At 34.6% G+C, this 60948-nt stretch overlaps 4 protein-coding genes across 5 annotated transcripts in view; 2 read left to right on the top strand and 2 right to left on the bottom strand.

Moving 5' to 3' along the window:
* Window positions 1–763: 763 nt before the first annotated feature.
* LOC109019561 lies at window positions 764–3789 on the top strand. Of its 2 annotated transcripts, XM_019001871.2 has the most exons (5): window positions 764–883; window positions 1007–1145; window positions 2227–2535; window positions 3229–3359; window positions 3563–3789. In XM_019001871.2, exons 1-4 carry the CDS (start codon window positions 816–818, stop codon window positions 3343–3345), a joined length of 633 nt encoding a protein of 210 aa, XP_018857416.1. In that variant the 5' UTR covers window positions 764–815; the 3' UTR covers window positions 3346–3359; window positions 3563–3789. The 2 variants fall into 2 exon arrangements, with proteins under 2 accessions (XP_018857416.1, XP_018857414.1); XM_019001869.2 differs by having other exon boundaries at window positions 3229–3785.
* A 3298-nt stretch (window positions 3790–7087) lies between these two features.
* Window positions 7088–13852, bottom strand: LOC108985002 (serine/threonine-protein phosphatase PP2A catalytic subunit-like). Its single transcript, XM_035684549.1, has 6 exons — window positions 13211–13852; window positions 9824–9938; window positions 8890–8998; window positions 8737–8814; window positions 7923–8114; window positions 7088–7567 (listed from the first exon to the last, which is right to left on the bottom strand). Exons 1-6 carry the CDS (start codon window positions 13461–13463, stop codon window positions 7394–7396), a joined length of 921 nt encoding a protein of 306 aa, XP_035540442.1. The 5' UTR covers window positions 13464–13852; the 3' UTR covers window positions 7088–7393.
* Window positions 13853–34284: 20432 nt separating this feature from the next.
* Window positions 34285–37443, bottom strand: LOC108985001. The gene is made up of 2 exons (XM_018957124.2): window positions 36838–37443; window positions 34285–34713 (listed from the first exon to the last, which is right to left on the bottom strand). The coding sequence occupies exons 1-2, from the start codon at window positions 37134–37136 to the stop codon at window positions 34674–34676; spliced, it is 339 nt and encodes a 112-aa protein (XP_018812669.1). The 5' UTR covers window positions 37137–37443; the 3' UTR covers window positions 34285–34673.
* Window positions 37444–53295: 15852 nt separating this feature from the next.
* LOC108985000 (5-formyltetrahydrofolate cyclo-ligase, mitochondrial-like) overlaps window positions 53296–60948 on the top strand; it is a 7750-nt gene continuing 97 nt past the window's right edge. Inside the window, exons 1-7 of the mRNA XM_018957123.2 lie at window positions 53296–53611; window positions 53857–53997; window positions 54278–54427; window positions 59001–59042; window positions 59134–59179; window positions 60490–60560; window positions 60688–60948. The exon at window positions 60688–60948 is cut by the window's right edge and continues 97 nt beyond it. Coding sequence (XP_018812668.2) covers window positions 53332–53611; window positions 53857–53997; window positions 54278–54427; window positions 59001–59042; window positions 59134–59179; window positions 60490–60560; window positions 60688–60818 — 861 coding nt within the window. The 5' untranslated portion in view covers window positions 53296–53331 and the 3' untranslated portion in view covers window positions 60819–60948. The remainder of the gene's footprint in view (window positions 53612–53856; window positions 53998–54277; window positions 54428–59000; window positions 59043–59133; window positions 59180–60489; window positions 60561–60687) is intronic.

The raw sequence follows: 60948 nt of genomic DNA, 5'->3' as shown, positions 1-60948 counted from the left end.
TCAATTTAACTCACTTCAACATCCAAATACAATTTTTTTTTCGTCCATGTCAGATAAGAATTTGGGAAGTCAAACTGAGGTTATTTGCACAAAGGGTGCCTGAGAAGAACATAGGTCAAACATGTAATATTGAACAATTGAGTACAACAAATAAAACTTTTGAGAAAATTTTGGGAAAGAAAAAGAAAAAGAAAAAGTGAAATAATATATACAAGTTTCGAATTACAAGTTTCGCACAATTTTTTTATAAAAAAATAGACTCTATAATAAAAATATGTAAAAAACTCACTTTTTTTAATGAGATTCATATTTTACAAAAAAAATTATAAAAGACTTGTAAATTTAGAACTTGTACTTAATATCAATTAGTGTTTTATCTCATTCTTATAATTTTATTAAATTTTTATATAAAATATAATAAATAATTTAATTTTTTAAATTTTAAAATAATAATAATATTAAAAAATAAATTTTAATAATATTTTATTTAATTTTTAATTTTTATTTTAAGTCATCTCATTTTAATTTAATGTCCGAATCATATTTTAGAATTAAAAATTTAGAAAATTAGTTAGGTTAGAATAGTGAATTAAAATGAGATGAATTGAAATAAAAGTTAAGAATTAAATAAAATATTATTTAATATTATTATTATTTTAAAATTTAAAAAAATTAAATTATTTATTATATTTTATATAAAATTTATAAAAATTATAATAATAAAATGATATAGATCGAGAGGGAACCAAACTGAGCAGTAAACTGTAAAGCCCAGCAGAAGCAGAAAGAAAGCAAGAAGCAGCAAGAAAAATAGAATGTTTCCAAATTCACCACTACTCGTCTTCTTCCTTTCTATCGCTGTTCAAACCCTAGGGTTTCCAACGTAATCTTTTTTATATAATTTTGCACACACCCACTCTCCTATACACTATATATGTAATAAATCCGATCTAGTGCAATTTTGAAAATATTTCTTAATGGAATTTGTAATCTGATTTTCCGGCAGGATTGGTGGAAGTGGCGGAACTCAGAAAGGGATTGACCGCAGAGTTCTGCTGAGTTTCAGAGAAACCCCTCGTGGAAGTAACGCTGCCTATAATTGCGATCCTTCCGGTCTCTGCGTTCCCTGTCTCTACTCTGAAAAGGTTTTATTTTTATTTTAGTTTTATTTTTTTTTCTCAGTTTATTTGGAAATACAATTATAGCAATTAATTGGTTTATGCGTGCGTATGATTGTGACTTGATCTACTTTAAATGCTTTCGAGTTACAGATACTGTTTTTGATTACGTGCTGTTAAAATTCTCGGTGAATTACGGCGTTATGTGACCTGATGGTCTTACATTTTCCCGAATTTTAAGTAATACCCAGTTTCGGGGGCGCATCTGAATTTACTCGGGGGATTTATTTTATGGAAGTATTTGAGACACTTCTCGATGTTGCTGACCTTTTCGAGTTGTGTTAATGCTTTCTATTGGTGTATTGAATGTGAAATCATTTGGCAAACTGTACCCTTGGTAATTTCCTCATAACAATCAATCCTAGACCCATACCACCAACTTTAGTAGGAATCAGGTCATGTAAGGTTAACAATATGCATATGTTACATTTCACCCCAGCGCCCCCAGCGTGTCCCTTCCCCCTCCCCAAAAAAAATAAAATAAAACCAAAAGGAGTCCTTGTGAATCCTCTATACCCTTCCTTAATTCAATTGCCATCAGGAACCCCCTAGGAGTTGGCTCAAGTGGTAAAGGCTTTGAGCTTAGGGGTATGCTCTCCCTAGGTCTAAGGTTCAAATCCCTTTGAGTGCAAACAATCTCTAGGGGCCATCGGACTAGGGGATTTTCCCCTTTAATTACCCAATGTGCACTTGCTGGAAATTCCTTGCCGAGGGCCTGTGCACCCCCGGGATTAGTCGGGACGTTGTTCTGGACACCCGGTGCCAATAAAAAAAAAAATTTCCATCAGGATGTGGAGAATGAACATACTATAGGCAGGCATGTGTACTAAAGTGCCCTGGATTCCTTCTATGGAGCACAATATTTTTTTTCGTCGACTTTATCTTATTCTGACCCATCTGTTATAATTTTTTTTCATAAGATGTAACTAAAGGCTGCATTCAAGAGGAAATTTTCAGGCCATATCCCATTTGTGTGTTTTGCATGTCACTCCATTGACCTTTATGAAATGCGTTAGCATTCACCTTTCTTTTATTTTGTTCTTTGTAGAATGATGAAAAATATCGATGCAGCGAGACTGGTTATCGTATTCCTTTTAAGTGCTTAGAAATTAAAGATAATTCGAAGGACACAAATGTTAAAAGTTCTCATAACAGCCGATCTACTCTGGAAACCTCTGACAACGATCCAAAATTAGATGGAGTATTGCCTGATGCCGGAGAACTTACTAGTTCAATGAGATTTAGGAGATTACTGGATGACCCATCAGCAGTAAAGAGTGGACCGCAAGCTTATATTACTTATAGAAGCTGTACAGTACCTGTTAGCGAAGAGAAGTTATCAGTTCTTGGGTTCGAGGTATGTGTCGTTGTCTTCTGGTTCCCCTCTTTGATCATAGTATGTGATTAGTTCATACACTTGATTACTTTGGCAAAAATAAAGAACAAAATTGATACATGTTAAAGGGTGTCCTATTTGCATGTAATCAATCAGATCTTTTGTGCTGTGGGTCTATTTGGTTCTGGCTAGTTTCAATCCTTTAATTTCAGCCGGAATGTGCACTTATAATCCTTATAGAGACGTAGGAACATCCCTACTATATTCCACCACAAATTAACATTTGCTGTCACATTCATGAATGGTTCAGAAAATTATCAACTAAAAGATTTATTTTTTCATTTTCAGCATTGATTTTTTTTTCCTGGCTTTTGTTGTCTTTGATTTCTATTATGTTTCTTCACTTTGAACTTTCAGTATATTTTTCTTTTCTCTGTTTGTTGTGATCACATTAAGTTGCTTAACCAAAGAGTATTGATTATCAAAAAGCAAACCTATAGAAATATGAAAGTTTCTCTCTTTCTCTCTCTGACAAGATATCCGTGTCTCTCCTGAGAACCAGTTAACTTTCTAAGTGGTGCACTTCAATATATTAATGGATGGATAAAAACATTGGTGATGAAAAACATTGTGTTTTTCCTGCATTGTAAAAAAACGAAGAACCTGATTACATGTCTGTGTTAATGGCTATATATACTCTACCATTATGGACAGGGAATCGTGTTGTGTTTATTGCTCATTAGCAGTTCAGTTGTATACTTCAGAAGAAAGCGGACTGCTGCCATGACAAGTTTTGGAGGAGGGAGGATCCAGACCAACTCTAGGTTTTAATTCAGATACCTTTGGTACGTAGCCAATTCTTAACTGTCACTAAGTAACGTAGGCTATTGATTTTAGAAATAATTAAGCCAAGTTTTCATTATTTTCTACCCAAGTGTGTTTTTTTATGCTAACCCTAAGAGAGATATCATCTTGTGTTTTTATGGTCTCCAAGTGTGTCGATGCTGATTAATTTTTCTTGAATTGATTACATTCTTTTCTACCTGAGGAATGGGCCTTGGGAGGTTCGAGATTCTGGCTCACCATAGGTGTAAGATTTGTAGGGAATTTCGGATTACATGGCATAATGAAATTCTTGTATTTTTGGGAAGGATAAATATAGAAGGCCTGTAAACCGGTGCAAATTAATATACATATATATATATATATATATATATATATATAGAATAAAAAGAAGGGTGCATATATCTGTATAAATATTTACTACATGACTTGTTTAAATCTGGGTGATTCTCTTCAACATGTTAGCATTAGATTTCGGACAAAAGAAAGAATGCATCATTTTTTTTGAATGTAGAAAGAATGCATCATTGATATCATTATTATGATTTTTTTTTTATTGGCGCATCATATTATGTTATTCTCCTAAATGTGTATGCAAGAAGTGAGGATATGTGAGGATTGGTCTCTGCCCAATAAGTCGGAAACTACTGTCCAAATATCGAGTAAAGCCTCAAGATTTTATAAGTTTTCGTCTCTTCATAAAGAGAAACTCTCTCTCTCACAGTCACTTTCCTCTTCATCTCCCTTATCTTCTTCATCATCTCTTTCCATCTCCCTCCACCCACCACCTCATTTTTCTCCTCTCTTACCTTTCTCACTTTACCACACACCTATGCTACACCATCAACCTCAATACCTTCGGTTCACATGGCTCCCCAACAGAATAAATACGGTAGAACTCTAGCCTCAGGTTTAGATCCAAACTTTATATATCCAAATCCAATATCTTTATATCCTGATCTTATGGTTGGAGTCTCCCTCTCGGTGGGTGACTTTTCAATAATTGGAGGTTTATATCTTTCGTCTGTACAAAGTTGGGGTGGAGATATCCTTCTCAAAAGAATTGGGTGGCATGGTGAAAGGTGTGTCGAAAGCTTTCCTGTTGGGTTTTCAATACGACTCCAATTTAGTACTCATGAGCACCCAATTCAATCAACCTCAATGCATCTTGCTGTGTTGGAGCTCGGTTCCAAAATACTAATAACCTTTCTCTATTGTAACCCTTCTCTTAGCTATGAAGACATTTTTTTATGCCAACAAAGCATGAAACCGTGACCACTCCTCGTGACCCACTTCCCTTTCCTTGGGAAAGAAAAAGCCTTAAGATTCACATGTATAGATCGTGTCAACTCCAAAATCTATCCCTCTTGGCAAGCAACATGTTTAAAAAATCAAACATTGCTTACATATATGATGAGATTGCATAATCGAGGCCTTGCCTGAGATTGCACAATGAGTTAGTTTGGTTTGGATAGTGAGTTCAAAGTTGAAAGTTTAATAAAATATTATTAGAATGTTATGTTTTAATATTTTTTTTTTTAGAATTTGAAAAAGTTGAATTGTTTATTGTATTTTGTTTGTAAGTTTGAAAAAATTATAATGATGAGATGAGATGAGATACTTTCATAATGTGTTTATATAATAACTAAGAGAGAGAAAACAATAAGTTTTAATTCATTTAGTAGATGTTTGAAATATCGAGTGAAAATTTAGTAGATGTTTAATTCATTTAGCAGATTATATATATAGAGCATTTACATCTGGATGAACAATTTTTTTTTTTTCAATTTTAGCTAAAAATCATATTTCCCTAAATTTTTTCCTAAATTTTACTCATCTTACTAAAACCTCCTATATCCTACTTCCTATTATTATTATTTCTTAATTATATTAAAATCATCTTAATCTATTGTCTCTATTATTTTTTCTACTCATTTATTTGTACATCTTTAAATACTCATTTTTTGGTCTTTTGGGGAAACAGAGGAAGAAAATTTTTTAACTTTTTGTTTTTTCACATTTTCATAATTATTTAATTATTTGTTGTACCCGTGTTTTCAATTTTTTTATTTGTAACGGTTTTTTTAAATTACTTATCTCTCTAAACGATAATATTTTTAAAATCAATGCTTTCGTAACAATAATATTTAAAAAAAAAAAAATCATATTTTCACAAATGGTTAATTTTTTTTTTATTTTTAAGAAAAGGATAATCTCAATAGTGATATTTTTTTCAAATTTCAACTGTAACAAATATGAACATAAGAGAAATTGTAGATGATTCAAAGTAGAATTTGTTTTATTAGTTAGAATAAAATATTTGTAGAAAATTATTTAAGGATGAATAGTGGCTTTCATATTTAGAGAGTTACCGTACACATCCAAAAACTTTTTCCTGCCGGATGGAGAGGTGTTTTTATCAAAAAGTTAAAAAATTTTACTAAAATTTAAGAAATGGGATGCTATAGTCAGCCTGTACGCATCCAGATGCTGATGCTCTAACGACAACATTGAAGAACAGGACAAAGTCTGTCCCAGTTTTGTATCGATTCGTCCCAAAACCCACGATTAACTACCCCGCTCACCCCATTTGCAAGACGTTAGGTGGGATCTGAATAGTGAATTGGTGGGATCTGAATAGTGAAATGAGATGAGAGATTTTAAATTAAAATTAAAAGTTGAATAAAATATTATTAAAATATTTTTTTTAATATTATTATTATTTTAGAATTTTAAAAAATTGAATTGTTTATTATATTTTATTTAAAAATTTATAAAAATTATAATGATAATATGAGATGAGATGAGATGAGATTGAAATGGTATTATTATCAAACCTAGATCTTTTTCATCATAATCAACAGTGGCAATGGCAGGAAGAGCAACCTTGTAGTGGTGCCACAACTTATGACTTTGCAGAGAATAAATATTAAGAGATTGGCCTAATTACAATGTATAAAACTCTATTTCGATAGGTCCACATGGCGACTAACATGAAGGATGTTTTGCCTGAAAACATAAAGTACCATTAATCTTTGCATCTCGAACGCGAGATGAATTTCAACGTTCTGGGTCTCTGGCTCAGTTGTGATCACCATCATCCTCTTCTTCGTCCCTTTCACCACCTCGGCTTTTACATGGTTTGCATTTTTCCATTTTTTTCCTCTCTTCTTTTCCTTCGATATCTTTCTTTCCGTATTTTCCAAGATTGTGTTAGGTTCAGATTTAAACTTTTTCTAACATTCAAACATCAAACTTTTAAATCATTAAATTCATTTCAACTTAAAATTTCTTTACACGTAGAATTCACAATATTTTTTAACTTAACACCTTTTTATATACATGACACAACATTTTTTAACTTATAAATATATCTAAACTTATCTTAGGTAAGTAACATAGAATTCATTTCATCATTTCAATTTATTACTATTTATAGAAAACTTAACTCAACATTCAAACGCATTTAACTCATAAAGAAAGGCTTTGAAAGGGCATAAAGCGAGGGGGCCTTTATGAACTGAATCACTTGCGCCCCATCATTATATTGCGCCATCGTCAGCGCAAATTTAGAGTCGAACGTTTTGAAGTTGGAGCAAATGCAGCGGAACCTTCTGCCTACAACTCGTTCTACTTTTGCACATTTGTTACCATTTTATGCAGCTTAATTCCCCCGTTGGAAACTCTTTTAACATTTTTTTTTTTAATAGCACGTTGGGAACTCCGAACGTTTTAAAAAATCTGCTTGTCTAACTTAATCTCGCAAAATTACACAACAAATACACGATGTTATTGCCGCTTCCTCCTCGGAAAATATACAAGAAAACAGGCCACCGGTGGCTTCTGTCAGTTCTCCTATGAGTTTCTTGAGAAAATCAATAAAGCAGCAGTAGCAGCACAAACTTGAAACAAAAAGAATCATGTTGACGATAACCCTCAACTTAAACAACAGAACTCCTCTTTTTAAAAGAAAACACATCTACAATAACACAGAGCAGAAAACAGGGATTACAAGCAGCAGGCAGAAATTATAAAATTACAAAAAATAATCAGGAGTCTTGCGTGTGGTGTCTGGCTCAATTTGCCGAGGGGCTGGATCAAACTGCAGAAAATTCTGGTCCATATTCTCCCCTATCTCGAGTATTGCAGCCATATTCCCACAACGGTAACAATAGTTTGGAGCACTAAATACAGTCACCACGTTCTTTTCCTATAAAAACAAATTGACACAAAAGTGAACAAATGTACAGTGGATAAAAGATGAGAAAAATTATACCTTCCATTCCTTTTGCAATATGACTTCCAAATTTGTCACTTAACCCCCAATTTCAAACATTCCTTACATTTTGTCCATTTTACTGATCATTATTGTAACAAGAGTATACATTGAAACTAATGTATTTTTTTTATTTTTATTTTTTTTATCAGTAGACACATTGCAACCTATGTTTTAAACTAAGAGACTGGCATCTTTGATAATTGGAAGTCATATCACAAAATGAGTGGTAGTTTGGGAAAGAAAAATGTAATCCCCCCAGTATTTCATTCCCGTCGGCTTCACACACCTGACACCAGTTGTACCCTTCCATTACTAGCTGGTGGGCTCTTGAAATGAGTGTCAGCCCATTGGTATGATTGAACTGAGCAGCTATATCCTGTCCAAATGTATAACCAGCACCACGTGGAGATATTCCCCATCCACAGCGGTCGTCTGGATCAGACCACAAGAGATCACACATTGGTCCTTCGTGTGGAACCTGCTTGTGGACAGACAGACAAGGGCGTTATGAAGCGCATAAAAAATGCAAAATAAAATGTCAGAAATATAAGTTTACAAATTTGCAGTAACTGCCATGCATGCACGATATGATTACCATGGGCAGCAAATGAGGAGAATTTAATTGGAGTCATTTTGACATACATTGCTAGAACATTATTGACAAAAATTCAAATGGGTAAGCCTCAAAAAAAAAAAATCAAACAGTAATACCATTCAATCAATATAATGCGCTATACTTTTTTTTATAAGTAAAAATTTTATTCATCAAATGCAATAGGTGAAGCCCATGTACACAGGATGTATACAAAAGAAACGCCTAAATACATTCTAATACTAGAAAAACGAGGACAAAAACTCATGGACAGCCCCTCCATTAAGTACAATAGCTGAAAACCAACTAAACAAGAAACACATCAAAAACTTCCCAGAGTTGACAAAGAGATCAGACTTCTGACATAATGATGCCCCGATCTTAACATTTTTGCAAAATGTAATCCAACACAAATAAACACTAGAAAATATCACACGTGTCTTCCATGAAAAATGTTTTTTATAGGTGTCTTCCATGAAAAATGTAAGACATGCAATGATGCACATACCTCTTGTATACGGTCCAAGGCTCGAATATTATCTAACGTATCCAAAGATGGTGAAAGACCTCCATGCAAACAGAAGACCTACAACAATAATGTTAAGTCAGAAGCTGTTATGAAATTAATGAAGTGGTGATCAGCAACATATCTAAATCAAACCTGACTCTCAATAAGGGCCGTGAGGGGTAGATAATCAAATAAGTCAGTAAAGTACTTCCACACATTGGCATTTCCGTATTTTCTCAAGCATTCGTCATAAAAGCCATACCTGAAGAGGGGGGCGGGGGGGAAGAAATGAATAAAGATGAGGCAGACTTCTACAAAATCCACTGCAGTGTGTGTTTGTGTGCAGATGCATGAGAGAGAGAGAGTCAAAAAAGCCTTATCGAAGCTAGTGGAGGTTCAGTGTTTAAAAACTCACTCTTCATCTATCCCAAATAATTTGTCCAGCCACATGCCATCATAAAGTACATTTATTTTTGCTAAATCCAGGTCATCATAACGTATATGTCATCATAAAGTACATAAATCCACGTCTTTTACCCTTACATTTTTCAGTTATCCATGCAGCACCATTAAGGTTAACAACATCACTCTTTACGGACAAAGTTTCTATTGCACAAGGCAAACCAGGTGAAACAACTCCATCTTTTTTGACGAGTGACATCAAACAACTTCCTTATCTTCAGCAACTTCAAATGGGTTAATTGCATATAGTATTACATTCTGGCTTGACATTAAACTATTTTGCATCTAACAACTGATACCATGAATCACCACGTCACAATAAAAAACCCAACAAATGCATACCCTATTTAGGGGGAGAAAGATCATCAACCCCCCCACACCCAAATTTTTTTATTTTTATTTTGATTTTTTTTTTTCAGAGTGTTGCAAGGGGAGTCGTATATCATATCTGAAAGGTCAAGCATAACTGGATGAAAATATGATTCTCATCTCACATTTAGTAGACGGTGACAGATGCTGGCATCCATGACCAAGATATATGCACATCTCTTGTGCTCTGACCAGTATACAATTTAGTTTATCTAATTATCAATCACAGACTGAGAACAACAAGAAAAGGTCTTACACTTGAGTTATTTGCCGGCTCTCATGATTCCCTCGAAGAATTGTGATCCTATCTCTATATCGAACTTTCAGAGCAACCAAAAGTGTGACAGTCTCTACCGAGTAGTACCCACGATCTGCATAGATGTAACCGAGAAGATAAGAAAGGCCAGTATACTCGTAAATGTAAAATTTCAACCACCTAAGGAAACCAGTAACTCACATAACATAATAGAGTGTTCACTAATAAAGAAGGCAATAGCCTTTTTTGTTATATACTAAACAGAACCACAAATTGATACCAACATTTGTAAAAGACTAAAAAGAGGGTGGAGCACAATTCAACCAATTATCTCAACAATGATACCATCCTTTTCCTTGATAACAAAAAAACTTATCACATGAATAGCACAATCCAGCCTGACATCTCAACATTGACATTGTCCTCTTCATCCTTCCCCCTATATCTTGCAACACCCCCAACTGAAAAAACATCATTTATTTGAAATGAAGTTTGACATCTCATAAACATCACAAACATTCACCTCCCAAGCTGACAACCACTCATGTTACTTCTAATAAAACAGGACTGGCTTTCCAGTAAGACAGAAAGTTCTCCTTCTATTACAAAATCCTCTACAAGGGCAGAGAGGCACAACCCTAATATACATTAAGGCCTCATTTGTTTTCACAACCATTCTCATCTCATCTCATCTAATCATTACAACTTTCTCAAATTCCAATTCAACATTTTCAAATCCCAAAACAAAAATAATATTAAAAAAATATATTCTAATAATATTTTATTCAACTTTGAACTTCTATCTCAACTCATCTACGAAAACAAACGAGGCCCAAGTATTCAAAAGGATACATCCAACTAGTACAAAAGAGAGCAAGATTTTTTTATTCTAGAAAGCAAGCGAAGTGGGAGCAGGTGTGAGCAATCATCCAAACATAAGGGGGTACTGAATACAATGGTTTTTAACTTTGATATTGTCCTCTCACAATCTTCAAAAGTTTGAACATTGCGTTCTTACTAAATGCATCACATCACGCACAAGGAGACCATCCTCCAAAATTCTGAATTTCTATGACTTCCACAAGGGCTCTGCCAGCATGCCAAAAAGTTCAATTGATGATGATCCAATCAATCCATAAAAGGCTGAACGTTGCTGCCCATAGTTCTCTAGCCAGATCACAATGTAGTTGAAGATGATCGATGATATCCCCATTTTGCTTGCATATTGAACACCAATATGTTATTACAATCTGCCTCTTTCTAAAACTATCTGTCATCACGATCTTCCCTAAGGTGGCCTCCCAAACAAAAGAAAGTTACCCTCGAGAGCACCTTATTTTTCAAACATTTCCAAGGAAATGATGAGCCAACTGAAGGGATAAGTGTGGTGATAAAGGACTAAGCCTCGAATATCTGCCTTTATAAGAGCCAATATACACACATCACCTACATGTTTTATAAGCACCAATATATATTTTCTTTAGAAAATAATCGATATACCTATATAAGATATAGAACCAATATATTTTATTTTTTAAAAAAGAACAAAATATTGCTCTACAATTCTAGCAACCACAACCAATATAAATTAAAGTCACTCCCTCGTTCTCTAGATAAAACATGTATGCCATTACATATTAGACCTAAACCATATTGCTAATTTGTGGTGCGCAGCATATATACGCAAAATAAGACAAGTAGAAGCCCTGGTATAGTTATTTTTTCTCTTTTGCCAACAGATTTGACCGCAAAAATTCTTAGCCAAGGCATGCAGGCTCTTCACGCCATATATTGGCCACATAATTAATTCCCAAGCATAACCTGTTAAATATGCTTACGCATCAAGTGTGCCAGCAAATGATGTTTTAACGCCGTCACAAGTAGGGTTGTTGGACGCTGGCATCTTTGTCCATGCCAGTGTCACTATGCCTCCTGAGGGAGCTGTAGGGCCTTAGGCACCAGATGCAGATGGGGTTGGTACTTTTGTCCGGGGTTCATCCTTAGTTGAAGACGGGGACCCTCTAGGGTCTCGAGTACTTTGGAAGAAACAATCAAACCTCTTTTGGAAGATGCAAACGGGTTTACAGAAGGTAATGCTTGCCCTACCTGTGCTACGAAGGGAACAATATGGTTAGACAAAGTGACACGATAAGGATCATCGGGGGTTGGTGCAAAGTCAAGTAATGTTGATGGAGGGGAGGAACCTGTAATGGTGACATAAACAATGGACACTAGCGGTTTGTCGTTGGTGCCTCATGTGGGGGAAGGTTTAGAATTGGGAGTGCAGTTGGGTAATGTGGCTAGGGATAATGTCGTTCTCTTGGGTTCTATTCCTCCGTTAAACGATATAGCGGGTTCACATTGGATTGAGTTTTGAATAAAGTTAACGGATTTCAGCAAATCTTGGGGCTTTCATATGGAGATCAAGGAGAATATGAATACCAATTTAAAGCTCTACTCATTGTGATTGAGGCGAGTCACGCACTTGAAACCAAATCACATTTCAAGAAAAGTAGGGAGTTAAAACGTCTTTCATGTGCAATCAACTACGATGCTAAGGGAGGTAACTCAAGTCGAGGGAAGAATAAAGGGAAGGCATTGTGAAGACGATCTCGTAGTGGGATGTTTGAGTAGAGGATTAGTTTTATGGAAACTAGGGGTTGGGGTTGGGGAGGTGTGTTACATTCCAATTCAGGCTTGTTACATTTTGGGTAGGTTTCATGAGATTTTTGGGTCATTAGAGGCTTTTTTGTATGGGATAGGTGTTTTCTTGTATATGTCCAGTGTACTTGGTTACTCCTATTGATATATATATATATATATAATATTATTACTTATCAAAAACAAAATATGCTTAGACATCCTCATCGAGATTGCACGGATCTCAGATACAATACATCTCAATCTTAAAATGTTGCCAGCAGATGGCCACCGGGAAGCCTTGAGCGCTTACCAAACTGCAGTAGTATCTTGCATGCAATTTTTCATTTAATCAAGCTTTACATAAAAGAATAAAAAAAAAAAGGTAAGGATTAAAATCCATATCTCACTACAAAGAGGAAGTTTTTTTTTTTACTATTTCTTTGTACAAAATTTTCAACTATAATTTTGTTTAGTCCTTTCAATTAATTGAAATTGAGCATGAAATACGAAATTTAACATAGAAATTGAATCCTCACAGATCAAACACGCACTTTAAACATAACAACAGCCACCGTATTACATTCTACATCTGAGCAATACATATTTAACCACAAACAGAGGTAAGGCATTTCTTCTTCAGTAATTTATGACTCAACAAGCACCACAAAACCCCCATATCAAACACATCAGGGCAGAATTGAGAAAATGGAGGGGAGGGGGGGCAGAACATCTATTGCCACTCACCTACATAATCCCCCATAAAGAGGTAATTGGTATCGGGTGCATTCCCTCCTATCCGAAACAGCTCAATGAGATCGTAGAATTGGCCGTGGATATCACCGCACACCGTCACTGGGCACTTCACCGGCTGCACGTTCCACTCCTCTACCAGAATCGCCCTCGCCTGATCGCAGAGCATCTTCACCTCCGCCTCCGGCAATGGCTTGCACTCCATCAGATGCTCGATCTGACGGTCCAGATCCGCGTTCGAGGGCATCGTTTAAGCCTCTCTCTATCTGTTCCCTTTCAGATCCACACCGCCAAGATCGCCGATTTCAAGGATCGAAAGCCGCGAAAAGAAAACCGGCCAAGTCGATCTCCGAGTTTTCTGAATTCAGTATAAACCACAATTCATCGAAAAAGCGATCCGAGAAATGATAGGATTAGGGTTTCGAAACGAAACTCGCAGGCGGAGGAAGAAAAGAAGCGTTTCTGGCGATCGGTCGGGGTACGACCTCTCGAGCATTCCTCGCTCTCTGAGCTGTGTTTCTTCAGTGTTTCTCTCTGTTGGGAGACCGAGACAAAACAAATGCAGAAATTAAATCAAAATCATATTTATGTGAATGAGAAAAAAGAAGAGGGAAATGAAGGAAGGAAGCAAAATGCAAAAGAGTAAAAAAAAAAAAAAATAATAATAAAAGAAAAAAAAGGCTGCGAAATGAAATGGAAATATAAATCAAAATGCAAATGCAAATGTTCAGTTTTTTATAAATAATTTCGTCAAATGATATTATTAATAGTGTCTCCGGTGGCTCCGCCGAGTCAAAATCATGAAGAAGAGATCGACACGTGTTGCACCAGCTGCCTTTTTTGGACGGTTCAAACGTCGTCAGTTGTCATCAGCAGATTAGGAGAAGGGGCGGGCAGCGTTTTCGTTGGTCAATGATCACGGTTTATGAATTTTATTCGGTCCAACACAATACAATACAAACTAAAATAATGTCATGTTTCACCATTTCATTGGCTTAATAATGAATCACTTGTATCGGTGACAACTTTCAAACTCGCATTGGAACACATCTTTAAAATATTTATATAATATAATATAATTTAAATAATAAATTTTAAAATTTAAAATAAATTATTTGCTCTATATATCAACTTAAAATGAGAATAACTCGATTATTTATTATAATTAAAATAATTATATGATTTCCGTTATCGTTGCAACTTCCCATGTTGCATGCATGCATGATCTATCTTCGAGTAGAGAGAAAATTGTAGTCCGCATATATAATATATATATACTACATTAGTCTAGTCTTTGTACATATTTTTAAAGTCTTCCATTGTCTCAAGTAATTATTCAGCCAAATCTATCATCGAATCTTGACTTCTTCATTAATTGGCATATATATATATATATATATGTACGTACGTATGTATATTTATTTGGTTCTCATCTTGACTACTACTGCATGGATATTGAGTTTGAGAAACAAAGTCTTGCTAGCTAATATCACTGTCCCCCAGCAGTTCTTAGAGTTTTGAATATAGAATCATTCTATATGTGGATCTCATGCCTAGCTAATTTATATCACTTTCCATCTTCTCCATCTTGTCATATTATAACAACAGTTAAGATGCAATAGTGAGCAACGGTCTGTATTTTTTACAGGAATAGTGACCAGGGAGAATTTTTTTACTTGGTATTAGGAGAAAGAATGAGCTTTTATTGTTGTTGTTGTTGTTCATTGTTGTATAGCTTTTTTTACTGATTTTACTTGGTATTAAAACCAGCTGACCATCTACCTAAACATTTCATTTATAAAAAAACTTGTTTTGTCACCAAAAAGGGAGAAAAGAACACTTGCCAACTGTTGTCCAAAGCACTCGTTATGGAATGTAACTATAGTGCTGTAGATCTGGATACACATCCATAAACCTGGCAATATCCGGATCTATATCCGAGTTTTGAAAAGAGGACGGATATCCAGATTTGGATCGCATTTAAATTTGAGTATCCGAGTTTAATACCCGGATTTTTTTTTTTAAATTTTTAAGACTTTTTAATAGGCCTTTATGTTCATGATTTTTTATATGCATTTTTAAAATTTTTTATTGCCCATTTAAATTTTTATAAAACAAAATAAATAATAATAGACATCAACACAAACACAATACACTGCATACTACATATATATTACATTGTTTACATCACAATGCAAAACATCAATTTTACAATAAACTCTTTCACTTCAATTTTACAATAAGTACTCTCACAGGAAGCTTCACAAGGCTCACTGAGAACTGATCATCAATCACAATGCAAGTTAGAAGTTCTTCTTGCTTTGGTTCTTGCAAAAGCGTTTGATCATGTCAAATGGAAGCAACAACTTATCACCCAAAGGATCTTGTAGATCAGAGAAGGAAGAAATTAAAATTAGAACCCTGTAATAGTTTTAATGGTGATTGCAGCTAGGACATTTGAAGGACCAAAACTAGATCGTAGCTGTACTTGAACATTAGTCCTATCACAAAAAGGAGGATAGCCATTCAGAAGCTTGAAAAGAATAGCACCAAGACTCCATATGTCAACCAATGATAAAACAAAAAAACTAAAGAAAGATAGCCATGGTGATGTAAGTAGCACAAAGTCTAGCCACATCAAGAAAATCTACCAAAAAAAAAAAAAAAAACAAAGTAGATTCAGAGAAGTAAATTATAACTAAAGTATAAAATATTGATAAGTTTTATCAAGAAAAGGAAAACTTACTCACCAAGTGAGGAACACTACAAAGCTTTAGCATTTGGATAGGATCTACTGCAAAAGATAGATAGATAAGCTCTGAAAATATCAACAAATAACTATTCAGAATTGAAATTTAAGAAATTAATAAATTTCTGAGAACAAGTTGTATGTCATATATGGGATGAACCACCAGCATCAATTTTTCTACTTAAGCTGCTGAAATTGAAGGAGAAGGGTTATCTTAAGAAGAAAAAAAAAATGAATATATTAAGTTAAATGGATAGATTAGTAATAAAAAATTAAAATTAACATATAAAGATATTTACATTCAATGCCAATGCCTTCTACACGCTCTTCAGCCTCCTAAATATTAATTGATTTATGACCCAATCAATTTTGAGTACAGATTAATGCTTGTACAGTCTCCAGAGCTAATGAGCTTTGATATGGGTCCAATATATGTCCACTTTGTTGAATGCAGACTCAATGCAACAATTGAAATAAGGATGGCTAACACATTATGAGCAATTTCCGCAAGGATGAGATATCAAACGAGTTCTTCTTCCACTAAGTTAGAATCTCAAACTCGTGTGTTTTTTTGTTCAATCCCATCTAACAAATACATATCCACCTTTGAGCTAAAAACCGAATTGTTTTGCTCCTCAAAATATTGCTTTAGAGCTATATCAAATTTTTCACGAATAATACTTGAGGAACTCCTTTGGGCCACATATGATCTTCCACTACTTAGCACACAAAACTTGTCGTATTGCTCAATCAAACGATTTAAGAGCAATCTCACTTTGGTCTCAATTCTATCTCCGCATACACCTTTTCAACTAATATGCCATGGACTTAATCTTATATCGAGGGTCAATTACAAAAGCTATATAAAAATCATGTTAATCCTATCCATGCTTCCCCAACATTTATTAAACTTAAGTTTCATATTAGAAGTCATGCTCATTAACACATCATCATCACTCTAACACATTTTGTTCAAAGTGTGCTCAATTGTACAAAGTTGCTGAATAATATATTTGAGGTCTCGTACAATGAACCGGAGATTTTCAAGATGGTATTATAAAAAACTTTTAGAAATTTAATAAATATTCGAACCCTCTGTCAATCCTCAAACGTAGGTATTAAAAGTGGTGCTCCTCAATATTCATAAGTACAAAAGCTTTTTCATACTTTTTAGCAACACTCAACATTATGTATGTTGAGTTTCATCTAATAGGAACATCTAAACACAGTAGTTCTCACACTCAATGTTCGACTTTTTTGCACATTTTTTAAATGTATCAAGCTTTGTTGGTGAAAACTTTATATATCTTATTCATTTATAATATTATTTACTGTATCATGTATATATTTTAAATCATTACATACAATGAGGTTTAAATATGTGCATCATATTGTATGTGTAGAAACTCGCCTCCCAAAATTCTGAATTCCTTATCTCTTATGCTCTTCCTCTAATGATCACATGATTAATAGCAACATCATTAGATGATGCATTATGAACAATGAATGTAAATAAGTGGTCAATCTTCAAATCCATTGTGCTGGACTCTAATATTCAAACAATGGTCTCACCCTTATGATTAGGAATATGACAAAACATAATGATTTTCTTATTCAAGACCCAACTTCAATCAATGAAATGACATGTATCACACATATAATTCTTGTTTTGCACTAATGTCCATATATCGGTGGTTAAACAAATTCTTTGACAACACAACAAAGTCTTCAACTTTTGTTTCTCTTCATTGTATAAACTTATACAATCTTTTTGCAAGGTAGTTCGAGATGGCAAGGTGTATCTAGATTTTAAAGTACTTAGGAGTTCAACAAATGTCAGATGCTCCATAACCCTAAATGACAATTCACAGTGGAAAAAATAATTGGCAATTATCACCATTATTCTTTCAGGACCATATTTTCTTAATCCTTGAGGACTAGATTCTTTACTATCAATCAGAACTCCTGATTATGATAGTGATTTACCATTTCCAAGATTTTTCTTTTTAATGGGAGAGGCTTAACAAGAACATCGAAGGTGGTATGACATTGATGAAGTGTCATTTTACAATAACATATATATAGCCTTGATCAATAATTGCATTGGACTTTAGGTTCATTAGGATCAATAGGTTCAACTTTTGTAAAATGATCCCATACTATAGAGATTGGTTACTAGTCCTTTTGGTTCTTTTTGCCTTTAAAGGGAGGGATGGTGTGAGGTTTGTGGTATTCATGGATAAAGGCACTAAAAGACTAGTGTTTTCCTCTACATCTAACAATATATGAGTCGAACCATCAATACTATCTTCCATATGTTTTAAAAATAAAAATATAAAGAGATAAATATAATAAAAATCAAATTAAGAACAAAAGAGAATGATAGAAATCAAATTAAATCAAATAAAATCAACAGTACAATGGTTTGTATAGTTATAATCACTATTATTCTAGGAAATAGACTAATAATGCAAATGAAAAAAATAAGTTTAAATAGAAGGAGATACTCTCGTTGTGATAAAAAAAATTCAATGAGATAAATGTATATGAAGAGGAAACATAAAGTGGAAATCCATGTCCGCATTATAATATGAGATGAGGTCTATGACCCTAAATAAAAGTTTTTGATATATTCTTTTTGTGTGTCCTATTTATTACTTAGCAAAAAAAGAAAAAAAAAAAGAAAAAACAACCCAAATAAGCTAATAAACACTAGAAATCAATATCTTTTAGTAATTATATTCTTTTTTTGAATTTTATTATCCTTAATCAATTAGGTGAAATACTTGTTTTGCTCCTTTTCCCTCTCTATATTTTAGGCATGGATATGTTACTCAGTATAATACGTTTGACACACCTATAACTTACAATTAATTTTGCTGATCACTTACGGTTATAATATGATTCTATCAACACATTTCTCAATCACTAAGAATACCAATTAAGGAGTAAAAGTATCTACAGTGTTTGGATCTTCTATAATTTGTCTAAAAAAAACTTCTTTAAGGTAATGAATTTAAATATCTAAACTAGTATGCATATATTTACATGAACATTGTTTTAGGTTTTTCTGATTCGAATCTTCGAATAAAGCTTATTGCTTGTTTTTATTAATGCTAGTAAACAAATATATACCTTTTGGAGATGAAATATTGTGTTTTTTTAATCATATCAGTTTGGTTTCTTATTGTAACAAGTTTTGCTGTTTATAAGTTGTTGTGCATACACATCACTTACTATGATATTTATTATTATTATGAAAAACAATAAAAATACATTTTTGTGTTAGTTGATGTGACAAACTCTCAAATCTACAGTGTGTTTGAGGTGTTAATAAAAAAGCTTGCAAATATATTTTCCAAGTGTGCTTTTAGGCTGTTTTTTTTAGGGGCGGGCAGCGGGGCCCCGCGCCCCGCCCATGCGGGGCGGGGGCTCCGGCCCGCTTAAGCGGGGTGCGGGGGGCCCCGTCGGCACCCTAGGGAAGATGCGGAGGCGGGGGCGGATGGGGCAAAGCCCCGCCCTGCTTTAGTTATATATATATATATATAATATAATTAAAATTATATATATATATAAAAAAAACAAATAAGTAGAGTGAAACGGCGCCGTTTTGTCTATGACAAAACGGTGCCGTTTCACTTAGGACTGGTAAGTGGTAAGCCGCCCCTCAACTAAAAGTTAAACGGCGCCGTTTCACATTTAGTTAAGGTTCCCCCCCGTCCCCCTTCCCCGCGTCTGTTTCCCTCATTTCTCGAACTCTCCTCTCTCACTCTCTCTGAGTCTCTCGCGCGATCTCTCACACAGTCACACTCACTCTCTCTGAGTCAGTCTCACACTCACAGTGCCAGCCTCTCTCTTTCATTCGAATCTCCATCTCGCACGAGCAGCACCACCGCTGCCACTTCTGGGTCTCCGTCTCTCACTGGGATTTCGCCGCCACTCAAAGGTAAGAAATTCGAAACCCATTCTTTTTTTTTTTGGATTGGAGATTGGAGGAAGGTTGGGTTGAATCGGAGATGGAGGATGGAAAAATTGTGAATTTGTGTGCTGTGGAGAATTTTGTGCTTGTGTTTGATTCGTGTGTTTCTTTGTACTTGTTTGTTTGTAGATTGGAACCCTAAATCAATTTAGGGGTTCAATCCGAAACCCTAAAATTTGATTGAAATCCCTAAATTTCAAGAATGGGTTTCGGATTGGAACTCTAAATTGACCCTAAATTGAGTTAGGGATTTCAATTGAAACCCCTAACTGAAATTAGGGTTTCGGATGTGGGGGTTTCAATCAGAAACACTAATTTCATTTAGGAGTTTCAATTGAAACCCCCTCAATTTTAGGGTTTCGGATTGAACCCCTAAATTGATTTAGGGGTTCAATCCGAAACCCAAAATTGAGTTAGGGGTTTCAATTTTAGGGTTTCAATTGAAACCCCTAATTCAATTTAGGGGTTTCAATTGAAACGCCCTCAATTTTAGTGTTTCGGATTGAACCCCTAAAATTGAGGGGGTTTCAATCCGAAACCCCAATTTTGGGGTTTCAATTGAAACCCCTCACTCAATTTAGGTGTTTCAATTGAAACCCCCTCAAATTATGTTTTTCAATTTAGGGGTTTGAAGTTATGTTTTATATAATTATTTTACTATTTAAAGGTCCAATGTTAATGGAAATAATAATGTGATTGGTAAGTGAATGTTTGAAATTATGTCATATGTTGATTGATTTTTTTATTTTTTATTGTGTTGTGGAATCATGAATGTCTTCTCAAAGAGATTTCACTGATAGCTCTCCCACCCCTACCAGTACCCCTGCCCCAGAACCTAACCCTACTCCAACCCCTGGGAGTGGGAATACACCTTGCCCCGCCCCTAAACCCACACAAACTAAGAAACCTGTTTTCGTAGTTTGATCTCATTTTACCAAACTAGAGGGTGGTGACCCCAATAACCCACAAGCTAAATGTAATTATTGTGGGAAAATATATGTATGTCACTATAGGAAACATGGTACATCCCAGTTAAAAGTCCATTTAGAGGAACAATGTAAGAAGAGTCCAATATTAAGATACTTAGTGGAGAAGGGTCCATCAAGACTAGAAATTGGACTGAAAAAAATGGCGGATGAGAGTAGTAGGGGTTCAATATTGAAGGGGTTCACAAAGTATAATGTTGATGAGTGTAAAACGAAGTTAGCTCGTATGGTTGTCATACACGAGCTACCTTTTCAGTTTGTGGATGGGAGAGGGTTCCAAGAATTTGTCCAAGAATTGGAACCTAGATTTATGCTTCTTTCTCGCCACACTGTGGCAAAAGATATTAAAAAGATGTACTGGAAAGATAAAGATGTTTTGAGTGGCCAATTGGCGGGTTTGGTAGTTTGCCTCACTACCGATACTTGGATTTCTATCCAAAATTTTAATTATATGTCTTTGACTGTCCATTTCATCGATTCTGACTGGATTCTTCATAAAAAGATTATCAAGTTTTGTCAAATAACTGATCACAAGAGTGAGACAATTGGGAAGGCCTTAGAGGCCTCAATAAAGGAGTGGGGGTTGACACGGGTTTTGACAGTTTCAGTTGACAATGCCTCGTCTAATGATGTTGCCTTGGGATATCTAAAAACTTATCTTAAAGAGGCAAATAAGACATTCTTGGGTGGTGAATATTTGCATGTTAGATGTTCTGCACATATCTTGAATCTAATTGTGACTGGGGAGTTAAAAGATGTTGATAACTCGGTTGCACGAGTTAGATTGGTTGTGAAATTTGTGAGGTCTTCTCCTTCTAGATTGGAGAAATTCAAGATTGCTGCGAAGAGTGTAGGCATAACATCAAAGATGGGTCTTTGTACTGATGTTCCCATCAGATGGAACTCAACCTTCTTGATGTTGGAGGCGGCCCAAGAATATAAAAAAGCCTTTCAATTATTGGGTGATGAAGACATTCAATATGTCAAATACTTTGATGAGCACGGGGGTTTAGGATTGCCTAATGATGATGATTGGGAGGTAGTTGCTACATTTGTTGATTTTCTCGGGCTGTTTTATGATGTCACGTTGAAGTTATCTGCTTCTTTGCACCCTACATGCTATGAATTTTGTCAACAAATATGTAGGGTGAAAGAAGAATTAGACGACATGTGTAGGGGTTCCAATCTAAGGATGAGGGGGATGGCATTGACCATGAGGTTCAAATTTGATAAGTATTGGGGAGATTTGACTAGACTCAATATTTTGTTATATGTGGCTACTATTTTTTATCCCCGTCTAAAAATTTTAGGCATGTTATATGGTTTGGGACTTGCGTATGATCAGGCATGGACTGATCTTATTGGTGAGATGACCCACGATACCCTTCATAGATTTTATGATGAGTTTAATGCAATTAAGGGTGGTACTACATCTACTACACCTACACATATCCCAACACCTCCTCCAGACACCGGGGCAACAAAGAAGCATAGATTGGCATGGACGAAGACCCTCGCACATAATCCCACACTAGTCCATCAATCTACGGAGGTGGTTTCAGAGTTAGACAATTATTTGTCAACAGATCTTATTCAAGAAGATGATAATTTTGACATTTTAGGATGGTGGAAGGTAGCATCAAAGAAATATCTCATCCTTTCTGAGATTGCCCGTTGTATATTGGTCATCCCTATTAGCACCGTTGCCTCGGAGTCTGCCTTTAGTACCGGAGGGCGCATATTAGATCATTTCCATAGTTCATTGTCTCCTACAACTGTGGAGGCATTGATATGCACACAGAGTTGGACGATGGGAAATGATATTTATGTTCCGGATGTGTTAGATTTTAAAGAGACCGACAAAGAGGGTGGTGATCAGTTTGGATCTGGACCATCTGATAATTATTGTTTTTATTTTATTGTTTTGATTTATTTATATTCATTTCAATTTCAGCAGTATTAATTTTAGTATTGATTGTTATAGCAACACATGAGACGACTCAGACAATGTCTACCTCCACTACTATATGAACATGTGCTCAAGCCTCAAAAGAGTCAAAGACTACCCATCCGGCCGCCCCAAATGTCACAGTTAAAGATCCAAACCGCTCGCATCTTTTTTTAGATTATTAATTTCTTAGATTTTTGAATTTTGAATCAGTCTATCAGATGTATGTATTATATATTTTATTTGTAATGTTCATACAATGTCATTTGGACACTTTTTTATTTGTAATTTTGTAATTGTTTAGACTTTCCATTTTATTTTTGTAATAGCTTAGTTATTATTATTATTTATTAGTTTATTAGGTAGTAGACTTGTAGTCTATACTCTATAGTAGTACTTCATTAGTTTTAATTATATAAAATTGTTTATGCATATATTATTTTCATTCATGAAATTTTTTTTTAACTCTTTTTTTTTTTAAACACAAAATTCTATTTTTATGGGCCTAAAATGGCCCAGAAGCTGTTTTTGGGCCATTTTAGGCCCATTACAGCGATTTTTTGGCTCAGAAATCGCTTCTGGGCTTTTGGCCCAGTAGCGGTGCGGGAGTGCGGACGAAGGACCCCATCCACCCGCACCCCGTCATCCGGGGCGGGGGACGCACTCTGGGGGCTGATTAGTAATATGGCCCCCTGCCCATGCGGGGGCGGGGTGGGGGCTACTTCGCCCCGTATAGGGTAGGTAGCACCCCTAGTTTTTTTTATGCTAGGAGGCTTTTCACTTTCATTTAGAGACGCTAAAGTGAGTTTTTTTTTTTTGGCTTCTAGAGACACATATATCAGCGCCGTGCATTGAAGAACCTCGAGGGGTCCAACATCTGCCGCTGCCTAGCCGTCCTCCACTGCCTGCAACTTCCATCTTCAACTATTTGGCTTGCTCTTCTCACTCTCTACTATTTATTTAATTTTAATTTAAAGTTTATGATGTATTTTTGAGATATTTGGCTTAGAACTTTGGACATTTTATTTGTTGTTTATTTACTTGATGTTAGTTATTTTTCTTTCTTCTTTAAACTTCCATTAAATAGGCATTACAATTGTTATGGATTGATTTTGAGAATTTATGATTTAAATACAAGGATGAACCCTAGAATTTTGATTTTTGGGATTTTCAATTTTCAACTCGTATTGCATTAATTATTTTCTAATCTAACTTAGTTCTTAGTTTAGTGTTTGACGGTGCCAAAAATTTGACTCACTAAAAAATGAGCAGTACAAAGGGTATCCTAAAGTATAGAAGGATGTTGCGTAATAATTAGGAATAAATTTCTAGATTGTCTCCTCAGGGAAAGTTGCTTAAAATCAAATTCGTTTAAAATGATGAAAATATTCACGAAGAAAAAATAAAAGTGGTATGTGTAATGAATGGAAGAGTGCAACGGGAATGAAAAGGGCATTAGTCGTGTACTAGATTCATATTTTTAGTTTTTTTTTAGTATTGAAATGAAATGTAAGAGACTAACAAATTGAAATTAACAATCAAGAAACCGAATAAGTTAAACAATCTCAATTAATAAAAAACTTAATTAATAAAACCGAAATTAATTAAGTCTTAATTAACCTAATATGCAATGGAATTAAAAGATTAATAACTAAAGTAAGAACTAAGCTAGATTAGAAAATAATTAATGCAATACGAGCTGAAAATTGAAAAAATCCAAAATCAAAATTCTAGGGTTCGTTATTGTATTTAAATCATAAATTTTCAAAATCAATCATAACAATTGTAATTTCTATTTAATGGAAGCTTAAAAAAGCAAGAAAATAAGTAACATCAAGTAAATATACAACGAATAAAATACCCAAATGTTTAAGTCAAATATCTCAAAAATATATCATAAAATTTAAACTAAAATTAAATAAATAGTAAAGAGTGGAAAGAGAAAGTCAAATGGATGGAGATAGAGGTGGTAGGCATTGACAGACGTTAGACCCCTTGAGGTTAGACCCCTTGAGGTTCTTCAATGTGCAGAGCTACTCTACGTGCGTCTTGCCTCCAAATGAAAAAGAAAAAGAAATAATAACTTCATCCGTATTGCATCTATCTCCTAACGAAAACAAAAAGAATTCAAAAATCCCATGCCTTTTTACGTCTTCCAACCAAAGTGAAAGAAAAAAAAATCCCTCCTGTGTCCTTAGATTTCTCTTTGTTCAAAACCGAAAAAATCCTTACTTTTTCTTTTCTATTTTTCCGTGCGGCATGTGTGAGTTTTGTGAAAACCAAAAATGCATTTTTTTTTTAAATAAACTCCAAAGAACGTCAAGTTTGGCTACTCCCTTCTATGTATACATTTTCTTCTTGTACATTTTTCTTCTAACTTTTTCTTTTTTTCTTTAAGCGTGCATCTTGGCCTATAAATAAAAGAATAGAAATTAGAAAAAAAATAAAATAAAATAGAAGAATAAAATATCAAAGATGTGTTGTGCATGTGAAGAAATATTGTCTAATTAAATCACAATGTATAAAATTAAGTATAAACTATGCTATAAATCAATTTAAATCTCAACTTGGATTTAAGCCTCTTAACTATTTTTTCATCTAAAACCAATAAAAATGTCATGAAATAATTGAAATATATTAGTTCTAGATCTATAAAATATGCAATAAGTTAGCTCGATCAATTAATAAAAAAGCTTGCAAATATATATTTTCTATTAGAACTTATGACTTACTAGGTTTAGTTTCCATTTCAATAAATCTTTTTGATGCACTAAATATTGGGTTATGCGTTTATTTCAGTTATAGAATTTCATTTAATGGATATGTCTTAGAGAAGAAAATTCATTCTTTTTGGAAAAAAATAAAGAAAGTAAAAAAAAGTAATCTATTTACAAAACACAAATCTAATATAACGAGGAAAAACATCATAGCTAATAATTGCTCCAACAATTATATGACATATAAGTTGTCCTTCTAAACTCAAATTGCTAATTGTCAAAGTAAGCATTCATACCATATTAATCTATTAAGCATTCAAAATTTGTAACAGCAACAAGAATAATTGAATTCTTGTCACCGTTGGTAGAAACAACATTGTTTCAACGAACAATGTTGTCTTTAACCTCTAGCCCCTGGAATCTACAATTAAGATCTCAAGTTCTCTCCCTCTTCCCACGTTTTGGACAATAATGATGGAGCTGATGATGTATTCCCGTCGCCCCGACACTCTCGAACCCCGATGGTGGTGAAATACTACGGTGACTAGCTAGAAAATTTTCTAGAAATTTTTTGTTCACCTCTATTTCAGACATTGCTTATTTCAACTCTGAGTGAAAATCTTTCAATAAATTTCTTCATAGTACTAGGTAACAAGATTTTTCAAGTTACTAGTGTATTCAAACCCTTCCACAATGATTTGAAAATTTTTGTTTTTGGTTTGAATAAATTTCTTCATTGCTTGCCAAGTCAAACACTTGCCTATGCGAGAAAACAACCCTTTTTATAACCGGCAATGCTCCTGATACCATTATTCGATTGTGGATCGATTTGGTGAGAATTTTGTTAGGGTGTTTGTGTCACGGATTGGTGTTGGACAAAGGGTTTAAACTGATTCAATTGTTGCACATTTTATCTTTATTTATAGACTTATAAGTAGTGAACGACAATACACCCTCAACAAACACCCCCATGGGAAACCGTCACCATGGGGAGGGTGCACACTATTTTGTATGGTCATCCTCATGGATCTACAGGGATGTGTTGAAAATAGATCCAATTAGAGCCCAGCCTTATAAATGGCCAAACTCGAGTTACCTGCAGCTAGACATTCATCCTCCATTTTAAATTGGAATTATCCCAGACTAGTGTTGGAAAGTACTATTGGACAACGATAATGAGGTGTTAGACCTATTCATAGGTACCATGAGAAGTATGTGCAAAACCTCAGAGACAGAGAGGGATTTAATCTTCTCTTTGACAAAGCTTTTACACAAGTTATAACTTTCTCTTAGATCTTTTCCAATGTTATTTTAGAATTACTATTATGTAATGGTGTGCATACGGACCAGATTTTTTTTTTTTTATCCAGTCCGAAACCTGAAAATCTAGGTGAAACCAGGAGGTTATTCTCCCAGATCCAATTTCAAACACCTAGTAAATACCTGGGTATCCGTAACTAGGTTTATTTAAAAAAAAATTGTTTCAGTTACAAAACGACGTAATTTTGTTTATGGAAACGACGTTGTTTTGAATTCTTGATTGCAATTTATTTTCCCAGCCCGACACTTTACTTCTCTCTCTCTCTCTGTCTCTATCTCTGTCTGTCTCTCTCTCTCTCTCTCTCTCTCCACTTTGTCGTATTTTTCTCCCTCAAGTCCCTGAAATTCTATCAACTAGCATCCTTATCAATCCATCACCACCAGTGACAGGTCTTCGTCCGTTAATATCATAGAAGCCCTAGCATTTTCTCACTACTATCGGTATGTTCCTCTCTCTCTCTCTCTCTCTCTCTCTCTCTCTCTCTCGCAACTTTTTCTGAATTTTGAATGTGAATGTCAGTTTGTATAGGAACTTTTATGTTTCTGGGTTTAAAGTTTGATTATAAGTGCTGAGTTTTGTATGTAAATGATGGGTGTATAGGGATTTTTGTATTTTTGGGTTTAGTTGTGACTATGTGCATGCCTATGGGCACACACTTTTTGGATTGACCTTCAAGTATTTCATCATGGAGCCAGACTATTAAATGTCGTATAGAAAAATAACGTAGGTTTGATTATTTCTTACTCTATTCGATGACTACAAATATGACTATGTGATTCAAGTTCTCGCAGATGCATGGATGAGTCTAAGTCCATTATATATATATATATATCATAACCTTGTTTGGATTCTGGTATTTGTTTTGTAAAGTGATTAATATATGTTTGCATCAAGAGTTTTAAGAGTTGCCGTTACAAATTTTGAATGCTTTATAGATTAATATGGTATGAATGCTTGCTTTAGCAATTAGCAATCGAGTTTAGGAGCACAACTTGCATGCCATATAATTGTTCAAGCATTTGTTAGCTATAATATTTTTCCTTGTGATATTAGATTTGTGTTTTCTAAATAGATTACTCTTCTGAACTTCCTTTATTTTTTTCCAAAAAGAATGAATTTTCTTCTCTAAGGGATATCCATTAAATGAAATTCTATAACTGAAATAAACATATAACCCCATATTTAGTGCATCAAATGAAATTTTCTTCTATGTGAATGTCAGTTTGTATAGGGACATTTGTGTTTCTATGTTTAAAGTTTGATTACAAGTGCTAGGTTTTGTATATAAACGATGGGTATATAGAGAATTTTTTTTTTTTTGCTTTTGGGTTTCGTTGTTACTATGTGCATACCTATGGGCGCACACTTTTTGGATTGGCCTTCTAATCTTTCGTCATGGAGCTAGATTATTAGAATATCATATAGGAAGAGGACATAAGTTTGATTATTTCTTACTTTGTCCAATGACTACAAATATGACTATGTGATTCAAGTTCTCGCAAATGCATGGATGAGTCCATCATATATATCATAAACTTGTTTGGATATTGGTATTTCTTTTACAAAGTAATTAATATGTGTCTGCATCAAGTATTTCAAGTGTTGTACTAAACAACATTGTCATTTAGTTGGTTGAAAGGAATCTTGATAAAAATGACAACGTCGTTTTTGCCTTCGTCGGTCATTCCTACTTCAGTTCCATACGACATCGTCTTCAACCTACGTCGTTTCATACAAGGTTGAAGACAACGTCATTCTGTAGACATTAGAGGTTGTGTAAGAAGTAAAACGACGGCATTCCTTTTGGACCCAAGTGACACCAAATGGCCCACAAATGAATCTTTATTCCAACCCACTTCGTTGAGGCTCGCGAGATTATAAAGGACTTGACCCAAGCCCAAGCCCAAAAGGAAAAGGACCAGCTTCTAACTTGCAGATATCCATATGACCAGTATCTGACCTAGACTTTCAACCCACAAGCCAAGCCAAGAAGCGAGTCGCATACTAAGCCACTGACCGAGTTGCTTGTGTTTTTGACACTTGGGTTGTGTCAAGCACAAGCCGTTGGTTGTGCCAGAAATCAGTTTACTCTGTTTGACTCCAATTTGAACCACTCAACTCAGTTTTCTACAGGTTTTGGTGTTTTTGACCATTCTAAGTTGTTTCAAGCCTAATTTAGTCCGTTCAAAAACCATTGCGTCCTTGGTTCTGTGCTGGATTTTAATATAACACACGTTACTTGCAATAATTACCGGAAATATCTTGAAAGAGTAGAAAGTTTAAGGGAAGTTCCCGACAATATTCAGTTGAGGCACCATTTCTAATATTTTCCTTATTTGAAGTATGATAGGAAAATTTCTTGGCAACCACCTTGGATAAAGTGTAAGGGTTACTATTATTAATTTTATTAGTTAAGTTGTAATTATTTATTTTTTATAGTTTGAATACTACCTTACAATATTGTAATAGTACACATCTATTATTTTTCCTATATTTTGTTATTGATATTAAGGTTTTGTTATTTATGGCACCGAAGAAAGTATTGATCTATTGGAAACTGAAAAATTAAATGGAAGAAATTTCTGAGTCTAGAAAAGGCATATAACTTCTTTATAACTCATAAAAAGACCTTATGCACATTAACAACATCAAAGCCATTTGAAAATAGGAAAAATGACTAAAGTAGAAGTTGAAGCGACATAAGTAGCAAAGACAAATGGGAATAATACAATGTTTGGAAAATATCTTTGATTTTACATTGCAAGAATGATGAATTCATTCATCTTTTCAAAAACTATAAAATTACTAAGGAAATTATGGATGCAGTTGAAGGCAAGTATGTATTAAGATCTTATACTTATATACAATTATTATTGGATGAGTATGATAGGACTTGCATGCAAGATAACGAAAGTGTGAGTAATTATGTATTTCAAATGGAATTAATTGCAAAAGAATTATTTGATGTTGATCATCCTCTTACTGATAAAATTCAAGTTACAACGATATTTAATAGTCTTTCTTTATTTTCGGAACACATAACCATGACTTCATTCTTAGTATTTTTGGTACTTGATGAAGAAAAGATGAAAATGAGGAAGAGAGAGAATGAATCATCTAATCTTATGATGACTCAAGACACGTTTTCCATAAATGGTTGAAAAAGAGGCAAAACAAATCATTTAAAAATTGTTTTAGATGTGGAAAGAATGAATATTACAAATCAGTGTCATAATAAGGGAAAAACATAAGGGAGTAAGGAAATTATGATGATAGTTCCAAAAGTAATGCTAGTGGAACCAACATCAGATTCTTGGTGGATTTACTTTGTACATATTTCTAGAAATAAGGAATTGTTTGTGAAACTGGAAGAGAAACAAGCAGTGTTGTTGTCTAGTTGGGTAAATCCATTAAAAGTTTGAATAATGATAAGAGATGTGAATTTGAAATTTTGAATAATTTATGCAAATTAAAAGGCATAAAACATATTTATACTATGCTATACAAACCTCAACAAAATAACATTGTAGAAAGATGTAATAGAACTCTATTAGATAAGACAAGATCAATGATGACATGCTGACGTACCAACATATTTTTGGAGGAAGTATTGTCGACTGCAGCATACATATTAAATAGAGTTGAAACCAAAGAAACCCTATATACCTTATAAAATATGGACGGACCAAAAATCAGACTTAAGCAAACTCAAAGTGTGGGGTTGTGAGCACAAGTGCTTAACCAAGGCCACCTTGAGATAAATTGAAAAGTAAAACCTGAGAATGAATATTTATTGGGTATGTAGAAAACGAGAGTGACTACCGATCTTATTAGTCTGATGGAGGATTGATAGAAAGTAGAGATGCCGTTTTTCTCGAAAATATAGATCTAATTACTTTAGTTGATCATATAGATTGATTGAATAATTTTAAAAATCAACAAATCTCTACAAAATTAGACAATGAATATAGTGACGTTACTTAGATACCGAGTAATGGAAGTAAAAAAAGTCTGATCAAAATCAATCTTTAATAATTGATGTTGTAGACAGTGGGAACAAAAGAACCAGGCGACCATCAATATTAATATTTCAAGATCATGATGTTTTTAATACTAATATTGAGAGTTTAGAAAATGATCATGACAATTTTTCCTAGGCAATGAATAATATAGATTTAGAAAATGACTTGAAACCATGAAAGATGAATTAGAATTGATTAATAAAAATAATGTGTGTGAGTTAACTTAACTTCCAAATGGCAAAAAGCTATTGGTTGTAAGTGAGTTCTCATAAAGAAATTTAATGTTGATGGAAGTTTGGAAATATATAAAATAAGATTAGTGGCCAAAGGATTCAGTCAACAACCAGGTGAAGACTTCGTAGATATTTATTTTCCCGTAACAAAATTTATATCTATGAGGATAATCATATCTATAGTTGCATAAATGAATTCTGAATTGCATCATTTAGATGTTAAAATGGCTTTCTTAATGGTGAATTAAATAAATATATTTTTATAATTCAACTTGAACGATTCCAAATTGAAGGATATTAAGAAAAAGTCTAAAAATTAAAGAAATCATTATATGAATTTAAGCAATCTTCAAGACAATAGTACTTGAAGTTTCAGCAAGTTGTTTGGAAATTGGATATGAAATAGTCCACTAGATCACTGTGTATACATATGAAAATGTGATAATAAAATAACAATATTATCATTATAAGTTGATGATATATTGTCAGAAAATAACTGTTTAGATATGATAAATAAAACAAAAGAATTATTGAGATCTAAACTTATAACGAAATATATGAGTGAAGCCACCTATGCTCTTGGTATAAGAATTTCAAGAGATAGAAATTAAAAAACTTTATATTTAGATCAAGAAAAATATCTAGACAAAGTACTTGAAATATTTTGTCTGAAAAATTGTAAATCCTTAAGTACACTTGTTTGCAAAGAAAATACTTTGAATAAGAGTATGCATCCAAAAGATGAGGAAGAAACAACAGAATGCTCAAAATTCCCTATTCTCAAGCTCTGGGAGTCTCATATATGCAATGACAAGTACAATATTTGATATTTGTCATGCAGCAGGTTTGGTAAGTAAATATCAATCTAATTTGGGCAAGGAACATTGGCAAGCGATAAAACGTATATTAAGATATTTACAAGGTACGAAAAATATGAAGTTGTGCTTTGGAACAAATGATTCAGAATTTATTAACTATAGCCAAGGTTATTTGATTAGATGGCATAATGTCTGGTCTCCAAATGGGAATACCAGCTTCGAATCCCCCACCCCTGTATAGAAAAAAAAAAAAGAATTGATTGGCTATAGTGATGCTGATTTTAAGAGTGATGTAAATGATAGAAAATTTACAAGTGTATATATATTTCTATTTGGTGGTAGAACAGTTTATTTGTTAAATAAGAAATAAGGATGTGTTGCTAAGTCAACAATGAAAGTCATGTATATTGCTTGTAGCACTACAGACAGTAATGTGGTTTGAATAAAAAACTTTATTTAAAGTTTAAGTTTGAATACATCTAATGAACGAGTCAATGTATTTTGTGATAACCAGTCTGTTATCTCATTAATAAAAAGTGGAGCACATAGTTTTAGAGAAAAACACATTGTTGTGTATTATCAACATATTTTAAATAATTTTTTTTTTATAAGTAACATTTTAAATATAGTGGAAAAAGATGAAGTCAAAGTTAATTTTGTTTCCTTGACTAAAATGATAGTAAATCCAATGACCAAATGATTGTTTTGGAAAAATTTAGAGAATATGTGGCTAGAATGAGTTTGAAATATATCTAAAGTAGAATAACCACATGGTTAGCACATATAACTCAAGAAATTCATGAGACTAGATAAATGAAGTTTTGAGAGATCATTACCTAAATAAAAGGTTAGTCATTTGTGAAATCAATAATAAGGTAATTAAGGAAAATCTCGAGAATGGACTTAGAGGAATTACTTAATGAAAGTTCAGTGCATGTTAATACATGTTTTGTGTATTTGACTTAAGTCGTCAATTTTGACTACTGACGAGGATGTTTAGTCACGGGTAATTAATGACATTAACTAAAGATATTGTGAAATGAAGTCACCCCTAATATATAATCAGTGAGAGAATATATGGTAAATAGTACAGTCAGATAAGATAATGACAAAAGCGTGTGCACATAAGGCCTAGTCATGATTTGACGCTGATATGCAGAAATTGCATATGAGAGTTAAGTTTTGGAGAATTTAATATTGGTACCAGGGTAAAGTTGCTTAACTGTATTTGTCATTGTTGTGTGTTCAAGTAGGAGATGTAGATGCACAGAAGTAACCACACAAATCAGTCATGTACACCCTAGTACATGTGCATCCTCCCCATGTACTGTTCGGTTGAGGAGTGTCAAGAGATACGACTACTGTTCAGTTTAATCCAATAGTTGTGCCTCTTGCCGACCACTACTTATAGGTCCGTAAATAAAAACCAAATGTGTGCAATAATTGAATCACTTTGAACCCTCTCACCAACACCAACCCGTGAGACAAACACCTTATATAACAGATCAATTCTCACCAAATCGATCCACAATCCAACAATCCCGTGCATATTGGCCGTCTCTCTAGCTCACAGCTTGCACGTAAAGGACCAGTTTGAATCTCTTTTTCCCTTTTCCCTTTTTGGTAAATAAATGCAACACTAATTTGAATCTCATTTACTTTAAACCCCTACTTCTCAAACCAATGAAAACAGAACAAGAAAGGTAAAAGCTAACCAGCAAGTAGTATGACTAGCTAGCTAGTTCCTTTCAAGCTCCACTTTGGACAGAGTGATTGTATATATCATGTGGTTGTTACTTAATTATTATATTTTTTTCCTTTTATTTTATTTAGTTTAATTTTCTCATTTTTGTTAATTTTGCCACGAGACTAGCTAGAAGAATCTCAAGTGCGCAGTTAAAACAAGTTTGAATGGACCAAAGACCCAAACAGTTCAGCATGACCTTCACCAAAAGAATATATCCAGAGAAAAAGACCTACACCAACGCAGATAAGAGCAACTTTTTTTTACAGGTGCAAGCACCTTTAATAGGAGCATGGGATTCACTTTAGTTTTGGAACTCATGCCACTTCTTTAAAGTAAAATGATATTGGGAATAAAAATATATGTTTTAAACTCTGAACAAGCTAAAGCCAGAGATGACTTTGATAGATAGAGATTGGTACATGTACCCTCCCATGCATGCATGTGGCTGCTACATCTTTTATTTCTTTCGTGCTTCATCTTCCAGCTTTTTAGCCTTTTTTTTTTTTTAATCCTCTCTCTCTCTCTCTCTCTCTCTCTCTCTCTCTCTCTGCATGTCATGTATTGCGTATTTGGTCTTTTACATGCAAATTATATCGATCGATGTTAAAACTGCCGTCTCTGTCGCGAAAAATGAACAATTAAAGAAGATTTAAAAAAGTAAAGGGAAGTTTCTGCAAAGGCTCATTAATCTTCCTTGGATTTTCTGAGCTAGCTAGCCCAAGTATTTTGTGTGCGACAAGCTTCCGTTTGTTTACTCCCCCAACATGCACCTTTCCATAACAAACATGTCTAATAAAATAAGACTGCATGCATGCTTGGATTCTCGAGTAATTTCTACAGTCCCTTTTGTAACAAGTACAAAACATGCTTGTGACATGGTCTTTGATTTGCAAGTACTTAAGTTTCTGAAGCTTGTTGAACTGTAATCGATCGACGGCTATGCTCGACCAGGGGGTCGTCCAGAGTTTCCAGTTCTCCTTGAGAAATGAAAACAAGCAGAATTACAATATTAGTAGACCATATATAATTTTTGAATTTTAATTTGACTAGCTAGGTGCATGGCTGATATATATGCAGGCCAGTTACAGAAAATTTTAGTGAAATTAACTACAAGCTAGTTTAACAATACTCTCTAATTATTTGTCCTAATTAAATGGTCAAATGTGGAGAGAGAAAGAGAACATATATTTGAGGTGCATATATATATATATATGGCTCATACTGTCAAAAGATTCTACAAACATTTATCTTTTTCCCCTTCCGAATTTGGCTATCTAGCTAGTTAGGGCGAAGAAAAGTGTTTGCTCTATACACAAATCTTACATAACGAAATTTATACACTAATCACTATAAAAAAATTGTTTATTTGTGACTAGTTAATTCCAGTAAAATGAGTATTTACAACTAAAATGAGTCTGTTTTGATCACAAATAATCTTTTCGCCACAATTAAATGATCACAAAAGCCCATTTTTCTTGTAGTGAATGTGACTTAATTAATGCAATAAGCTGTCAAATATACTTTATAATAAATTGAACTTTACAATCTAATAAATCACATTAAACCACTTCAGCGTGTAAAAACGTTCCTTAGTAATATGAACCGAAATGCAGCAAATAATCAGAGAGTATATATATATCTCAATCCTTGGTAATATGAAAAGTTTCATGTTCCTTGCTTCAAACAACCTATTTTAATTCAAATGCTGAAAAAGTATTCAAAGTTATAGCTAGGCGAAGGAATTACTACAATGCATGCCTTTGATCAGTTACTTTTGAATTCATTTTAGAAAGCAAAATTGCTAGCAGCAAGGTAACAGTTGCTATGTTTAATCACGACAAACTTTGAAGAAACAGTAGCACCAGAGCTTACGAGTAAGGATAAAGGCAACAAGAAAGTGATAAGAAAGGAACCGTGAAAAGCTTTAAGGCTAAAGCTCATAAGTAGAGAATCAAGTGAAATTTTAATTAGCATTGAATGACCATGATTAGGGTATGGAATAAAGTGATCAGTAGACAGACTTTTTTCCCTTTTTCTTTGTACGGTTAAGTGGGGGGTTAATATACTGTAACATGCATATTATGATAATTTACCTTGAGATCTTAATTAAAACAGCACCTCAATGTAACAGTTAAAGGATGAAAATCCTCTTAGTTAAGTGGAAAAATCCATATTAAACATGAGAAGGGAAAAGATCCAATTGAAGGAATAATTGCAGGCCGCACTTTAAAGACTCCTTCTGTTCCTAAAAATTCATGGCCACTTTCAAAAAAGAACAAATTTAAGGATATATATTATGTTGTAAATGCATTCTTAATTTGTACTTTCATCTTGTCTATTGAAATTCCACTATCACGCCTCTACTTTTAAGTTCAAAAGCTTAAAGTATATCACAAAATATAAAAAAAAAAAAATGTAATGATCAAGGACAATATTTTTGAAACACATGCAATTGAAAAATGATTCTTTGACCAATATATTCACATGATCAGTACTGGACCTATCTATATATATGAATTTGGGACTGCTAATTTCTTTTTTTTCTTTTTTTTTTTTAAAAAAAAAAAGAAAAGATGAACCATTTATATTATGGAACTGAGAGAATATTAATTTAACAAGATATGCTTAATTAATTTTGTAGATTTGCAGTAGATGATGAAAGCTGGGACTATTCGACAAATTAAGCTTTGCAAGTTATTATGACTGCTTAGCTTTGTAAGAAATCAATACATGATATTGATAGGGATGAAAGTTCTCAGTATCACATCTATTTAGCCATGTAATAAAAGAAGATTGAAAGTTCTCAATATCATATCTATTTAGCCATGTAATAAAACGTGTTTATGCCTTATCTGATTCTTTCTTTGCAAAAATAAGGTAAGGAAATGTTCATAATAATCTTGGCATATGTTTACCATAAATACATTCTAAAAAAAAAACAAAAAACAAAAAATAAAAAAGACAAACTACTTGCTAACCTCAGAAAAGAACACCTAATTATAAATACAATATATTGGCACAGAGAGAAATAGGATACAAACCCATATTTATACAAGAGACATATATATATATACTCGATGTTTGTATTGGGTAAAACATACCTGTTATGTATAGGATCTGGTCCGTTAGGAACTCTTCTTTTGCTCATGTAGTTTAGATCCAACTCTGGAGGATGGTCAACGAAATTTCCTCTGCCCATAACATATGCATGCAGCTTGGAATTTCCTCCGGAGTCAGACGTTAGTGTTGGCGCATTAATCTCTGTTCTTCCACCCTGCTGGCTACTAGCCGTGAAAAGAAAAATAACCCCCACCAATGCAAGTGCTCCAAACAAGACCTTCAAATGCAAGGAACCGCGACTACTACTCCTACTACTACTACTTCTACTTGAACCACCCATAATATTTGTCCTTGATCTCTATATTTTATTTCTCGAGGAGAAGATGCGCACTTATAAATATATACTTGAGAGGACACTGATCGAGGAAAAAACAGAACAAGGCTATCATAATATCATCATTGCATGGTGACTGTGGTTTATATGGGTCTATAAAAGAGGTGGAGGAGAGAAGACAAGGATCAGAGAAGAAGGCCTTTGCTTTATGTTGAGAAGTGAGGCGAGAATTCTTCTGAGGGCTCTGGGGTTGAATGGCTTTTTACTTCAAGGGGTTAGGGATGGTTGGTTTTCTTTATAGGGTAGGATGGGATTCTGTTGCACTTTCTCTAACAGAGAGAGAGAGAGAGAGAGAGAGAGAGAGAGAGAGAGAGAGAGGCTTAGCTGGTTTCGAACTGACATAGAGGGAAGCCCTTTGCTTTATGCTGAGAAGGTCCCAATACGACTCTTCTTTTGCTTTGATTTGTGTATTTTCATGCACCTACGATACTAAAAACCTCTATCATCCGCTTTACGTACAATCTGGTGAAAAGAGAAACGATGTTAATTAGTGCCCCTTGTCTCATGAAATCTCCATGCCTCTAGGGACTTAAAAAATAAGAATCGAATATGTGCAACGTTATGCTAGCTAGCTATATGTAAAAATAACTGCTGATCAATACCCGCACGGTGGAGCAAATTAGGCCATGTTGGATTTTGGGACAGCAACAGCAAAAAGAAATTGCACCGAATGCCTTCATATACCATCCAGAATAGATGCAGCCTCCTCAATTCTAGAAGATGAATTACATTCCTACTAAGATACCAATAAAGTTGATCCTCATATATTGAAACAATAGGAGTAATTGATCAGATTCAGATCAAGGCTCAACAACAACAGCTAGCAGCAGTCACTAGAACTAGAAGTTCCATTCCACAGAACTGTTAGAATGAATCAATTTTTGCCACTTGCACAATACAAAACAACCAGAACTCAAGTCCCAAGGAAGTGAAAAGAAAGCATGAGTGTCAGTCATAGCAAAGTTATATATATATACACCAATACATTAAAGTTGGTTGGGGAAAAAAAAAAAGAGTACAGAAGAAGAAAAAGAATCTGTACACTTACATGAGTAACACAGGTTTCAAAGCGGTTTATTTTATGCCATGGGTTATTCTGTACACTTAATTTACTTAAATGCATGTTTGATTAAAGAAAAAGAAGGTTTCAAAATGGTTTTGTGGCCATGTTTTGTGCCATGCTCGGTCCTTTCTCCTCATATGATGACAGTTAATGCAGGCATAAATTTCCTATATGTGATAAACTAATTAAGAAAGAGATGGGCGCGCGCCTATTTAGAATTATCCTTACAGATGATCTATAATCTGTGCTGGGCCAGGGGGGGATCAAGAGGGGAGATGACATGCTTAATTAAGGAAAATTGAAGGGGGTTGGGGGCAGAGCAAATCATGTTACACTCGGAGCAGAATTTTGTACTTCCAAAATAATGGCATCCTTATGAAGTCTTTAATTTCATAAACATATTTAATCAGCTTTTACAGTTACGCACTCTTCTTGGAATTAACATCATGTACCATGAGATAGAAAAGGAAATGGAAATACTTCTCATTTAGTATATATATATATATATATATATATATATAGACGAAAATAAGGAAAATACTCGTATATAGTAGCTAGCTAGCTATATTTGATCACGTTCTTAATTCTTTACTCGCTGTTTTTTTTTTTTAATAACATCAATTTATTCATGCTGTTTGCACCATAGAACGGATACAAGGAGGAACACCCTCCAAAACTATGCTCTCCTCAGAGAGTTTTAAAGCATCCTTTGCAAGACAATGTGCTAGCCCATTACACTTCCTAGGAATAAAAGAGACAGACCAATACTGGAAGTGTTGCAGCAACAATCTAATATCAGAAACCATCAAACCAGCAGGAGTCCAAAGATCTGCTGCCTCTTTAATATCATTCACCACCTTTTGAGCGTCACCCTCTAGTATAAATCTTTGCAAACCCAACTGTTTACCAAGAATAACAGCTTTAAGTGCAGCATAAGCCTCAGCTAGGTATGCATCAGGGAAAAGATGACGTTGAGATCGAAGTGAGGCTATAACGTTTCCAGTCCAATCACGTACAATGACCCCTACCCCAACTCTGCAGTTAATTTTATCAACTGATGCATCCCAATTGACTTTAAAGACATGAAGAGGAGGAGCCCTCCACTGGAAAACAGTCTGACTTTCAACCACTCTGCCCTCAACAACTTTCTGATTAGCATCCTTGAAGTCCATGTTCTGCTGAAAAACCATTTGCAGTAGAGCATTTGGGGTAAACCATGGCACCAAGCTGCAACGTACCCAAACTCCACGCTCTTAAATAAATGAATAAGAAAAACAAGGAATGCATAGATATTCTTAAATATCAACTGAATTTCTTATCTTTACTACCCCAGCGGTCTACCTTTTCACCTCAGCTTCCAGTTATTGGCCTTGATCAAATGAGTACCTGCCCACTTAGGAGGTGTAGAAAGATTCTACTACCATGGGTCCACGGCTGATATGGTATTCCCAAACGAGAAATGCTATAAGGAATTCTTTCACCTCCATCTTACCCTTCTATTTAGATACACAGTACATATCTGCTTCTGGTTGTAAGAAGCCAGTACGTGCAAATTAGAAAATTAATACATTTGTGTATTAAAAAACTCCAGCCAGACATGATATTATATGCAGGTCCACCAATTATGCCCTAATCACCTGAACCACTAGTTGCGGCTTGAGGCTGCCGATTTAATATGTCTTGTACTAGTGATCTAGAAATGTGAGGATCGAGATATATATATATATATATATATATATATATATTGAGGAATTTTGTAGTGTTGGATAGATATAGTATTGAATATATATATATATATATATATATATAATTTACATGCGTTAGAATAGACCGAAGATAAAAGCTGTGGCTCCCACACGCATATATTATATATAAGCCTTTAATTAACTAGGAGAATATGGCGTGACCTACTGCCCTATAAGGCCAAGCATATGGCACATTTTGTGTTATCCAATCTATATGAATCTCACAGTAGAAACATAAAAGCTTTTTGTTCTGGTATTGAGAATCCAATGCTTTTGCTCTAATAGCTTGTCGTTCAAGGCTTGTTTACTCTATATATATGTATATATATGAATGAAGTGTAATGACTTGCAATGACATACCGAATTAAAAAGTGCCCGTGTGGGGATTTTATTATTATATAGCCGTTTGGGGATTTTATTATTATATAGTGATGAGATTACTGCAAGGCATGCAGGAACCATATAATATATGGTTGGGTAATGCTAGATATAGTCATAGTTGTGCAAGTGCCGCACATTTATTTTAGAAAAAAGTAAGGTTTTTTAATAAAAAATTAATTTTTTCATGTGAGTCACATATTTACTCAATTTTTTTTAAAAGGAGTGCGTGGCTTGCGGATTCTATAACTACAAATATCATTTAATATATATATATATATCAATTTTGAGTTAAGGGGTTGCATGCTATTGTATATAATTAATTTGATAAATTAACTATATATTATTCGGAATCTTATGTCGAAGGGCTTTAAGGGCGGTTGGCTTGCAAAATAAATGTAGAATTTACGTAAATGTTTGGTTGAGGGTCGTGGTGATGGCTTCTAAAGGGGTTTATGTTCTTGGTTTGAACGGTTTTGACTAGTAAAAGGCAAAAAAAGTCTTTGGTGGTCTCATACGATTAAAAACTTACAAATTGATCCCTAGTTCAGCCATATATAGCTACGATCGAACACCCAATCATGCATGTATGTAATATTGCAATTGTGAAAGCATGCATCATGTTTTATTGTTTGCTATAAAGAATACAAATATGTTTTATATCTTCCATGAAATCTGATCTGTCTATTCTTGTACAGTTCGTAGCAAAGACAAATATGCCATGTTTGTTCATCACTTTGCATGCATTATTTACAGTCAAACTCCGCAGTCTGCATGCAGCAGCGGGTAGTATTTATAACATGCAATATGAATGATTACTCTTAATTAATTAATTTGAAGCTTTTGTAAATAGCACAATTGGAATGGAATCCATTCTGAGATGGCTTGAGCTGTACGTATTAACAATATAGCCGATCGAGTTGGCAGCCATGATCTTGAGCTTTGCCAAGTAGAAGGGTCTTGTCCACATAATTGGATTTTCGGTATCTTTCACGATTTGCTTTGAAAAGCTTTCTTGCGTCTGTAGCCAGAATGATTGCATGTATATAGAGCACTAGCTAAGAGCAGACAGTAATTAAATCGCCACTAATTGTCTTTAAGCTTTGGATTTAAAGTTGGAAGTAGAATAAAAAGCCATGGGCTAAGCAGGAATTACTTCCTGATCTTACTCTAGGAATCTCTACTGCTTCGTCCATTATTAATTATTCGGTCAAATCACATGTTTTCATCGTAATCCTGCTGGTTGGTTGGCATCCATATATGGTCGACAGCTCATAAATTAATATATATGTGATAAATTAAAGACTAATGAGAATTAATGCATAAATTAAAACTTAGAAATAAGAGACGTTGCATTTTAACAATATTTATACAACAATTATTAGTTACTTTTGTGAATTATTTTGATACTTAAAAAAAAACGTCTCAAGATCGTCCAAATTTCAGTGTCCCAAAAGGTATTTTGGGACAAAAATATCAATTTCATCCAAAAAAATATCTTTTAAAACGAAATCGATCTGGACCGTTCGATCATGTTCGAATGGGAATTTATTTTGGGACCATTGAATTTCGTCCCAAAAATTCGTTCGAACACCCACAAAAACCGTTCGAACAATATGTCTATTCGAACGTGTACTTCATGTGTGGTCGATTGATATATACCAGTCCGTTCGATCAAATAGACAAGAAGAAACGTTCAAACAAACAAATTGATGATCAAACGTAATTATATTAATTTTTAGAATTGAATAAAAGGTTCGACCATGTAATGAACGAAAAGAGTAAGTTGCATGTTCGAACGATTCGCAACGTTTGATGACCGTTTGAACTCCAACGTGTGATGTTATAACGGTTGTGTCCGATTTATATATATTCAAACGTTTGATGATTGTTCGAACGGTTAGTATTTTCATTTTAATAAAAAATTTAAAGCAAAATAGATATTTATATTTCAAAAATACATTACAAATTGTTCAGTATAAATCAAACTAATCTAATAAGTCCGAACTAAATAAATAAAATAGTAATAATAGTAATAATGTTATCAATACATAATTTTATAAATCCTAAAATTTATGCAAAACACGAAAATCAATTGTTTGGAGGTTTGAATTATTGTATAAGCGTCTGCATTTGGAGTTGCATCTCTCTCTTGAACTCTTCTTATTGTTTTTCTTGTTGTTTTATGTGCATCTCTATGTCTGCTTGTTTCGTCAATTAAGCCTCTAACTCATATTGTTTTCCAATCAATTTTTTGATCCTAGAATTCATATTCTCTAATGCAATAACAGTAGTACTTGACGTTGATGAAGGGCATGAAAGCTTTACACAGCGATCCAAACCCTTCAAATATCCTGAACGTTGACCCAGAACTTGTGTAAAAATTTTAACATCACTTGTTGATGAATTCTGATATGATGCAATTTCAACACGGAAGGCAATCATTTTTATCCTATGCGCAACATAAAAAATTAATATTGACATAAAATTTAAATATGTTTAATTAAAACAAATTATAATACTTACATAATTTTTACGAGTATCGGGATAAGTCCACTCTCTATTACTATTCATAATTAATGTCTGACTCTTGCTACAAGAAATATTGTTAAGATATAAAGTCAGTATTAAAATTAGTACCTTCAAAAAGCAAACTATATAGAATAAAAAAAAAAAGTAGATTACCAATTTCAGAGAGAGGCGATGGAAAGATCTTGAGCCTGCATGATGATGAATCTTCAACTTCGATCTATTTGTTTTGTTTATAGAATTTTGCTCTTGCATAGAAGTTGTAAATATTAGTAAGTAAAAATTATAAATAAGATACATAAAGAATTCATTTAATTTACCTTATATGATGGATCTTCAAACATGTCGTAAAGTTTTTCCCAATCTGTAAGTTAGACATCCTGGAAAGGATGCTGGCATGCATCTTCCTTGTTCTCGTACTTCTTGTAATTCTTGTGACATATCGCCTTATACTTGTGGAATGCATTACACATTAGTTCATTGACAGTCTTACACTCTTCTCTCAGACCAAAATTTAGTTCGAAGTCATCATTGAAATAGTATATACATAAAGATACTATCATTTAGAATATTAAATAATATCAATATAAATTTATTATTTAAATATTACGTACAAAACAACGCTTCTTTATAAGCTCTTTCACATCCTGCGAGACTTTATGCCTTAACTTGCACCCAAAAGAGTAATAGCACTCGCCCTAAACCAAGCACCATAGGACAAGTGTGAAGCTCCCCCTCAGGAGAGAAGAAATCATGCCCAACGAGAGTATAAATGTTGGTACCCAAAGCAAGCAAAGAGTGCTCGTACAAGGCAAGTAATGACATCTCGCATCGGGTGAGAAACGAGTGCTCACAACCCGGGAGAGAAGAAACTCATAACCAAGGTGAGCATAAGTGCTGGAACAATGGCCTACGTCCTTAAAATATCAACATGATGGGCACTCTACTTGCCTCATCATGGGCATGCTCGCCCCGAGCAACAAAGTACCTTTACTGGAAAACCTTAAAGCTTTCCCCCACACAATAAGTGAAGTGAGAATATCACAGGCATGCACTAAAATTTGCCCCCGAGCGACAAACATGTGAGCCCTTAGCCTGACCATGCACCAAAGCTCTAGCATGTAATAAAGCTCTTCCCATTACTGAGAATGCAAAGGCCACAACCAAGGAGCTTTCAACCGAATGACCAACTACAAAACTCGCCCCGAGGTTTCTCTAGCAATCAGATCGAATTTTGGTACTATCTCGAGTAGTGTTATGTACAGTAACTACTTTAAATACATATGCAATATCCATATCATGTAGTGTTACTGTACATAACATTAAATACTTTAATGTGAACACGCATTAGAAGATTAAATTTTTGTACTAGAAAATGCACCCAGTTTCAATTGATTTGATTTTGACTCTCTTGTCCATTCGCAAATTCTTTATTATTCAAATATGAAGAAAATTGAATTATATTAGCATTAGCTTTCGATAACTAATTGCATATATTACTTTTGACCGAGTAGTAGCAATAGTTGCAACTCAGCCATTGATGTGGACCGCCGAGCAAGGTCGATCTCTATAAAACCTCCTTGTGATTCTTCAGTAGGGCCGAACAACTTTATATTCTTGAGCAATTTGTTGGAAAATCTCTTCAAAGCAAGGCCAGTTCGATCAATACATTGCTTGACATAACCGAGCAAACAACAAAATAACCCTTGCTCGAGATCACTAAGTAAGCCAATCTGGCCAACACATTGCTTGAGATCTTGGAGCAAGAAAATAAGCATTGTTTAGGATAAGTGAGCATGCCAATCCGATCAAAACACTACTCGAGATAACTGAGCAGTGTAAGAAAATAACCAATACTCAGGATCATTGAGCAAACTAGTCAATCCAACCGACACAATGCTTGGGATAACCGAGTAGCGGAAGAAAATACCCTAGCATAGAATCACGAAGCAAGGTCAGTCTAGCCAACACACTTCTTGGGATCATCATGCAAAGCCAATTCGACCAACACACTGCTCGAGATTACTGAGCAGAGCATGAAAGTAAGCCTTGCTTAGACTCATCGAGCATGCCTCTCCGATCCAAACATTGCTCGGGATAATCGAGTAGTGCAAGAATATAACCTTTGCTCAACATCACCAAGTAAGATCAGTCCGATCAAAACACTGCTTATGATAACTGAGTAGAGTAACAAAATAACCCAGGAGAGAAGAAGTTCACGCTCTTGCTCGCATCTTGAAGAGCTTTTTTTCTTTTTTTCTTTAGTTTGAATGTTTTGATTTTTTTTTTAATATTTGTGTTACCATCCATGATGGCTCGGATTAGAAGGACATATATACTCAATTTATGAACTTTTATTGGACGGACTCAGACCATGCATGGATGTACTGGATAAATTACTATGAAAAAGTGGGCGTTTCAAGGTTTAGATTTGAATGTAAGTCAGAGCTCGTGGTCTTTAAAAGTGTTGGGATCCATTTCCTAAAGCATGAAGAGAACGCAAGAGATGAAGATCAAATAAGTGTGCTCTACACATTTCTTCTCAAAGATTTTGGTCCCCATTTTTATGAAAATAAACATTCCTCAATTTGGAAATTGTAGAATGACGATGAGAATTCTCAATTAGAGAATGATGATGAGAATTCGAATGAAAGATTTTGTAAAAGGTATCGTGATGAATGTGATTGCAATCTGCAACTGGTACCCTCCACAAAAGAGGTAGCATTCCTCAACCATGGGCATCAAAATAACAGAATTAAGAATGATGATGAGTATCCAAAGAAATGAACAACAACAACAACAACAACAACAACAAAATCAAAACATTCAAACTGAAAGAAAAAAAAAAAAAAACTGGGTACTGGGTGAACTCGTAACCGGAATCCGGTTTCCTGGCTTCAGGACTAGGCCGGGTTTTTACCCGGCCCAGATGAACATTCCTAATATGATCACTATGCAATAAAAAATAACACAGCTTATGGCATGCATATATTGCAGTCTGCATGACTAACAAATTCAACCAAAATTTAGCTTCATTAAAGTTTTATTGTAACTTGCATGCATGAACTTGGTTTAGCTCAATTGAAATGTAGCATAGATTGTTTTATTTTGTAACTTGGCTGCATTAATTTAGATCACGTTTAGTGACGTACACGTACAGCACATGTACAGGCATTTGGTTTATTAATTTCTCCAAGGTTACTTCATAGCATATTGCAGTAAAAAAGATATTTGACGCTTAATCAATTATGCTATATTATATTCGATCTATGATGAGAGCTGATCCAAACCTCCAATTTACATATGCATTATGCATTTAAAGTAGTTACTGTACATAAAAAGTAGCTTATTATATTATTAATTCCTCTCATTCTAGATGTTTGAGAAATAGGAGTACAAAGCTAGAGGGAATTCATTCAGTTTTTTGGCACCTGAAAGAGAAGAATAGAACCTGCTATCGAGTCTCTCTTAACTTAACTACTAATATTCCAACTAATTTATTCCTTTTTCTTAGAGAAAATATGCATATCATGTTTTTCTTAAGGGTAGTGATCATAAGCCGGTTACTATCCTCTTACTACCCATTAGTTTACTACTTATAGCGTATTTGAAGTTTTTATTTTTTTTTATCATTTTTTTAAGTATTTTTTTAACATTCTTAATCATTAAAGAAAAAAAAATCAAATACAAAAAAAATCAAATACAAAAAAAATTAGTAAATAGGTAGTAACAGAGTAATAACCTTATCATTTTCCATTTCTTAGTTTGCTGTCGAGTCTCACCTTGGGACTGGCACTATTACTCTTCAAGGTGCTCACCTTTGGGTGAGCACTGTTGCTCTTCAAGGTGTGAGTACTCTTTCCTCACCTAATGCAAGATGATGTTGCTCTCCCCAAGGCAAGCATCCTTTGGTCATTTCGGGTTCCAACATTTAAGCTTGCCTCGAGTGTGAACTTCTTCTCTCCTAGGTTATTTTGTTACTCTACTAAGTTATCATAAGCAGTGTTTTGATCGGACTGACCTTACTCGGTGATGTTCAACAAAGGTTATATTCTTGCACTACTTGATTATCTCGAGCAATGTTTGGATCGGAGAGGCATGCTCAATGAGTCTAAGTAAGGCTTACTTTCATGCTCTGCTCAGTAATCTCGAGCAGTGTGTTGGTCGAATTGGCTTTGCATGATGATTCCAAGAAGTGTGTTGGCTAGACTGACCTTGCTTCGTGATTCTAGTCTAGGGTATTTTCTTGCGCTACTCGGTTATCCAAAGCATTGTGTCGGTTGGATTGACCAGTTTGCTTGATGATCCTGAGTAATGGTTATTTTCTTACACTGCTTAGTTATCTCGAGTAGTGTTTTGATCGGATTGGCATGCTCACTTATCCTAAACAATGCTTATTTTCTTGCTCCAAGATCTCGAGCAATGTGTTGGCCAGATTGGCTTACTTAGTGATCTCGAGTAAGGGTTATTTTGTTGTTTGCTCGGTTATCTCATGCAATGTATTGATCGAATTGGCCTTGCTTTGAAGAAATTTTCCAACAAATTGCTCAAGAATATAAAGTTGTTCGGCCCTACTAAAGAATCACAAGGAGGTTTTACAGAGATCGACCTTGCTCGGTAGTTCACATCAATGGCCGAGTTGCAACTATTGCTACTACTCGGTCAAAAGTAACAAAAGCAATTAGTTATCAAAAGCTAATGCTAATATAATTCAATTTTCTTCATATTTAAATAATAAAGAATTAGTGAATGGACAAGAGAGTCAAACTCAAATCAATTGAAACTGGGTGCATTTTCTAGTACAAAAATTTAATCTTCTAATGCGTGTTCACATTAAAGTATTTAATGTTATGTACAATAACACTACACGATATGCATATTGCATATGTATTTAAAATAGTTACTGTACATAACACTATTCGAGATAGTACCAAAATTCGATCTAATTGCTAGAGAAACCTCGGGGCGAGTTTTGTAGTTGGTCATTCGGTGGAAAGCTCCTTGGTTGTGGCCTTTGCATTCTAAGTAATGGGAAGAGCTTTATTACATGCCAGAGCTTTGGTGCATGGTCGGGCTAAGAGCTCACATGTTGGTCGCTCGGGGGCAAATTTTAGTGCATGCCTGTGATATTCCCGCTTCACTTATCTAGAAAATGCATAAAGTATTTAATGTTATGTACAGTAACTACTTTAAATACATGTTCTAATACAAAAATTTTCTATCTCGAGTAGTGTTATGTACAGTAACTACTTTAAATGCATATTGCATATGTAAATTGGAGGTTTGGATCAGCTCTCATCATAGATCAAATACAATATAGCATAATTGATTAAGCGTCAAATATCTTTTTTACTGCATGCTACGAAGTAACCTTGGAGAAATTAATAAACCAAATGCCTGTACATGTGCTGTACGTGTACGTCACTAAACATGATCTAAATTAATGCAGCCAAGTTACAAAATAAAACAATCTATGCTACATTTCAATCGAGCAAAACCAACTTCATGCATGCAAGTTACAATAAAACTTTAATGAGCTAAATTTTGGTTGAATTTGTTAGTCATGCAGACTGCAATATGCATACCATAAGCTGTGTTATTTTTTATTGCATAGTGATCATATTAGGAATGTTCATCTAGGCAGGGTAAAAACCCGGCCTGGTCCCAAAGCCGGGAAACTGGATTCCGGTTACGAGTTTGCCCAGTACCCAGTTTTTTTTTTTTTTTTCTTTCAGTTTGAATGTTTTGATTTTTTTTATTTATTATTTTGTTCATTTCTTTGGATACTCATCATCATTCTCTAATTCCATTATTTTGATGCCCATGGTTGAGGAATGCTACCTCTTTTGTGGAGGGTACCTCTCACAGAATCTTTCATTCGAATTCTCATCACCATTCTCTAATTCAGAATTCTCATCGTCATTCTACAATTTCCAAATTGAAGAATGTCTATTTTCATAAAAATGGGGACCAAAATCTTTGAGAAGAAATGTGTAGAGCACACTTATTTGATCTTCATCTCTTACGTTCTCTTCATGCTTTAGGAAATGGATCCCAACACTTTTAAAGACCATGAGCTCTGACTTACATTCAAATCTATACCTTGAAACACCCACTTTTTCATAATAACTCATCTAGTACATCTATGCATGGTCTGAGTGCGTCCAATAAAAGTTCATAAATTGAGTATATATGTCCTTCTAATCCGAGCCATCATGGATGGTAACACAAATATTAAAAAAAAAAATCAAAACATTCAAATTGGAAAAAAAAAAATGTCATTGGATTGCAAACCCAAGTTCTCCTAAGCCGAAACCTGGATGAACAATCCTAGATCATATTGGGCTCTAGTACCATACGTTGGACATATATAATTACTACCATAACTATCAATAGGGACATTAATTATTGTAATTAATTAAGCTGGTTCATGGAGAATGGAAAACTATTCGTCATATTTTAGTACTTGTCTATCAATTATTTTTGAGAGACCATGCCACTTTTAAGTTTTAATTCTTTCTGTAAAGGGAATTTTCCCCCACTAAGCCCAAGAGACTTGTGGATGAAAGAAAAGGAAGATCAAAAGTCCAGCCCAGGATAAATAGTCTCTAACCTGGCCCACACGAAATTCCTCTGAACACAACTTGTAGAAAGAGTGGTGTTGTAGGGGATGTGACTCATCGGTCTGAGGACCCCTCGAGTAGTGTACAGGCGTGATATACGGGGAATCATTGATCTACTGAAAGAGAAAGTATGAACGGACCAGAGGTGAGACTGAATGAGAGAAGGAAGTCAGAGAACCACGCTGCATTAATGACTCTACCACCCATGCAACATGCCACATTAATGATGTCGTTGTAAAGCCACACTGCATTTAAAGGTTCTGACACAAGAAATAGTATGGGAAATGTGGACTTCATGGGAGTAGGCACGGTCTGCTCCCCAGACATATAGTATAAATAACATATCACATGTACAAGAATATCTCTCTGATCCCTAGATTCCTTTACGTATTTACAAACTTCCATGAATATTTATTAACTTTGGCATCAGAGATTACCCAGCCCCTAGGCCTCCCTCTCAAAATCGCAATCTTCTCTATCTTTTGCAGGCACGTTTTTGAAAACTTGAATTGTCGAAACTTGGCTTAAAGGTGTGCGAAACACAATGTTAACACTTTTAGCCCATGCATGGCCGAAAACAACTATACGTAATTTATTAAATTTTTTTTTTTGAAGTTTATATATCTCATGATCAGCTAATTAAATTATAGCAATTAGCTATAATAAACTAGCAGCTTATGATGCTTTGGTTTCACCTTAGGTGTTGTTAGGGTATCAAAAACGTCTCATCTCATCTAATCATTATAATTTTTTTAAAATTTTAAATAAAATATAATAAAAAGTTCAACTTTTTCAAATTTTAAAATAAAAATAATATTAAAAAATAATATTCTAATATTATTTTATTTAACTTTCAACTTTCAATTCAACTCATCTCTTCTTAACTCATTTTTTAAACCTCCTATTAAGCAGCTAGGCGCTAGTGCTAGCTAGGTAGCCGCCTTCCTTTGTTGTAGAAAAATTAATTGTAACAAAAATACAAGAGATCGATGCATGCAATATTTAATCACCAAACCTTATTAATATATATATCCTGTGATCAACCGGCCCTAGTACCAACGCAACCCTACTTCCACTCTCGAAACCAAAGTGAGTGGCCTTCCTGTCGTATATATATCTATATCACATATAAATCTCATGTTTCTTTAGGGATAATTAGTACATGTAGACGGCTTTGATGAAATGTTCTTACTTACGAATCCGAGGAAGATATGGTTTTGTATTTGAGGCCGACCGATCACTCGAATAACTCGAAATCCCCGGCCCCAAGGTGATTATTCTATTTATATATAATATATGCCGCGGAAACCAATAGATTTTACGTGCAAAAGCATGCAGCATGCACGAACCTTCCTTTTCCGCCTATAAATTATCATCATGCTCCTCATGAATCGGTCTTAATGAAGAATAAGCATACATGAATGATTAATTAATACTAAAAGTGCCATGCATGCAGCGACTCATGATTTCTCGACACATTTTTATCTCATCGATGCTATATGTGTGTGTGTGTAATTTCTTGCATTAATAATTTAGCTATCAACAGCACCTAAAAGAATGGAGTCTTGTCTTACTTTTCTAGTAGAAGTACTATCTTTTCGGAATCGTCTACCTTCCAACTTTGTGTTTTGAACTTTGAACCTACATATATGCATGCTATCTAGCTGCGACATGATTTATGCGCATCGGACTTTGCCAAGTCTTTTTGAGATCAAAGAATTTTTATATATATATATATATATATATATATATATTAAGAATATAATATAAATAATTAAATTTTTTTCTCGTTCTATCAGCTTAAATTTTTAAGATAAGTGTTACCAGCTAATATACAAGCTGCCAGGTTGCTCAGCACTCGGCAAAATGAATCAGAAAAATAACAAACAAACAAACAGGAGCATATACGATTATTTAAGAGCATTTATGTATTATCATTCTTGTATAAAACATTCCTTTTTCTTCTATAAGTAAGACACTGTACAGCATAGTTTCTTTACACTTTTTTACATAATTTATCAAAGGAAAGAATGTTTTCCCCCGTCTCTCATGCTCTGTTTCTTCTCCATCTTCGTTTAGCATCAACTAACTTCCCTCTTTCGAGTCAACTCTGACAATAAGTGATGATTTTACATAATATTAGAGAAAATATCCTGATGAGTTCGAATCCTAATTCTACAATCTATTTTATTTAATTAAATATTCCACATATTTGACTCACTCATTAAAAAAGAATCCGACTTACATGTGAAAGAGAATGTAACTATATGTATGTGTGTGTGTGTGTGTGTATATATATATCACGGCCTATACTTAAAAGCGGCTATAAATTTACTGTTCATAGATGAACAGTAATGAATAGTAACAAAAGTTTTTTTTTTTCGCATGATTTTTTTACCGTTTGTTACTGTTTATAAACAGTAATTATGAACAGTATTTAATATTTACTGTTCATAGATGGACAGTAATGAAATGAATAGTAACAAAAGTTTTTTTTTTTTTTTCACATGGTTTTTTGCCGTTTGCTATTGTTTATAAACAGTAATTATGAACAGTAGGAAAAAATATTGGTTTTTGAGTTTTAAATTCCAACCCTTTATCTTTAATTTTCAGATTTAATCAAACGATAGAAGTTTAAATATTAATTTAAACTAACATAAAATAGATAATTAAATTTTAAAAATTATATCATACACTTAAAATTAACTTTAATTTATAAAATACTAATTTCTCATCATTAAATAAAAGATAAAGTTTTACTGAATATTAAATAAATGATGAAATTTTGTTAAATATTTTTAAAAAAGTATAACAATATAAATAATTAGAGTTTTAACATAATTTAAATATGATAATATTCTTAATTAACTAAAAAAAACTGTTACAACTAATGAAGAAGTAGCCTAAAAATATGTCTTGAATGTGTATTTCACTTTTTTATTTTTATTTTCCTTTTGTCATGTATTTTTTTAATCATCATAAACATTTTTTAAAAAAATAAAAAATTCACAAAATTATTAAAAAAACACTTCTTCAATCACTAGATAAAAAAAAAATTAAAAAAAAAAAGGGCAAACGTCGCTCGGACGTTACCTACTGCTAATATATATATATATATGTCTCGACTTATCGCAAGCACATCATCATGTGGTAGTACTACATAACATTAAATCCTAATGTTAAACATTAAACATATATAACATTAAAAAGTCCCCGTCGGAGTACATATAATGTTATCAAATCCTAAGTTGGGAATTAACTTGTTAATTGTAAAAGGAGAAATTTTCTCTTTACCAGTAGTGATTTTGATAGGTAGGGAAAGTTTTCATTTCAAAGAAAAAAAACTCAACCTTTTTTTTTTCTCTCTCTAAATATTTTTCATTTCAATGAGATGGGATTTCATTTTCATTTATATTCATATATACACTTTGATCTATTCTAATTTTAACTCTAATATTTTAGTCAACCCTTCGATCCGTAAAGAATCTAACATTAACTTAACGTGAATGTTATAAATTAATACACAATATACATATATAAATATATTATATATATAAGAAAATCCTCAATTTTCTTAATTATATAATTACTTCAAAATGGTCTCATACGTCGCAAAAAAAAAAATTATATAAAGGATATTTTTTAATTATAACTTTTTTTAAAAAATAAATATATAATTTGACGTAATTAAATATAATATATTAAATTATAAAATTATTTTTATTATAAAGATATACCGACGTCACGCGCCCTTAGGCCCCATCCCGCCCAATCACAACGAATTCCTACGCACGGCGCGAAGCATGCTTCATCGCTGTAGAGCGGGTATGCTGATGATGATGTGCAGTGCAAAGCAGGTTTTGCCGCTCACCCAGGCGCCCACGTTGGCATCACCCAGTATCGCCACGTTATCACATCCCGCTAACGTACGCCCACCGCAGGATCTTAATCGCTCCATCGTAACCATGACCACGAACAACGATCCTCGCGAGGTCGAAGCCATATTTCAGCGCAAGCGGTCGCTTCGATCCAAACTTCGCAAGGAGCTCCAGAACATGGACCCAATCCGAAGATCTGAAGAAGGTCCCAAAATTTTAGTTAATCTTTTTTTGTTATCCAACTGAATTTGAACTGTTTGTGTGTTTGTCCGAGTGAAGATTCGGGTTTTTAAGTGTAAGAAATTTAAATGCGTTTTGATCAAATTTTAAGAAAATGGTTGTATTTCTTCCGTAACTTCTATAAAATTGATATACTTAAAGAAAAGCCATATAAAAAGTCTAATGAGTCATGGAAGAATTTACTTGTGATATATTTGATTCCATTTTCAGATATAGCAATTCAGAGTATTGTTTTAGGAGCTCCATGGTTTCAGGCTAGTAAGAGTTTGTGCGCTTATATCAGCTGTGCTGCTTTACGAGAAGTGGATACATCACGAATTATCTCAGAAGTTCTATCCAAACCAGTTGAAGGTGTGTTCTGCATTGCATTTTCTGTCATCTACGTTTGACAATGATTTGGCAATGGCATGTGAGATCAATTGCGCTGAATTTCAGATTCTATTTTGCTGAGTAGGCTGAGTAGCAGTTAAGCTCTAAGTTCATTTTTTTTCAAAATATTGTTTTGAGGGTTAGATATAATGAAATTGCATTCCAACTTAGACAAAAGCATAACTCAGTTTACAAATAGAGGATATTTTGGTGGTGTTATACTTACAGAGATTCTCACAGCAGATTTTCAACCAATTTGCAGATCAGAAAAAACTTTATGTTCCACGTGTGGAGGACAGGAATAGCAATATGAGAATGCTCAGGATTTCCAATGTTAATGATCTGATAGAAAATTCGATGCATATTTTGGAACCATCTCTTGTAGATTCTGACGGGAAACAATGTGAAGATGGTACAACGTTTCTATATTTATTGATCTATTTTCCTGTCCCCGGCATGAGATATATGCTTTAGCAGTTGTCCTCAAGGTTTAAGTTGTTCAATCTCCTTTTCACTACATTAGTCACCTGCATGTGTCTATTTGCATTTGCCATTAGTTTTGCCTTCTAATATTTCTTTGTTTACTCTTTCAACCAGTTCTATAAGGTAGTTATTGCCCCTGTATCACGTTTTTGCTCAAATGCCCTCTTGTATAGGGATTGATGTCCTGATATAGATGTGGAGTTTACAATGTAGAATTTGGATTTACACATCTGAAATCGAGGAAAGTTCATCGTGATTTTTTTTTTTACTTCATATACAGTGTGCCAACTCTGGTTTTGTGGAGTTCAATGGTTAGCAGCATTTAGTTGCATTATTCACATAATGTTATTCTTTCTGTGCATAAGAAAGTGCCTGGAAAACTAATCTCCCCCGTTGTCTTTGGCTTTTTAAGCTTTCCATGTTGATTGTGGATGACACATGTAATACTTTGTTAAAATCATATTACTTAATGGTTTATCCATGTAACTTTCATTTCTTTTTTTATTTTTTGCTTTTCCAATATTAATTCCCTCGCACTTTATTTCCAGATTACTTTTAATTTAACATGGTAGAAAATTAAATGAAGCAAGGGGAGTTCAATGGTTAGCAGTATTGAACTCCCGGATGGTTGTGGAAGAAACAAGGGGAGGGCTGGTTCAGTTATTAAATGAAGCACAAAATATTGATTTGGAATGTTAGGTGGCTGAACGAGATCAACAAATGCCTCCGAATAAGATCTCTTTTAAGACAATGGAAGATGGATATCGTTTGTCTATAAGAAACAAAACTGAAGCTCATCACTAGAAGAACTATCCGGAGCATATGGAGTTGCCAATATGTTGGATGGTCATATTTATCTTCGAAAGGGGCCTCGGGTGGAATTTTGGTCATATGGGACAAAAGGGTAGTGGAAAACATAGAGGAATTTGTGGGAGAATTTTCAGTGGGGTGTCATTTCAAAAACACAGAGGATGGTTTTATATGGGCCTTTGGAGGGGTGTATGGCCCCAATTTAGATTGTGAGAGGCGGCTACTTTAGGATGAACTTGCTGGCCTATGTTCTTGGTGGGTGTACCTTGGTGTATTGGGGGAGATTTTAACGTGACTAGGTTCCCTAGTGAAAGATCAGGGGAGGGGCACGACCATGCTATGGTGGAATTTTCGGATCTAATTTTTGAATCGGGTCTTATGGATTTACCTTTGATGGGAGGTGAATATGCTTGGGCTAATAATCAAAACTGGTCAAGATTGGACAGATTTCTCATATCTCCTTCTTGGGAGATACATTTTCCAGATTTGTGTCAAAAAAGACTTCCAAGGATATGCTCGGATCACTTCCCGGTTATGTTGGATTGTAGAGGCATTCAAGGGGGTAGAAGGCCTTTTAAGTTTGAGAATATGTGGCTAAAAACAAAGGGGTTTGTGGATTTGATTAGGCAATGGTGGAATTCATTTCAACTCCAAGGCACTCCAAGCAATGTTTTGGCTAGAAAATCAAAGGCTTTGAAGAAGGAATTGAAGATATGGAATGAGCAAGTGTTTGGTGATGTAACTTTACAAAAGAAGAGTTTATTCCAAGAGCTACAAAGCTTGGAGGGTGTAGGAGATGAGCATAGCCGAAAATGGCAAGTGGTTTCTGAATTAGAAATGCTGATTCTAATGGAGGAAATTTCATGGAGATAAAAGTTAAGGGCATTGTGGCTTAGGGAAGGGGACAAGTGCACAAAGTTTATTTATCAAGTTGCGAACTCACACAGGAGGTTTAATACTATTGAGTCCATGAATATTGATGGAGACACTTCTAAAGTTCAAGCTGAGATAGAGGATTATGTGGCTGGATATTTTGAACATTTGTTGTCGGAACCTCATGAGTGGAGGCCTACTTTAGATGGACTAGCTTTTGAGTCCATTGACCAAAGTAGTATGGATTGGCTGGAGAGACCATTTGAAGAGGAAGAGGTTCAGCTGGTAATCAGAAAAATGAACAAGGATAAAGCTCCGGGACTAGATGGCTTTACTATGGCATTTTTCCAGACTTGTTGGGAGGTGGTAAGGGAGGATGTCATGCAGGTTTTTCAGGAATTTTACAGTTTTGGCCAATTTGAAAAGAGTTTGAACGCTACTTTTATTGCACTAGTCCCTAAAAAAGCGGGTGCATTAGAGGTACAAGATTTTAGGTCTATTAGAGTGGGCAGCATATACAAAATACTTTCCAAAGTCCTTGCTAATAGGATGAGCACCGTTATGAACAAGATTATCTCCAAGTCTCAAAATGCCTTTGTCAAAGGGAGACAAATCTTGGACTTGGTCCTTATAGCAAATGAGTGTTTGGACAGCAGAATCAAGTCGGGAGAACCAAGCATCTTATGCAAATTAGATATGGAGAAGGCCTATGATCATGTTAATTGAGACTTCTTGCTTTATATGTTGAATAGATGTGGATTTGGGAAAAGATGGAGGACGTGGATGAAGCATTGTGTGTCAACGGCCCATTTCTCGGTATTGGTAAATGGTGACCTTGTGGGCTTCTTTAATAGTTCGAGGGGCCTAACACAAGGGGATCCATTATCACCCATTTTATTTGTTCTAGTCATGGAGGCTCTAAGTAGAATGGTGTTGGCTATGGTAGATGGGGGATTTTTTTCAGGATTTTCAGCGGGAGATACTAATCATGGGTCCATCATTATTTCCCACCTTTTGTTTGCGGATGACACTTTGCTGTTTTGTGAGGCAAATGATGTACAATCTTTGAAGGCTATCTTACTTTGTTTTGAAGCGGTATCCGGGTTGAAGATTAACCTTGCTAAGACAGGGATGGTTGCGGTGGGTGAGGTAAGTAACATTAGGGGGTTGGCGAACATTTTGGGATGTGTGGTTTCTTCATTGCCATTGAGGTATCTCGGTCTTCCGTTGGGGGCTTCTTTTAAGGCTAAAACAATTTGGGAGGAGGTGGTGGAGAAAATAGAGCGTAGGTTAGCTGGGTGGAAAAGATTGTATTTAACTAAAGGAGGGCGGATCACTCATATCAAGAGCACTCTATCTAACTTTCCCACATACTTTTTGTCTCTTTTTCCTCTCCCCACCAACATTGCAAATAGAATTGAGAAACTTCATCGTGACTTCTTGTGGGGTGGAATAGGAGATGAGTTTAAATTTCACTTAGTGGGGTGGGATAAGGTGTGTACTCCTTTGAGAGATGGAGGATTGGGTGTCCGTAATATGAGGGCCTTTAATAAGGCTCTATTGGGAAAATAGATGTGGCGCTATAATAATGAGAGAGGAGCTTTGTGGAAATGAGTGATAGACATGAAGTATGGAAGTACCCCGGGGGGGGAGGGGGGGGTGGTGGTGTTCTAGAGAGGGGAGGGGGGCATATGGTGTGGGGTTATGGAAGTATATACGGAAAGGTTGGTGCTCCTTTGTTCGTCATACTCGTCTGTGTTTGGGGAATGGCAATAGGATTAGCTTTTGGTATGATGTGTGGGTGGGAGACATGGCGTTGAAGGAGGCTTATCCCACTATATTCAGAATTACACGGGACAAAGAAGCTATGTTGGCTGACCTGCGGGTTATAACTCATGACACACAAGAATGGAACATTAGCCTTACTCGAGATACACATGATTGGGAAGTGGCGGAGCTGTTGGAGTTCCTTAACCTGCTGTATACTGCTGATATTTCTGTCACAAATGAAGATGAGATGGAATGAGACCTTCTAGGAAAGGGATTTTTTCTGTACGCTCCTTCTATGAATCATCTACCAAACAACATAGGCAGAATTTTCCTTGGAAGAACATTTGGAGTAAGGCACCTAAAAATGTTGCTTTCTTTGTCTGGACAGCAGCTTTAGGGAAGATTCTGACTATTGATAATCTTAGAAGACGTGGTTTAATTATCACAGACTACTGCTGTATGTGTAGAAATAGTGGTGAATCGGTGGACCATCTACTCTTACATTGTGAGTTTGCAAGAGAAATTTGGAATTATTTCTTCAATAGAATGGGAATCGCATGGGTAATGACGGGAAGAGTGGTGGAACTACTAGCAAGTTGGAGAGGGATTACTGGGACACCACAGATAACAGCTGTGTGGAAGATGTCTCCTTTATGTATTCTTTGGTGCATTTGGTGTGAAAGAAACGATAGACATTTTGAGGATCATGAATGCTCCTTGGAAGGGTTTAGGAGTTTTATGTGAAAGACTTTATTTATGTGGGCCATTGCTTTAGATATGAATGGTCTCAACTTCCATGATTTCCTTGTAACTGTTTTTAGTTCCTAAATAGGTGTATCCACATGTGTACTTCCAATGTACCTGGGTTATGCCTACTCTTTGATAAATAAAATATCTTATTACTTATCAAAAAAAAATTTAACATGGTAGATGATCCATCATAGGTTGCCAAAGATAAATATTTTTCCATAGTTTTCCTTTAAAAGAGAGCACTCAATTTTGGTGAGGTTGGTAGACCGTTAATTATTTGAATGAAACATTTGGTGCAGTTATGGAGGCAAGTGATCCAGTTGACTTGTTCATCCTACCCGGTAGCGTTTTACACCCTTATCTTTGCTCACCTGCCTGTCCTTTACAGTTTGGGAAGTCTGGAGTATAAATTTATCTATAATGATCGGCCAGGTCTTGCATTTGACAAATCTGGAAGACGCTTGGGCCGTGGTGGGGGGTAAGTTGACGCATGTCTACTTCAGGGTTTATTATTGCACATCAATTACAACAGTGGAGTTGTTGACCACTAAAACTATGACTAGGGGTGTCCAAATACCCATGAAACCTAACCCTGATCCATTTGAGTCAACCCCAATTGTAGGCTTCCAATGTATGTTGGCTTAGTGGCTGAAAGCATTTATCTCTTTACCTGACACTCTAGACTGTTTTAGCATTTCATCACCCCCTCCCGGTCGCTCTTAGCTCTCTTTCCCTCTCATATTACAGCGTTGAATCCATCATGACATCACCTGCTTCACCGGGCCAATCATGGCTGTTTACAACCGAGAAACAGTGGTATATGTACTTGAGCTGCTATACTGGAATTGTAGGAGAAACAGTGGTAGGCTCAACAAGTCTGTTCCTGAATTTTTGGTCTCTGGAGATCAGAAAGACAAGAAAAGGATAGATCTAGGTAGCACTCCCTATTTTCTCAAGTATCAGAGCTCGCTTCCTAAGCATCACACCTAGGATTTACTTGGCATTAAACCTTTAATAGGATAATCAGAGTCCTTATAAGCATTTTGTATCAAATGAAATCATCCATTTAGATAGGTGTCTCGTACCAAAACCAAATAGGACTTTAAGTTTTTTTTTTTTTTTTTTTTTTTGCTGTGGACTAGTAAGACCAAACCAACTAGTAAAATTCTAAATAAACACCATACCATGATAAATAATCCAATTCGCCAAAAGTACAATCCATGTTCATAAATTTGAAAGTTCAACAATACCTTTGACTCCAAAATTAGTTAGAACTACTTTAAATTAAAACAAGCTTCTAGTCACAAGATTAGGCCCCGTTTGGATAGTGGAAGTGTTTCATCGCATCTCATCTCATCATTACAACCTTATCAAATTCTCACACAAAATATAATAAGTAACTCAACCTTTTCAAATCCCAAAACAATAATAATATTAAAAAATAATATTCTAACAATATTTTATTCAACTTTCATCTCAACTCATCTCATCTCATCTCAACTCATTATCCAAACGGCACCTATATCCATTATAATTGTGGTACTGCTAGTAGATCAGTGCACTCAATCTGACTTGTTTGGCCAGACTTCTAAAAAATAAAGAAGGAAAAAGTCAAACATGGTTGTCATAACATGATGTCTTCAACTAAGAAACTTCTCAGAGATCTGGATAGAGGGACATTGTTTTGATTGTCTTTCAATTTACGCTCTTGCATCTCCCCATTCATATACGTTTTCAAGATCTTGGTTTGATTTTTTTTTTCCTCTGATGCATGTTAAATTCTGAAAGTTACTATGATCTGTTCTTTGCAAAGTACCAAGAGCTTGCAAAGAAGAAGAAATGGAAGCAGCCTCTCCATGGTACATGCTCACTACTTTTGGGTCATCCCATTACTTCACAGTAACTATATTGTGAAACTTATATCATTGAACTTTTGTTTGATACTGTATATTTATATCAATGTTTTCTTGTGTTTTTGGGTTGCAGTTGCACTGTCATATTCTCTGCAGATCGTCGAAGAAGGAGACATAGCTGTCACTTTCAATGATGTTCCAGTGGATGCTCTGGTATCCCCTGCTGGTTACATACCTATAAGCCAAGTCGCTTTGGACGGGTGAATGAATAGAAGTCATCTTCTTTCCTGTGTATAAAGAAAACTGGTCTCGCATCTTTACCAGATGGTGTCCTATTAAATTGAAGCATGGAAAGTAATTTCTCATTCCCCTGCATTGTTAAATTAGTATGTGG

Source organism: Juglans regia, chromosome 13 (assembly GCF_001411555.2).
Source record: "Juglans regia cultivar Chandler chromosome 13, Walnut 2.0, whole genome shotgun sequence".
Classification (NCBI taxonomy): Eukaryota; Viridiplantae; Streptophyta; class Magnoliopsida; order Fagales; family Juglandaceae; genus Juglans; species Juglans regia.
The sequence above is the reverse complement of the archived record's forward strand: the minus strand, read 5'-3'. Positions and strand labels throughout refer to the sequence as shown.

Bases quoted from the DNA above. Each gene is read 5' to 3' on its own strand.
- LOC109019561 (XM_019001871.2), top strand. From the start codon at position 816: ATGTTTCCAAATTCACCACTACTCGTCTTCTTCCTTTCTATCGCTGTT. The intron at 884-1,006 runs GTAATCTTTTTT...ATTTTCCGGCAG, and splicing joins CAAACCCTAGGGTTTCCAAC to GATTGGTGGAAGTGGCGGAA. The intron at 2,536-3,228 runs GTATGTGTCGTT...CATTATGGACAG, and splicing joins TATCAGTTCTTGGGTTCGAG to GGAATCGTGTTGTGTTTATT.
- LOC108985002 (XM_035684549.1), bottom strand. From the start codon at position 13,463: ATGCCCTCGAACGCGGATCTGGACCGTCAGATCGAGCATCTGATGGAG. The intron at 9,939-13,210 runs GTGAGTGGCAAT...ACATCTATGCAG, and splicing joins CTTTATGGGGGATTATGTAG to ATCGTGGGTACTACTCGGTA. The intron at 8,115-8,736 runs GTATGTGCATCA...GTCCACAAGCAG, and splicing joins CCTTGGACCGTATACAAGAG to GTTCCACACGAAGGACCAAT.
- LOC108985001 (XM_018957124.2), bottom strand. From the start codon at position 37,136: ATGGGTGGTTCAAGTAGAAGTAGTAGTAGTAGGAGTAGTAGTCGCGGT. The intron at 34,714-36,837 runs GTATGTTTTACC...TCATTTCTCAAG, and splicing joins CCAGATCCTATACATAACAG to GAGAACTGGAAACTCTGGAC.